Raw genomic sequence first — 72,089 nt, forward strand, 5'->3', positions numbered from 1 at the left:
TATATCATAAAAACGTAAGTAAATAGAACATTACGGTCTTTACAATCGTAATCATAATGACGGTGGAGAAAGGAAATTGTACAATGAAAGATAGACATCATGATGAAAGTATTTGGATTTACATTTCATCATATTGCGTTGATGAGTGAAATATCTATGAGGTGAGGTGCATTTGGACGAGACAAACTATAAGATATTGTAAAATGACGGATATAGGTTATTCTTCTCCCTTGGGGGCTGCTTAAAGCATTAATCAAAGAAAGTGGGAAACTCTGTTAGTGACAAAGGAATTATTGTGTAGAATATGATTGTATGATATTGTGCGGAGGGTGATACAGAAGAAACTTTCTTATTAGCGGAAGATCTTGATGATTCGGTGGTAAGGAATAATGATACATTGTAAAGAGGAGGAAGAGGTAGAATGACTGATGCTGTGAACGATATAAAAATTGATATGGGCGTTGATGGAATCGGAGAGGAGTGAATGATGAGAATTGAGCATTCCGGACGTATTTGAGGCAAAGTTTTTCTACATGGAACCAAATGTATGGAAAAGTCACGCGAGCATAGAGTTCTGGAACAGAGCTCGGGAGTTTGATGTGGTATAGAATTCTGAGTGTGTGATCTTCGAGAACCTTAAGTTTTTGATAAAAGTGAGCAGCTGCCAGAACCTAACGGTATGGCCGTAACTAAGCACAGGTCGAAGAATGACTATATAAGTGCTTAAGAGTAGCTTTGCAGAAATACTCCAGGTTGTGCGAGTTAGTCGTTTTAATATATTTAGTCGATTACATGCCTTTTTGTTGATGTCCTGGACATAGTCTTCCATCTAAGGTATCTATCTATGGTGTGTCTTAAGTACTAACTGTTTTGGAGATTCTAAAACGATTGTCGTTAACAGTGATGGAAGTAAGTATGAATTACTGTGAAGCCTGGAGCGTTTGTTAGGAGGCAGAAATACTATAGTTTCGGTTTTAGCAGCATTGGATTTCAGTCGCCGTTTATTGCACCACAGAACAAGTGTGTATTATTGGTTGTAAGGCGTTGTTTACTTAGTGAATAATACGGCAAATTGCAAGATAAGCTGTATCATCAGCGTATGGAAATAACAATATTTTGTGGGGGAAGAGGCATGTCAACAACATAAAGTAGATATAAAGAGGGTGAAAGTAAAGAGCCTTCGATATGCGTGAGTGCATAAATATTGTTTGATATGACTGTTGATTAATGTATTCGTAAGTACGGTGGCCAAACAAGAAATTGTAAATAAAACGGATATATGCGATTAGAAGGCGAAAATGTAGCAGTTTTGAAAGCAAACCCTAACGCTACACGTCAAAAAATGCCTTCTCTAAATTAAAGAGTACCAGACAGGATGGCTTGATGGTATTATACTGCTTATGGATGCAGTTCAGGAGACGCAGATGCTAATTTGTGGGCGGGAGCCTGCTTGATGGTGTGGTAAAGATGGTAATGACAAAGATGAACATGAAGTCATTTGAGGATATTTTTTCCTAGGATTTTGGTGAAGATTCTGTTGAGCTGTATCGGACGGTATTCTTGATTTTAAAAAACAAGAGAAATTTGGATGATTACTAAGATTGAACAGTATTGGTGGACTTTGTCTTACATGTCGATATATGTTATTTATTTCAGGGTCATTATAACATTTATGATAGATGACATTAGTGATTTGCGTGGTAGAAATGAAGGTAGTGAGTGCTTTGTGAGTAGTTATGTTGGGTTGAAGATGAATATGTGGTGAATTGAAGTTGAAATGGTCTACAGGATAATAATTAAAATGCTAAGTGAATGATAGAGGTGTGAAAATCTCCTATAATTAGGAAGCAAAGGTTTTAGCTTCTTCTTGGTCTCTGTGCAATTCCTGATCATGATGTAAGAGAGAATAAGAGGTTTGGGTAAATTTACCAGCTAATGCATTGAAACGCATCTAATATTGCGAAGTGTGTGATATGGCAGAAATTGTGTTTCAAATTTTAATCCATTGTCGTAATTTATATACTTTAAGATAATTAAACACTGTCCGGTGGAGGGCTCTATGATGCTAAAGAGCTTTGTGGTTGTCAGTGCAAACATATTCTGTATAGATTTGACGTGAGTGTTTAGCTAGAGGAAAGTAGCGCGGAGGAATTTTAGGATGACGAGGTGATATATATGCGGTTTGAGAGATGAACTGCTCAGTTGCGAGTTTAATGATTGGTGGTAAAGATTAGAGTGGATTAACCCTTAGAATACCAAGCTTACAATGTTAGGTTAAGTGAGTTATTTTGACCCATTCCTGCTTCTTGTAAAAATATATATATAAAGTTTCATTCTGGGAGTTAAAGTTTCTAACGTACAATGAAAAGGGCAATGTACCTGATCGTTCTTTATATTACAGTACATATTATACGCAGTATACACTGTCAGTGGCGGCTCGTGATTCTTTCAAACAATACTTGAATTACAGTACAGTAACATTAGAAATTTAATCATAGAAATACGCTGTCTTTGTTAGGAAAAATTCTGTCACACATTGTATTTTGATTACACCTGACAGTCCTTGCAGAGCGGTTTGCTGGTGCAGTGCGCTTTGAAAGCAAGCATGTGACATATTACATACTTTTGAGGAGTAAAGAATCACGTAGCTTGCGGAATGGTTAATGGAGGAATACCTAAAACATTAGCCCACTACCTCTCTTTGATATTGTAGCATTTCTTTATAAAACATCATCTGAACCAAATTGATCCACTCTTGGTATTTGAAGGGTTAAATTCATTTTCAGTAAAAGGAGGATAGGTCGCTGACATTGTATGAGTTTAGTAAGTTTATTAGCGATCTACATTCCAGAGGATCTAGAATGTAGATGAAAATACTGTGGGCGAGAGATCATGTGATCACTATGTCAGGAGTAATGTTAGATCAGGAACGGATTGGTTTTGGTAATGGGTGAATGAAGCCTGTAGTGGAGGCAGTGATAAAATTGATAAAAACAATTTTTCTCGGTCTGAGCGGCTATAGATGTCAATATTGGAAGAGATCAGGTAATGTTGAAAATTATTAGAAATATATTCGAATGGGAGGGGAATAGGACGACCTGGTAGAACATACATGAATGTCATTGTGACACATAAAGATATGTAATAAATAGTTATGATTAGATGTTCTGGAATATTAGATGGAGAGTCAATACTATACCGTGTGTATACCAGTTAAAAAGTGACATTAGTGATAGTTTGTTGATATTTACTAGGGATATAGTTATGAAGAGGCTGGAAGTGTGGGAAGAGAAATTTAATATGAAAGTGAAGAAAAGATTAATGGAAAAGGGAAGACGGTTAGGGTGGAAGTCAAATCAGGAGGAGAACATTGACAAAAATGTGGTAGTAATAGGTGATGTGACGTTGGCGGATGATGAGAAGAAAGTGTTAAGTTTAGGCTATAAGTTTAAAGGAAAGAACAAAGATTGGACGCAGAAGAGGTTATATACTCGGTAGAGCAAGCCATAGTTCAAGTTCAGGACAAGGAGATAAGGGATAAGATAAGGAGAAAGGCTAAGGTGATTGTGGAAAGAAACATAAAGAAGCCAAAGGGGAACTTTTAAAAACACGAGTACAGTATGTTGAAGGATATAAAGAAGCGAAAAGACATATGTGTGCAACAAGCGGACAAAGGTGGTGCCAATGTGGTGATGGAAAAGCAATGATACAAAGAAACATTGAATGATATCTGTGATGATACTTACGAGGTGATAGGTGAAAGATCTGTGTGTGAGAAAATTGAAGAAAAAGTTTTAGTATCACTAACAAAAGCAGGTTTTGAAAGAGGTCTTAATAAAGGTAGGATACCAGTAATGAAAGGCTTTCCAAAAGCCGTAGGTAAAAGTATTACATACATAAGGAGTAGGTAAAAGTATTAGATTGCCGAGGAAATATATTTGAACCATTGGAGGAGGAGTTAAAGAAGGTTGTGGAAATGTTAAGGAGGCAACAAGACAGTAGCAGTGTGAAAAACTCGGTTGAGTTAAGAAGAAGGTTGGAGGAAGTAGGACAGAGCAAAGCTAAAACAATCATTTTCAGTGTCGATGTGAAGGCTATGTTTCCAAGTCTAAGAAGAAACAGCATTGTTAAAGTCATCACTGAATTGATGAAGGATAGGAAGATCAATGGTTGGAGTGGAGAAGGACTGAAAGAGGCCCTGAAGACTATATGGAATAACAGTTATTGTGTTATAGGTGATAATTTATTGAAAATCAAGGAAGGACTAAGCATAGGTTCCAGGTTGAGTCCAGTGCTAGCAGAAATTACTATGAACGACTGGGAGAAGAAAGTAAGGATGAAAGAAAGTGACAGATTAGTGTTTTTTCCTAGATATATTGACGATTGCTTGGGGATTTCGAAAGGAACTGTAAGGCAATTGGAAAAGTTTGTAAAGAAATTGAGGATATAGAGAAAGGCATACAACTGGAGATAGAGGTAGAAAAGGAAGAGGCTATAGTTTTCCTGCATATGAGAATAAGGAGGAAACAAGGAGCGATATACACAGAATGGTATCAAAAAGTTGCGCGTCGGGAAACTATTGCCACGCCCGAAGTGATGTAGATTACTCGACCAACAGGAATTTCATCATTAACATGGAGAATAGAATTAAGAAAATTACCAGTGAAAGAGAAAAGACGGAACAGAGTATACAGTCATTCCATAAGCAGCTGGAGAATAATGGATACGATAGAAAGAGGCTAAAATACAGGAGATGGGAGAAGATAAACGAAGAAAAAGAAATAAGCCGAGAAGGAGAGCAAAGTGAAGGAGGAATAGAAGGAAGAAGAAAAATGTGGTGGGGGATAGAAAATTTGGGAGAAGAAACAGAAATCATTAAGAGAATGTTTAAGAAGATGGGGGGCATCTCAACTTACAGAAAAGGGAGCAAGAGGTTTCTGGATGTAATAAGAGAAAAAAGAAGGAAGAAGACAGAAGAAGAACAAGGGGTAATGATGGAGAAAAAAGGACTCCTTTATAAAATTCAGTGCGGCGAGTGTGATATCTGTTATATTTGGGAAAGTGGAAAGAGACTAAGAGAGCGTATAAGACAACATAAGGATGACGTTAGGCTACAAAGGAACAAAAATGCGGTCTACAAACACGTAAGGGAGACGGGACATTCAGTTAATTGGAATGAAGTAAAAATTCTAGGCCAGGAAGAAAGAAGCATAGTTAGGAAATGGAAGGAGGCACGGTTTATAGAAATGGAGGGTAATAAACCTATGAACTCGAACTCAAGACTGATCATCGACCAACAGTGGAATGGGTTGATGAAAAAGCTTAAAGTATAAGATATAAATACACATACCTATTATATTGTGGTATATATATTGATTCTCTCACACGTGTTTATGTATATATGTTATAGTATATGTATTTATATATATATATGTGTGGTTGTATAGTATATGAGTATATACTAGGGATAGGCAAAACCGGTTTTTATAAAAACCGGAAACCGGTTTCTAAAAAAACCGAAATCCGAAAAACCTACATTTCAGTCTTTTTTTTACCGAAACCGGTTTCGGTTTTCTCCAAAAACCGGTTCGGGTTTTCGCCAATACCGGTTTCGGTTTTCTCCAAAACCGGTTCGTTTTTCTCCGAAACCGGTTTAGGTTTTCTTCAAAAACCGGTTCGGTTTTTCACCAAAATCGGTTCGGTTTTTCGCCGGAACTGGTTTCGGTTTTTTCGGAAGCCGGTTTCGGTTTTTTCAGGAATCTGTTAGTTTTTTTCCAAAAACCGGTTCGGTTTTTTCTCCAAGTCCGATTTCTGTTTTCTCCAAAAGCGGTTCGGATTTCTAAAAAGAACGGTTCGGATTTAAACGAAACTGGTCTCAAGATTCTTCAAACCCAGTTTCGTTTCTCACCAGGGTGGAGTTTCGTTGTTCTCCGTAAACCGGATCCGTTTACAACAAAAGCAGTTTTTTTTAAGATATTGGTTTTTAAGCTTTTTCTGTGTTCTTCAAGTTATGTTAGAAAGTCATGCCTCAAAAAGGCATGCAGTTTGAAATCAGTGTTACTACGAGTAGAATCTAACCCGCGGCTACAGATAGGTTAGGTTCGATGGAATGAACCTATAATTTCCCAATTAAGAAAGACTTTAGAGAACTTTCCCTTATAGGGGCAATTTGAATTACAACTTTTCTCTCTTTCGTACTTTTCCTCCTAGCCGACAGATTTTATATTAATTTGCGATTAACCTCGAACTGAGCGTTTTCTTCGGCCGCTAGTTTGGAATTAAGTAACTGGTACCTTAATGAAAGAGAAGTAGCATTGAAGTTTGTAACTTAGAGGCTTAACTTTGAGACTGTACTTGAATTGCCCAGTACAAATGTGAGGATTTTTGGCTTGCACTTAAACTACTAAATGAGTCCAATAAATAAATAAATAAGAATTTCATAATAAAGTATTTATTACAAAAGAAATTAAAAAGAAAAGAAGTACAATCAAGTTACATACAGCGTGACCAGACTATTTATAGTTTAACTGACATTCCATTTTACATAAATGTTATTAGCCTATAGACTGCTCCTCAGTTTGCGAAATTTTCACATATTGTAAAAATGTGAAGAGAAGAAAAAAAGAAAAGAGATTTAAGAAATACCTGGACTTGAGCAGCAAGGTGTTAATACTTGCGTAACCCTTTAGCTTTTGCTTGGCATGTTATTGCTTCTTTAAGAAATTTTAAGTTAAAACATATTGATGGCGAACTTAGAAATAATTTCTAGGTTCGGCAGCATACTTGAGTTTTAAGTAGTAGCGCAATTGCTGTAAATTGGAGACGAGACCAGCGCAGGTTGAGTGCCGGCCCAAGACAGGATATCGGCAAGGTCGAACTCACCTCTTTTATACTCTCGGGACGGTGGCTATTCCATCATATTGCACCACACGTGGGCGGATAGTCAAGGCCAATTTAGCTTCTTTCTACTGTCTTTACGACCTCTATTTTACCTTGAAGAAGTGTGTGGGCAGATAGCCAAGGTCAATCCAGCACCTTTCAAGAAGCGCGTGGGCAGGAGTCGACACGTGGCAGGAAGCAGAGTACAACTAACATTGCCGTTGCCCTAGCGCCCAACTATGGTACTAACCCATGCTAGGCTATACACCACGCGGTGAAATCATATTTCTATTGAGACTTATTATTTTATTATTTATATATTTAGTTTTTTTTTTGTTTTTTCTTTACAACTGGATTTCGTTCTGCCATCATGAATGGCACAAGACCTTTTTTGTTTTGTTTTTTATAATTCTGTTTGCTGCTCTGCGGTCTTACAGCCAACAGGGGCCAGGAACACAGCTTAGTCATGCAGAGTTTTAAATTAATCATTCCCGAAAGAATATTCTTTTTCCCTGTCACAATGTCACCGCCCCTAGCTCCCACTCCAAACCACAGAATCAAAACCCGGCTATCAGGGTTATCGGCGACTTTAGATAGTAACATCTATCTGGTAATGAAGGATAGGTTGAGATTAGCTTTTCCGGACATTATTTCTTTAATACATTTTAGGGTACACTGAAAGTGTTGAAATTTTAAAAAAATAACACATTCTATAAGTTATACACTCCAACACAACATGTTTGTATACAGTAGTTGTATATTTCTCAGGCGTTTGTTTCATGATCAATTGATAATGGAAATCGAAGAAAACTATTTCTCGAGTGATGGAGAATCTTTAATATTTAGAATGTTTTGCTAATGAACACCAGATATCAGTGGCATTTTAATAAATTGTGTATGTAATGTATTTGCTTATTACATACTGCATGCAAGAAGAAAGAAAGCACTGATCATACATGAATTAGAAATTCCAACCAGAAGTAGGCTTAATCTTGCAAACGGTGCGAGATATTGAAAAAATAATCGAAAAAATTTCTCCTTTGTGGTACCCCTTGCCGATTTTTATCAAGACGTCTTTCATTTGTGTCTATAAGGGGACATGTACAGATATTGTAAGGAATGACAAGAAGATTCATGCTCATATGTGAATGATGCACTGTGTAGAGAGTGCAGGTTAAGGTAGTCTAATTAAAATAAATCCAGGTTCTGAAAATCTATTGATAATAAGGAAGGTAATTGTATTCGAAACAACTAAAGATTTACAGAAGAGTGAATATTGAATCGACGGAAAAACATGTTTTTAAGCGTAACTAATAATAATAATAATAATAATAATAATAATAAAGTACCGTTATAACAAAAATCCCAACTGGGTTTTGATGAAATTTCAAACTGGATTTAAGTAGAAGCTCAAAGGTAGTTCTTGATGAAAACGGAAGCCAATTTTGATTGAAAACTAAGCCGATTTGAAGATCTAAGACATATGTAGATTCTCAAGGAACCAATACCGGATTCGGTAAACATCGCAATGGGTTTAGTAAAAACTAAAACTCAAAACTGTTGTGGAAAACACATAAAACTATCTGTGGAAAGGAAATGGGTTCCGGAGAACAACGAAAAATATTCTGGTCAGAAAGAGAATCAGTTTTGGAAAAACTGATACAGGTTTTGATAAAAAACTGAACCGGCTTTGAAGAAAACCGAAATCGGTTTCAGTAGAAAAACCGTACCGGTTTTTGAAGAATACAAGAACCGGTTTTGGAGAAAACCGAAACCGGTTTCGATGAAAACCGAACCGGAAATGAAGAAAACCTAAACTGGTTTCGGCCAACCGAAACCGGATTTTTTAAGAAAACTGAAACCGGGTTCTGAAGAAAACCGATACCGGTTGTTTTTGGGAAAACCGAAACGTTTTTTTAGAAAACCGGTTTCGGTGAAAATTTGAAAAACCGGTTTAGGTTTTTTGGGAACCGGTTTATGTGCCTTCCACTAGTATATACTGTATGTGTGTGTCGTCTTTTTAAGCGTATGAGTAATTGTATGTTTATCTGTTTATTTATATATTTAATTATTTATGTGTATTTATATATATTTATAATATTATTTCATTATTTATGCCAATTATTTGTTACTTTAGATTAGTTGTGCCAAGATCGTCCTTTTGATGTGTGTGAGTAATTTACAACAGATAGGAAGCCTCGGTATAGGGAAATACGAATTAGAATACTTGAAGTGGATAGGCTGCTGCCAGGAGCCAATCAGAAGCAAGATATCTCAGCTCTTGTGTGTATGTAACATAGGTGTCCAAACTCGCGAGCCCGCCGCTCGTGAGCTCGGCACTCACGCTCAACCGGGCTCGGGCTCAATAATTGAGCGCGAACCCGAGTGAGCCCGAGCCGCAATGTAATAAGTGAGCGCGAGCCCGAGTGAGTCCGTGCCCACTTGAGATTAGTGAGCGCGAGCCCAAGTGAGCGCGAGCCCAGTTGGGAGAAGTGAGCACGAGCGCGAGTGAGTGCGAGCCCAGTCGAGAGATATGAGCGCGAGCCCGAGTGAGTGCGAGCCTAGTCGAGAGAGATGAGCGCGAGCGCGAGTGAGCGCGAGCCCAGTTGGGAGAAGTGATCGCGAGTCCAGTTGAGACTGGTGAGCGCGAGCGCGAGTGAGTGTGAGCTCAGTTGAGTGCGAGCCCGCGCTCACTTCACACTCACGTGGACTAGTTTGCTTTAGAGTAAAAAAAAATGGAAATTCATTCCATGTGCAGAATTGTAAAGGAAGAATTAAACAACTTTACAAAATGAAAAATCACATTCTTGAGGTCTGAGCTGTCATTTTATTGTCCAGAGGACTTCAAACACCTTTCGATAGAGAACCGACTTTTTCATGGCTATTATGAGAGGATGGTATTTGAGGCAGGTATTTGTTTTTGTTGTTTTAGTAACAACTTCGATGACCCAAGCTTTGTGTGTGTGTGTGTGCGAGATCATAGAATAAGGAAACTACTTGACCTTCCGAAGTATGAAATTTATTTACTAACAACTAATGAAGCTGTGCGTTCATAGAAAAGTCGAGCGAAATAATTATGTATTATTTAATTATAGCTTCTTTAAATCCCAATAAACAAGAGTAGCTCTTAGGAATGTTGATAACTTGCATCATAATGGTTATTCAGCCCATTAATTTATATGAGGAAACAAAGATTTTTAGCCAGTTAATTTTACTGACTACTTCTTGAGATCTCTAAAAAGTATTTTATGCGAAATTTAACCACTGTATTATGTAATTTTAATATATATAAATAAAAACTAAAACAATATTACATTGAAGATTTTTAAAGCAAGGAGTCCTTAAATAGGCCAGAAGAAGAAATTAGTAAAATTGAATGAGTAAAATCTCGTCTATTTAAAAGAAAAATACTTCCTCATATAAGTCAATGGGCTATTAAAAAAAGAAAGATAACAATTCAACATCAATAATAATAATAATAATAATAATAATAATAATAATAATAATAATAATAATAGTAATAATAATAATAGTAATAATAATAATAATAATAATAATAATAATAATAATAATAATAATAATAATAATAATAATAATAATAATAATAACACACCTCCTTTCATTAAAGTCTTTTTTCGAAAGCTACCCTGAAACGATGGCGTGTCGTTTGTTGCAACCAGAGTTAAAAGTGAAGGAAAACACGGGAGACGTCATCTCCCACTTCCAAAAATATCTATGGCGTATCTCCACTCAGGCCGGTAGCCAGTCCAAAATTGTAGGGGGACCCGGCTGAAGTTAGGGGGGACCCGATCCAACCATATTATAGTTCATCACTTTATTATAGTTCATTTGCAAGCCTACCGTGAAAATTTTAGAGGGGGCCCACAAAAATTTAGGGGGCGGCCCCCTAGACCCCCTGGATACGGGCCTGCCTCCACTTCTTAAAAAATATAGTAGACAAAGATAGGCACAAGGGCTGACATGACGTCATGCGTTCCCCAACCTTTTCAGATCAATTTTTACCCCTGGTTACAACTCGATTTTGATGTTTGACAATATTTTCATTGCGGATTTATCAAATCTTATTACCGTGAAGATTAGCACATACCTGACGAAATATCTAAGGGTTGCCAGGCACTTATTCATATTGATTCACTGTGAATAAGTGGTAAGTATTCTCATCTTTCCGACGAGCGAGATCTCATATAACCTCACTGATGAAAAAGAATATTAAGCTCCAAACAAACAAACACAAAACATTCTAAATTTCACGATAGCTTCGTAAATTGACATAATTACATTTCCTCTTTTAACGCAGTTCTTAATATTACCTTATTTTATATAAGTTCTATTTTTCCGTTATGTTACGCCATTAAAGAACCGGCTTTTAATATACATAAGGAAATGTACAGATGAATTGAAAACTAGAACCACAATATGTTTACCACTTTCGAAAGTATTACACATAACTTCTTGACTCAAACTGATGTTATGACGTAAATTTCATTCATAAACATCTTTATTGAGCTTTCATTAACTTCTAATTTTCTTTGATGTTGCTTTAACAAAATACAGGCTATAATCAACGCATACTTTCAAATTTTCAGTTTTAATACTCTTAAACTTGGCCTAAATTAAGAAATATTCATATTTAATGTATTTTAGCAGGACAGTATGCTTTCAAATACATAATTAAAAGTAGTGGTTGCTCCAGAGGGAATTCACAAAGTTAAAAAATTAAAGTTTTCTTGATTCAAAGTAAGGGGTAAAAGTAATCTAATGGACTTAGAAGATGCAGGCCCGAATGGGAACACTATTGTGGGACTCCCGGTTCCAGAAAAACAAGTAAAGAAATCGCATTAAGACTATATTATCCTGGTAGTCATTGAGGTGTCATATCACTTACTAGGCCTATTTTTTCATCGGAAGTTGGAAACGTAAAGAAATAAAGAAACTACTGCAGAATTAACTTTAGAAAATATTGCTTTTAATACAAACTATTTACTCCCTCAAATTCTAGATAGAGGCCAGCAGGCTATACGCTCCCTTGTTTATATGTTCATGGATGTACATGTATTACAATATGTTATTGTGAATATTTCACAAGCCACGAGTAACAGAGCCATCCAACAGTCTGATGATCACTTGGCCGAGGGACCCGCGAGCAGAATGTATTAATTGCATGTATTACTTGCAGAATTTAGTCATAGGAGCCACACTGTTTCCACAGGGGAACATTATACTGCTAAGACGGCAGTGAATAGTAGATTACACTCTAGCGCGGGACCCGACTGGGAACAATCGGTCCAATCCGCTGAAGTCCGGCCCTGATTCTTGTATATGACAATTAATATAGTAGGGAAGTTTTCTTCTTTTGGTTTGAAGCAACAAAAAGTCTTTTAATTTTTATCCGTGTTACTTCTCTTACAAGCCCCCTCCGATTAAAAGTACCTTTTAAGAAAATTAGAAAATATTTTTCCACTTTTCTTTCTCTCTATATATAAAAGTTATTGCTCTGGAGGTATACACTACCAAAATTTCTAAAAAATCTCTAATTTTTAGTGCTTTGATTAGCACATCCCTGTAGGATAGGCCGGAACTCCTGCAAGTATTACTGGAGCCTATGAGACCATTGACACTGCAATACCCTCTGAAGTACTATTATTTCGTTGTGTTACATTCAAACCGATATAAAGGGATCAGAGAAAGTTCCCTTTTACCTTTTCGGTTTGCTTTTAGCTTCCGCAGAGGTAGCTGTTTTATTATAAAATGGTTTTAACAAACACTTAGAGTCACTGATATCAGATCCTGTTACTCCCTTTACCAAACGTTTAGCAGATTTTCGGGAAACGTTTAGCTCTTGTTATTATAAGTTCTGTAATTTCACGAATGTTGAATACCTGTAATGTCTTCCAAAATTTCTACTTCTAATTTTACTTCTAAAGCTGTCTTCTCACAAAAATATAAATAAATAAAAAATTAAAACCTAAGAATCTGTGTGTTAGTTAAAAACAAGAGATATCTATGCGTAATGTGGGTGTTGGACATAAGCTCACCGGACATAAGCTCACCGACAGTCTCATATTACAGGGATGGAGAAAAGCTCACCGATAGCAAACATAAGCTTCCTTGAAGGACTTGTAATAAAATTCACCGAATATTGAAATTCAGGTGTTAGTTACTTCCTAAGCAGAAAATGGAGCTACTATCTTATATGACTTATTTATCAGGTATAAAAGAAAGATAAATAAATAAATAAGGACGTTGCGGAGTTGCGTTGTATTAAACGTGGCCAGACCTTGAGGAACTTGTAATAAAATGCCCTGGATATTAAAATCTAGCTTTTGACTACAATTACAAATAGGCCAAATAACTCGGTATAAAGTAGAGCTACTAATGTCGTATAGCAGTTATCAGATATCAGAATAAAATAGGGATGTTGCAAGTTTAATGTGTGAAACATGGGCGACAGTAAGCCTGATTTTGGCCCTGGAAATTTTCGAACCAAATTTTTCTTATAAGCCTGACAATTCATCAACTGCATTAAAATAATTTCATGATAAAGCATGAGAACTTACATAATAGAATTTGTTTGCTAACAGGACTGGTGATTTTTTTTTTTAAATTTTACGAAATCATCATACTCAGATATATTTAGGCTTTGCTTCATAGTGCTGCCGTCGTGCTTGCAGACAAACACTCAAACAAGTTTCTTTCTTATTTACTAACACTAAGCTTTTTTTTTTTTGTTCATAAGTTGTTTTGATCTTAGTAAATAAGAAAAATATTCATTTAATTAGTATTGGTCTGCAAGTGTGATGACAGCCTTAAGACTTGAACTCTGCAACACTCTTAATATTTTATTCTGATCTCTGATAACTCCTATAGGACGTTAGGCATACAGCCTATTTTCTATTGAGAAACTAGGCCTACTAGTAGTCAAAGCCCAGATTTAAATATCAGGAGCATTTTATTTCAAGTTCCTCAAAGTCCGCCCACGTTTAATACATTAAACCCTGCAACAAGGACGGCCAGATCCGGATATTTTTGGATCCGGATATCCGGATCCACTTGGGTCCGACCGGATATCCGGACACTGGATCCGGATCCGAAAAACGGATCTTGGATCCGGATCCGAAAAACGGATCTTGGATCCGGATCCGAAGTTTCGGATCTTGGATCCGGATCCGAAATTTCGGATTCGAAACTCCGTGTCAGAAAATTCGGGTGTTCCGAATTGCAAAATTTTCGAAATTATTGACAAAGTGATTTTCATTCCTATGCTTAAAATAAGATTTTAAGACACTTTTGGTATCTGATCGTGTGACAGCCTTGCGTTCTCTTCATTCCAAATTTGATTGAGTAAAACTGTCGACTTAGGTGAGAGCAATCTCATTGTCAGATTCGATTCTAGTGGAAATACTTGACCGAAAAGGTAGTAAATCTTTTTTAAAGCGGTCGTCCTGATGGAAATTTGTCCTTTGTTTTCTGTAACACTAGTCAAATGCTGGGATGAAACCTTAGTCTCAGCCCAAGCTTCTTCATTAGACTCAGGCTGCTTACTTTTCTAATTCTTTTCTGAGTTACTGTGGTCACTGAATGAGGCCATTTCCTAGTCGTGATGGGCTAGGCCTTTGCTAATGGAACAGCCCATAAAATATAGATCAAATCAAATTAAGGAGCAACTTCCTTTTCTTGCTCTTGATGAGCTTTTTCTCTTTCTTTAAAAATACGTTTCTCTGTGACCGTACCACTCCAGTTAGAATTAAGAATTGTAGTAGAGACGAAGTTCTAAATGGCAATTAATGTATCAAAATCAATGTATTAATGTACTGTATGTGTATACAAAATACCATATGGAGGCACGAGCAGTAACACGTATCTTTGTAATTTGTAATCCACTACTTTAACTCTGCATAGGTTGTATAAGGAGCTATATCATTCATGTAAACACATAGGCGGATGCAGCGGGAGGGCGAAAAGTCGTTCGACCCTACCCAGCGCCACCATTAACAGTGTACTTTGGTAGTAATTTGTCGCAATTTCAGATCATCTAAGTAATTTTTCACTGCTAGCATCCTCAACCGCCCCCTCCAGGAGTCCGTTCTGGATTCGCCCCTGCGCAAACATAATATACAACTCATTCAAGAGTACATTTTGGTAGCTTTTTAAAATTTTTATCTTAAAGGATTGTCATTTCTCGTGGCTACTTATGCAATTTTGTCCACAGGCATACATGCAATTTCCTGTCATTACGCAAATACATTTATATACTTAATAGACCTCGGCTAGTTGGGGGCTTCGCCACTAGACCCCGTTACTAGGGCCTCGCACCACAAAAGCCTCTAATCATAATCAATTTAAAGAGAAATGTCTGGGGATTTGCCCTTAGACCCTCTGATATCTCATTTGATCGGCCTATGACCTCGTACATCATAAACCTACAACCATACCGAATCTCAGTTCAAATATCAAATTGTATGTAATAACAATCTGGTATCCCGAGACATACCGAATTTCAGTGCGAGTACATGGGGGCTTTCCCCCCAGCCCACACATTTGCTCGGTCTACGGCCTAGCACATCATACGCCTGCAAACATAACGAATTTTTAAGGGGCCGCGGTGGCACAGTGGTAGAGCGTTCACCTCCGGAGCTTGGGGTCCCTGGTTCGATCTCAGATCGCGCCGTTGGACTTTGTGGTGGACAAACACCGTGCTCGTGGGTTTTCTCGGGGTTTTCCCGTTTCCTCCCACTTTCTTCATTTCATTTATTTCTCATAATCACCGTCTCCTTTAGCCTAACCGGCATAAACGTGGGACGTAAAACTCAAGGATTTCATTTCATAACAAATTTTTGTTCAAATAACAAGTTTCATTTCTCTAACATTCCAGGATTCCGAGATATAAAAGTCTTTTCTCCCCGCCCCTTTTCTTCTCCTCTAAGACATACATCAAAAAACGCTTAAGTACATACCTAATTATTTCAAATGTAAAGTCCAAATACCAAATTCTATGCTCCTAACCTTCAGAGGTTCCCAGAAATCGACATGTTATTATAATAATTACAATCCCCACTCTCTTTCCTTTCCATCTCTTTTCTTTTCCTTTTTACTAAAACGTCAAAAAACACTGAAACACATGTCAAATTATTTTCAATGAGAAATGCAAATACCAAATTTCAAGTTTCTAACCTTAAAGGATATAACATATTAATAGTAATTGTAATCCCCACTTAATTTTCTTCACGCCCTTTTTCTTCCCTTCTCGGCCATATATATATATATATATATATATATATAACGTTGAAATACGTAACTAATTATTTTAAGTGAGAAGTCCAAATACCAAATTCCATGTTTCTAACCCTTTAAGTTTCCGAGATATAGGCATATTATTATACTAGTTGCAATAATTGCAATTACCACCCGCCCTTTTACTTCCTATATCTTCCCTGCTCCTTCTAATTTAAATATCAAAAAGCACTTAAACAAGTATCAAATTATTTTCAATGAGAAACCCAAATATCAAATTTGAAGTATCTAACGTCAAGAATCATCACTATTTTCCACCTCATTTCCCCCCTTCCTCGTCGAATTTCCCAAAGTCCTTCCTTAGTGGTATCCTACGTCACAAAGCCTATAAACTGTCCAAATTTCAAGTTTGTAGCTTAAGGGATTTGGCCTGTACGGTGATCTGTCACTCACTCACTCAGTCACTCAGGACTTTGCCCTTTTTATATAGAGAGATTTAAGATTTTATGGGAAAACCATGGATTTTGTTCTAAGGCCGCCAGTGTCTTAGAAATGTAATAGCTTTGCTATAAACTTTAAGCAATCAACTGACTGATCTGCGTCTATATGTATTATGTAAAATACCCCTTATGATATTTATTTTGCTCGTAATAAAAAAAATAGAAATGATGACGAAAATTCAGACATCCATGACTTTAGCGTAATGCTGCAGGAGTTCAGATCATTGAATTAATCATAAGAGCCGACTCTATAAGGTAGCCTACATTAAATTCCAATGTGGAACAAAGAAAATATGCAGCATTACTATGCAGTTTTTCAACGTTATAACTCATTCTGAAAATATTATCATAGGTCTCACAAACAATCGAATTTTAATCCTAACTCGATTAATATATAACAAAAGGCAGATCTATACAACTACTGACTTGAGATGAAAGGGGCATACTTGTAGTACGTTTAAAGATATACTAAAGACTAAATGATGGGGTGTGCGCAACAATGGTCTACACCCCGAAAAATGTGAAAATGACATTTTCATGTAATCTTTTGTCATTTAAATTGAATTGTCTTCCCACTGAGTTAGATAAAATTCACCTAGTAAATTTTATACATATGGATATTTTAGTTCTGTGTCTCAATATAAGGCCTAAAATATTCAAAACAGGAGTCCGAATCTAACTTCGAAACTTCGGATCCGGATCCAAGATACAAAACTTCGGATCCGGATCCAAGATACAAAATTTCGGATCCGGATCCAAGATACAAAACTTCGGATCCGGATCCAAGATCCGAAACTTCGGATCCGGATCCAATATCCGAAATTTCGGATCCGGATCTTCTAGGATCCGGATATCCAAGATCCGGATCCGTCTGGCCATCCCTACCTGCAACATCTTTATTATTTTATTTTTATATCTGACAACTGATATATAGCGTTAATAGCTCTATTTTCTACTGAATTAGGCCTACTGCTAGTCAAAGTCTAGATTTTAATACTTCTTTATACCCACCATATACCCGCGAGCCCAATTAAGGCAAGTGAGCGCGAGCCCGAGTGAGCCCGAGCCCAGTTGGGAGAAGTGAGCGCGAGCTCAGTTAACAGAAGTGATCGCGAGCCCAGTTGGGAGAAGTGAGCGCGAGCTCAGTTAACAGAAGTGATCGCGAGCCCGAGTGATCGCGAGCCCAGTTGGGAGAAGTGAACGCGAGCGCGAGTGAGTGCGATCTCAGTTGGGAGAAGTGATCGCGAGCGCGAGTGAGTGCGAGCCCAGTCGAGAGACATGAGCGCGAGCCCGAGTGAGTGCGAGCTCAGTCGAGAGAGATGAGCGCAGGCCCTAGTGAGCGCGAGCCCAGATAAGATTAGTGAGTGCGAGCGCGAGTGAGCGCGAGCCTAGTTGGGAGAAGTGATCGCGAGCGCTAGTGATCGCGAGTCCAGAGAGATGAGCGCGAGCCCGAGTGAGTGCGAGCTTAGCTGAGACAGGTGAGCGCGAGCCCGAGCGAGCCCAGTGGAAAATGGCCACCTTTGTTATGTAAGACTGCAAGTTTCTCATGTATCTCATAGCGTCTGATGAAGCCAAAATGTTAGTTGGCGAAACTGTAACACGTATGTAATATTTTTATGTGAATATATTGTTTTGCTCAGCAAATATTTATTTTGTGTTTAAGTATATATAAAGCAAAGCTTCTACTTATGGAAAATATTACATGTGTAAGGATAAAATAGTATTGTAACGCCGCTAGTGGCGCATCGAGCCGGAAGCTTCTTATCGTGTGGAATGAGTTGATAGCCGGTAAATTTCCAATTAAGTTTGGGAGTGAGATGCGTTTTACTGATAAGTAATGTGTCAAATTGTTCCTCGTGTAATAGTTGTTAAAATATGAGTTTATGAGGTAAGTACAAGAGAATGTTGAGAAATAGAAATAAAAGTCATAGTCAAATAACTAGATACATGATCACTATTTAGTTAAATAGTTGTTTCGGGTGGAGATACATGAAAGTGCACGTACGAACCACTGTTTGTGGCATGAAAATCGAGGTGAAGAATGTTGCGAGATGCGTGCTGAACGTGTTTTAATATTAATGGTTGTGCAAAAGATGAACGTTTTGAAGAGTGTGGGTGACAAATGCTAATAGTTTATGCATATAAAGAAATTGATTAGTCTTCCGAAGTCTCACCTTTTCGATTTTGAACTTAATGAGTCAATAGTGGTACTACAAGTTTCGGCCTGAATTCTTCTGGAGCAAGCCGAGACTTGCACTTGTAGCTATATGTCGGAGGCCGGAATTGATACCAAGTTTTGCAGATTGGAACTTGTTGCAGATTCGGACAGTTTTCATAGGAAGAGGAAAAGTGTGCACCTCTTTGTAGGATAACATGTTCATAGGTTTCACCTGTTAGTAGGATGTACTTTGTTTTCTTGACAGCGTTTAACTGGGAGAGGAATTCGTCGTAATGAGCAGGATTGTTCAAATCGGTGTCTCTTCTTGAAAATTAAGATTTGTTTATGCAAAAGGTCGTTGATAGTATCCTGTGATGTTCTCAGAATTCGAACTATGTACGTTGGTCCCTGATTGTTCCGAATACGGATGCATTTTTAAAGGTGTATCCCACTTCAGGAAGTTTAGCCTATATATCAAGTGTTATAGATTGAGGGACCCCTCGTACTACTATTGACATGGTATGTGGCTGAGGTTCCTAGTGTCGGATGTTGTTGAGAGAAGATAAAGTTGCAGTTTTCCTGAACATTTCGAAACTGGATTGTCACGAATTATTTTGCGAAGTTAGACGACTGTGATTTAATGATGAATCCATTTTTTTGTTTCTACCATTTGCGAAATATCTTTGCGTTGTCGATACTGGAGATGTTAGAGAAGTAAAACCTTCGAACTAAAGTACTTTGGATTGTAGTTTTGCTGTAGCAAGCTGTAGACAGGCTGCAGAGGAGGATAAGCTGGCTGGAGTCAGAGTCGGATCTCGAGATGCTATGTGCATTTGTATGCTTCTTAAATGGTGGTGAACTCGTTGATGATGCTTGGTGGTTGCCACTGATTGCAGAACGAGAACTCTGGGAACTTGGTTCAGTGTATGCTCTGTCTCTTCGATTTCTCCGTATCTCGTTTATCTCCAAACGAATAAACGAAATGAAATTTTGAGTTTTACGTCCCACGAATATTCCGGCTAGGCTAAAGGAGCCAGTGATGATGAAGAAAGTGGAAGGAAACTGGAGAACTCCGAGGAAACCCAAGCACACGGTGTTTGTCCACCACAAAGTTAACTTAGCGAGAGCAGGATTTGGACCCTAGACCCCATGCATCAGAGGTTAACGCTTTACAACTGAGCCACCCCGGAAATTTTATCTTCAAAGGATGTATGAAAGACTTTCCATCGTCAATTATCATATGCGGTAAAATAACCGAACTGAAACAGTATCCAAAACTATTAGATGAGAACAGGATAAGAGTGAAAATGATCATAATGATGATCAAAAATTATACTACTTGTGTACTCCAGCCAGTACGCTCGTGAAAACTCTCAATTTCTTGCAACCTGTCGCCTGTTAATGAATTAGCATCACTGTGCGCCCATATGAGTGCAATAAACAGAGTCTAGACTTGGCAGCTACGCCTCACTACATGTGCGCGAGCTGAGAAAGTATGTGAATGCACTACGTTTTACCGGCAAACCAAAGTGGCTAGAGACATTTGAGAAGGTTACGCCCTCTGTAACGTGAGTGATGGAAAAGAATTTATTTACAAAGTGTAAGTGGAGATCTGTGCTCTATCGGAATATTACAATTATACGGTATAACAAATAACAAAAAATCAAAAAGAAAAATGGGCGTATGAAACCTTTATCCTTAGCACTATAAAGTAAGTAAACATATATAACACACAACTTAATATAGACAGATTGATTCAATATAAATACAATACAATTAGAGAAAATAAAAAATGTGTAAAGGGTTAACGAGGGTGGAGAATGAGGTGAGGTGCGAAGGACAAGTTAACACATGTGTATTGTTAATCAGACAAATGAATGTGTCTTTTGCGTAGGGTCATCTCTATGTGATGATGGGAATCGGAGAAGCCAAACTGAGCAGAAAGTGATTACTGTGCAGGATAGGATGGATGAAAGAGTGGAAGATGCTAATGAATAACATAATCAGATATAACCTTCAGCACCACATTAGCCCCAATTCGTGACTTTTTTTGAATTATTTGTAAACAACTGCAACAACAGTTTTCTTAATTGGTATGTTAGCAACTTTACGTGAGACACTTGTCGGTTTCCGGGGAAGATTTGGATTTCGTATTTATATGCCTAAAAGACCTCCAAAATGTGGAATTAAAATTTTTATTCTTGTTGGTGAAACATTATACTACACAACAAATATAGAAGTGTATGTGAGGACACAACCAGAAGGCCCGTTCCAGATAGATAACAAACCTGAAGAAGTAGTGAAGAGATTGTATCAACAGATTCATGGTTCATTTAGCAAAGAGACCTTTTTACAATAATCGGTTTACAAACTGCAATTTGGTTAAATAAATGGAATGAGACAGTAAGTTAACAATTACACTAGTTAACAAATTTAAACTTTTTGTTTGTTACATGAGAAAAATCACCTGATCTTAAAGGAACTTTTTGCGCTGAATTCGAATATGCACTCGGTTTCTCTCCATCACGTACAGTTTTCCCGTAACAGAGGGATTTTTGGGAAATTCCCTCAAAAATTTCCCTTTTTCAGATATTTTATTCCCCTAGCTCCTGTCCCCTTACATATAGTAACATAGAAATTATACCTAAATATACCCTGATTTATATTTAATAAACCCTACAAGTTTCGTAAAAATCGCTTTGTTCTTTCTAGCGAAATAAATATATTTGTATGTATACTGTGTGCACTGTTTATTGCACCTGATAGTAATGCTTTCAGATCTCCTGAGTTGGGGTAAAAACGATTTGCTTTATTACTACAAACACAGACATAAATATGAATATTTACAATAGTCAACAACACACTTTGTATTGCTCTCTGTAAATTAGAAACGTGTATAAAAATAGAATGCACTTCCAACGTATATTTTTTTTAAACGTACAGTATATGTATATCTTAATACATATATATATACAATTCTCCAAGTTTTTTCGTTTTGTTCATGAAATGGTTATCAATATTTGTTATCAAATGTAACAGAATGCAAAAGAAAGAAAGAATGGAATACAGACTCATTGTTGACAACAATGAACTAATGCAGTCTGAATTTTCCACTACGGTATCGTTTCCCCCCTCCCCCGCGCATTTCTTTCTTTCTTGTGTTCTTGACACCTGGTGAGGAAGTTTTGTACATTTTTATATTGACGTGTGGTTTAACACTACTTCACTTTCAAAGTCGTCTTTGCTGCTAAGAGTGCTTTCATGTTTGATCTTAACGGCATTATACCCAACTAAGACCAGAAGTTTAGTTTGTGATCAGTACAATAGCGTCAAGAGGACGGCGTTCGTGTGTTAACTCACCAAATAGTTTTTGTTATGTGTGTGGCCAGTTTGTAGTTAAAGGACAGTGTGGATCCATTACGCCATCGGTGAAACTAGCATATTATATATATTTCGGATGTCGTGTGGGAGATCAGGACAAAACTTGGGCACCCAACAATTTGTGCGTCGTGCTACGTCACTTTACTTGCATGGGCCAAAGGGAAACGGAGGTTCATGAAATTTGCTGTACCAATGGTGTGGAGAGAACCCACCAACCATCTGGATGATTGTTATTTTTGTCTCACAGTAGTTAAGGGACATTCTAAAAAAAGCAATGTGTGCGTATGTACGGATATAAATGGGTTGATGGCGGAGCTAGGAATTCCTTACGTTCCAGAAGAATGGAGGTTATTTATCGACGCGTCAAAGGTCAGCCTTAAAGCTGTCCTTTTACATAATGGAAAAAAAAACCTTCTATACCACTTGCGCACTCAGTGAAGATTAAGGAATCCTATGACATCATGTCAACTTTGCTAAATCTTATAAATTACAAGAACCATTGTTGGCAAATATGTTGTGATCTCAAGGTAGTTGGTATTTTATTAGGACTGCAGTGCGGTTACACGAAGTACCAATGTTTTTTTATGTTTATGGGATAGCCGAGCTGATGACAAACATTATGAAGTGAAGGAATGGGAACCTAGAGTGAATTACGTACCTGGAGAAAGCAACGTCAAAAACGCTCCTTTGGTAGATCCTAATAAGATATTACTACCGCCACTTCATATCAAGTTAGGACTTATGAAAAACTTTGTCAAAGCCATGGACACATCTGGTGAAGGTTTCAAGTATTTGCGAGATAAGTTCCCTAACCTGAGTGATGCTAAGATTTCAGCGGGAGTGTTTATTGGTCCCCAAATTAGGAAATTAATGCTTGATGATAGCTTTGACAGCAAGTTAAACAGTGCTGAGCTAGCTGCCTGGACAGCATTTAAGCGTGTTGTGCGCAACTTTCTGGGCAATAACAAAGCTGAGAGTTACACAGAAATCGTATAGGACATGATACAGAAATACAAAGAGTTGGGTTGTAGGATGTCTATAAAAATCCACTTTTTGCACTCCCACCTCAGCTTCTTTCCTGCTAACCTAGGTGCTCTCAGCGACGAACAGGGGGAAAGATTCCACCAAGATATAATGGCAATGGAGAAAAGGTACCAGGGACGATGGGATCCTTCAATGATGGGGTCTATTGTTGGGATCTTGTTAGAGAATGCAACATTTCTTACAAAAGAAGGAAGTAGTGTACGTTTTTGTAACCCAATGGAAGTTTCATATATTGTGATAGTTTTGATTGTCTTTTCATGACCTTTTGGTACATTTGTATTATTGTTTATTGTAAATTGTCACACTTGTAAATTATATTGTATTATATTTTATATATCTGTTTGTGGTAATAAAGCAAAACGTTTTACCTCAACTTAAGAGATCTGAAAGCATTACTAAAAGGTGCAATAAACAGTACACACAGTATACATACAAACATATTTATTTCTCTAGAAAGAATAAAGCGATTATTACGAAACTTGGAGGGTTTGTTAAATATGAATCAAAGTATACTTAGGTATTATTTCTATGTTAGTATATGCAAGGGGACAAGATCTTGGGGTGTAAAATAAACGAAAAGGGAAATTTTTGAGGGATTTTCCCGAAAATCCCTCTGTTACGGGAAAATCGTACGTGACGGAGAAAAACCGAGTGCATATTCGAATTCACCGCAAAAAGTTCCATTAAGAACAAGTATTTCCTTTTATGTAACAAAATCTTTGTTAACTAGTGTTATAGGGACAATTTGTAAAAACAAGAGTGTTGCCCCCACGTTTGTGAATGCCAAACGGAGGAAAGAATACAGTAGTGTATTTGGTTTTCATTAGAACTGCACCATTGGTTCGTATGCATCTAAGAAAAATCTGTGTTTAGTGCTGATCTCTAGTATGCACAATCACGTCAAATTAGATGAGAGTACCAGAGATAACAGGAAGCCAGATATCGTCACATTTTACAACGATACTAAAGGTGGGGTGGACATAGTAGACCAGATACCTGCTAAATATGGCGAAGAAAGAAACACTACACGATGGCAAATAACGTGATTTTATCACTTCTAAAATGAATAACAGACTAATAGTGATGTTATACATTCAGTGAACACATCAAGGTTTTTCGGATTGACTCCAGAAGATGCTTCTGTACCTTCTCATGTAGGAAAGCGAGGCCGATGTTACATGTATAAACACAGTAAGGCTAGATATTTTGCCAAAAGTGCTGTAAGTTGATTTGCCTAAGTCACGCAAAAATGATGTGTGGAGACTGCTGCAGAATTGAAACGTGAATATACCGCTATTAGGAGAAATCCTGGTTTACTTCTTTCTAGTTAATAAATATTTTATTTTCTGTACCGCTATTTAAGCAATAAAAACGTCACATAATATCCGAACTTAATTTTAACAAGAAAGGTATTGCCTCAATAAAAATGTACAGTTTCGCTTAAAGCGTATCCACTGTCTGGTGTTGTATTTAATATTGTAAATGTAATACGAATTTAAATCCTAGTTCACATCTTATCACACAAAAATGTTCCTGGGTCCAGGAGGCAAAATGTAACCATTCATAAAAATTTTTTCCCCTTACTACTATACGGTTAAGAACAATGAACCTCACGAGGGTAAAGTGTACTGACAGAGCGTAAATCTTATTGACAAGGAGTATGCTGATAGCGATTTCGTGTGGGGTCTAAAGTGAGGGAGTATATATTGCATGAATAAAGGGTGCTGAGTTTGGAAGCGTTTGTTGATATAGGTGACATTTACTTTTTCGATATATTACTGTAATATGGACAAGTTATGCATTGGTATAGCTCCAGAGGGGGACTAGGTAATCGGGCAATGAAAGATATGTGGAAAACTTTTGGTTAGAGGGTCAACAGTTTTTTTTATAGATTTTGAATAATGAAGTTATCCACACTGTTAATCTGTATGTTAAGCTTGGCAGTAACAAATCTTTGTATGTACTTAGGATCGTCTATGCATAAAATATAAAAAGACGGCATCAAACCGCAAGAAAGTTAAAGTTCGTGCTACTGCTTCGGGAAAAATATTTGTGCTATCTCTATGCTTTATCATGTCCATTGTAAACCCAGTAGGAAGGCAACGGCTAGAGTCTGTGTATGACATTTGGAGATGCAGTGAAATGTCGTTATCATTTAGTGGTAGAGAACACTCAATTAAAATAATTTACAATATTCAACTCAGATGGCAAGAAAAGAGTGAGAGTGACTTGGACAACGTAATCCCGCGCTAGAGAAGTGTGCCAAATCAGATGTTTTATATTTGCGTTTAATGTGGCGATGTACAGTAGAATGCAGATCAAAAGTGCAGTGAACAGAAAACCACCTTTAAACTATACTTCAAAAATGTACAAAGTGTTACAAATAATTTTACAGTCTGTGCCGTAAATATGGTTGTTTAGTCATGAGCGAAACATGTCTGAAACTGCATTTCAAGGTTTGAACGTAGACTGTATCGTCTTCCACACCTCTCACGTGTGAGGATTAGATCTTATGTGGCTCAGCACGTATGAACTTTGAATAAATTCTATTCCAGGGTTTTTGCAATGTAAGATGTTGCTACTGTGTGGAATCACATGTGTGTAGCCAATTTCGAACGTAGATTAAATGCCTTACCACACTCTTGATATGTGTGATGTTTTACTCCTGTGTGGAATAACATGTCTCTAGCCAAACTTCAACGTATATCAAATGACATACACACTCAGGGCATACTAATGCATATTAACATGTGTAGCCAGAATTGAACTTCGATTAAACTTCTAACCACACTCTTAGCATACGTGACCTTTTTTTCCTCTATGGATTAACATGCGTGTAACCAAACTTAAACCATATTTAAATTCGCCACCACACTCGTAGCATGTGTGATATTTCGTTCCTGTGTCGATTAACATGTGTGTAGCCAAACTTGAAGGTTGATTAAATTTTTTACCACACTCTTGGCACGTGTGTGGATTAACATGTGTGATGCTAAACTGCAACCTCGATTAAATGCCTTACCACACTCCTGGCATCTGTAATCCTTTTCTCCTATGTGAATTAAATAAATGTTGCCAAACTTGAAGGTAGTCTAAATCCTTACCACACGCTTGGCACGTGTAAGCTTCTTTTGTGTGGACTAACATGTGTGCAGCTAAACTTGAACGTTGATAAAATGCCTTATCTCACTCTTGGAAGGTGTGACGTTTTTCTCCTGTGTGGATAAACATGTGTCTAGCCAAATTTGAACGTCGATTAAATGCTTACCACACTGTTCGCATGTGTAAACTTTTTCTCCAGTGTGGATTAACATGTGTTTTGCCAAAGTCGATCGTTGATTGAATGCCTGACCACACTCTTGGCACGTGTGAGGCTTTTCTCCTGTGTGGATTAAGATGTGTCTAGCCAAACTTGAACATACCCTAAATTCCTTTCCACATACTCCACATATGTGAGATTTTTCACCTGAATGCACTAACTCACCACTTGATATAGTTGAACTTTGAGTAGAGCGTTTATCACTATTTTGGGACGTATGACTTTTTTCACTTTCCTGTGTCACGATGAACGATGAAATCCTTTGCCAAACTGCATCGCAGTATCAGATTCCTCATAAAAATGAGAAATGGCTTTATTTAATGTAGTAAACGTATTCCCTATTCCGTGGAAAGCAAAGATGTTATCGCGCCTGTAACAAATTCAACAAACAATGAAATGTAAATGGAGATAATGATTAAGTAGCAAAAAAACATGTAATCATTCGCTATATTACATAATAAAGTTACGCTATATTACATGTTTCATTACATTAAATATTGTAGAAATATGAAATGGAGTACCATATCACTATTGTCTCAAAATAAGTTGCTGTAGTTTGTATCACTATATCAAATTAGACTATCATTTATATCGTGGCGGATATAAGTCTATGACCAGGTATTGTCAGATGCCTTGACACAAATGGACAGTATGAGAATTAAATCTGTCTTATCTGTAGTTTCCTGTGGAGAAAAAAACAAATTGCGATCCAAAGGTTTAAGAACAACTCAACGTATTAATAGAAACTGTACCGAAGATCATTCACTTATATGATCATAAGAGAAACACGAAAGGCGTTTTGAAGGGAATTAAAAAATTACATACAATTTTCCAAGCTGAGGCAGAGAAACTTAGAGTAACAAGACTAAAAACGAATCATTTACAGCGTTGTGATCGTGGTTCAGTGGTTTAGGGGCTTGACCAGTAGTATCGAGGTTCTTCGATCGAATACACGTCAAGCATTTTGTTTTCTTTTTTTTTACTTTAGGAATTTTGATGGAAATAGATCGGTGATAACACACGCTTCATTACATTCAAATATTTAAATACTCGTTTGTTTCAGCAATTGAACTATCAAATTTTCAGGAATAATACTAACAATAATAACAATTATCTCGAAGAACATTTTAATTCGAGACGGGACAAGGTTAACTCACACTATAGTCATGCTTTGGAGATGAGAATCGAGACGAGACCAAAACTATCGTAAACATTTCTCATCTTATCTCGATTCTAGAAATAGTATATGCCACTCTTTAAGCAACAATTGCTCTGTAGACTGAATCGTATACATCATTTTCTTAGTTTGTATTTCAGAACTCACTGAATTTTGATCTGTGTATATATTTTTGTAGCAAAGCTTTTACAATTACATCTGGAAACTTCACAAGTTAGTTTATTACAAGCTTTAGTTTTCAATTATATTCAGTTTTTTTTTTTTTTTTTTTTTTACAGTTATTTTCCTAAAAACGTACAGTAGAATATATTCTGCACGGAATATTTGCCGAAATCTTTCGTTTAAATTTGAGTAGCTGTAGAGGTGTCTCATGACCGTACGGAACCCCTTTCCCGAAACCCTTTCGACATCTTCTGTAGCATAGCCAGCATAACCATTACTTAAAAACAAATTTAATTACGGCTCTTGTAAGTTCAGAATCCCTACTTTCTACACGAAAATTACCTCGAAACTTTCCGTTATAACATTTAACTTTCCTTTATAACATTTAGCTATTTGTAGGGAAACCTTCCGTTATAACATGAAGCTAGTTGTAGGAACGTATCGAGAGGGTATGTGCTGTTGGTTCTGACACTTCTCTCCAATCCCGACTATTTTGTAACTTACGGCTTACGCTACGGGTTATTTTACGTGCTTTAATACAATGTGTACTCATACGGAATTTGTTACCTGTACTATTATTATTATTATTACTGAAAATTTGAGACCTCAATATTACGTCCCACTGCCGTAGCAAAGCTGGGATAAATGCAATAAACAAGTGACAAATTTTGGGAAAAAGACGAAAATCAATGTGAAGGTTACGATTATATTTACAAGAATCTAACAACTACCAAAAAACACGATTTCAACCACATGGAGACCGTTTTCCGGATTAAGTTATAGCAATCTTACTACAACTGCTTTTACAATACCACTAGTTATACAGATAACGTGTTGAGTTTTCAATCTGATTAGCCTAGTGTCGACAGTCAATTTCCATCAGATATACGGCGAACACAATTAATTAAAAATAAAGCAGAGGGATAGATAAAAAAAAAGTAAGTAATGTAGATTTTCCATGTAAGTTAAGTAAATATGTTTTGACCTTGAGAGCAACATAGAGATTAATGTAGCTCATAAAAATTTTTCTTGCTGACTTTTAATTCTATGTAGATGTGAGTGGATAGCAAACAGCTGATTGAGTATACACACATACATACATGTTTTACACTATGCACCTTCATGTGCATTTATGAATAAGAGTAAATGTTTTAATACTAATACACAATAACACACTGAGCAAGGCTATGTGATAATGTGTAAAAAGAAAACAGTATCACGTGACAGTTTCAACACAATAACTGTGGAAACAAACAGAGAACATATACAGAATGTTTCGGAAAGCAAGAATTAGAACGTACAGGAAAAGAGGAAGCAGAATAATTGAAATAGTCAGGAGAAAAAAGAGAAAAGCAATAGCGAACAAAGATCAAGGGGGAGTAACATATAGAGTAAGATGCGAGGAGTGTAAATAAATTTAAATAGGAGAAACAATAAAAAAGCAGAAAAATGATTAAACAGCACCAGGATGATGTAAGATTGAAAATGGACAACAATGCGATTTACAAGCATCAGAAAGAAATAAACCAAGGGATAGGGTGGGAAGGAGCAGAGGTCATAGAAGTAGAGAACAGAACTTTGGTGAGAAAATGGAAGGAAGCCAGAGAGATTATGAAAGCAGGACGCAAGGTGATGAACTGGAATGCAAGATTCTCCGTAAATAAGGAATGAGAGAAGATTCTGCTTAAAGAAGAAGGAATAAAAAGGAAGAAGAAAGAAAGAGAAAAAATACAAGGAAAATAAGGAAAATTAGAGGACAGGACGCATCCAGCGGAAAGAAGTAAACCTTTAATTGGACACGTGTGCAGCTAAAAAGTGAAAGTGAAAGCCAGACAAGTGTTACTTTTTAAAGAAGGGGAGGAACCTAATTAAAATTGTTCTCCGGACAGTATATATAGGTGAGGACCAACTCCCAGCAGCCAGAAGGAGTGGAGATCTGATGAAGACAGAGTTATTGTGTAGAAACTGTCACGTGATACTGTTTTTTTTTACATATCACATGGCCTTGCTCAGCGTGTTATTGTGTATTAGTACAAAATGGAATCAAGGTCTGATAGAATAGTTATAGAAAATATTTTATATATGGTATTGGTTTATATCTGTGTTAATTTTATATTGAAGCACTTTGCAAAGTGAAACCTGAGTTGTGAAAAGAAGGATTGGTTGTTAATGGTCGTAATATCAAAATTCTTAGTGTTTCATGTTATAAGTGCATGTTTCTTATTTTCGTATTAATCTCAGACATTTACATTTTTGTACTCTGAATTAGTTGCTCGTAATTCATATAAATATGGAGGCTAGTGTTTTAGAACAATTTCAAGCAATGTTGACAGAAGAATTAGAGAAAAATTACAAACCATTGCTCAAAAATGGTAATGAATATTGGATGCCTAGGACAAAGAATACATGAATCAGTAGGTGAAATTCAACAGCCTTTAACAGAAACGATTTTGAGCGTAGGAAAAAAAAACGAATTGAATGCCAAAGCAGACAGCTTACGTAATAATATCAAAGTAGCCAATAACTCCTTAACCGAAGTACGCTCTGAAAAAGTTAACGCGACTAATCATGCTGATTCAGTAACTGCTGGGTTTAAAAATAGTGTAGCGGAATGAAAGAAAGGTCTCACTGTGTTCTATGAATACATGCAAACGGCACAGTTCGAGTGTAGGCAAACCAACAAAATAAAAGAGTGAAAGGCGGAAAAGAAACCGTAAATACTCTTGAATTCGCGCCGGCCCAAGTTGTGAAAGATATGTGCCAAATAAACCAGAAAGTCGATTACAGTCAGGAAAAGGAAATATGCAGTGTAGGGATAGCGAAAAAGAAGAATCGTTACGCGTACCTGTAGACAATTGTTTCTAATGTAATTGTTTTGCCGGCAAGGGATACCGATGTTTCACACATGATAAGCTGTAGCGTTCAGGTTGCGCGTATCCGCCCTCTCGAAAAAGCCAGGGAAGGCTTGAGATTTCAATTGATGATTTTGTGTGATAAGGAAGTTACAGTGTTGTTGGTTTTGTGTAGCAGGCAAATGGTTTTGCGCGACTTAACAAATTCAAATTTGTCTTTCTAAAAGTGCATGTCTAACGTAAGTTGCATTTTAGTGCTGCAAATCTATTAGGACTTTATCACCTTTGAGTATTGTAGAAGGAAACGACTTCAAATTCACAACAGACCCGCCAAGCAAATTCTGTTTTACGTAGTGAAGGTCTCGTACATAATATATCGGTCAGAAATGTTTACCGTAAACAAGCGTAAAAGCAACACTTCCAATAAAGCACACGCAGTCGAAAGTATATTTCCGTTATATAACCGAAATGTAACACCAAGGTTAAGAAGAAAAATAAGATGGTCAATGATACCTAGTTGAGTTTTCGTAATACATTATTAACGTAAACTCGATTTCGAGGAGGATATTCAGTAAAATTAAAATGAGCAGACGTGATCATATCAGTACATCAGATGCAACATGTATTAATTTTCAGTTGAAGAAATGTTTGAATTTTCAAGCTAGTACTTCACTATTGCGAAATTGTAAAGAACGAAAATTGAAGTGTAGTGCTACTCAAAATGTAGACAAATTGATTGCTCATGATGATAACAATGTTCGTCGACCTCCACGTACGGCGTATTCTCAGCACGCACAACCACACATTAGGCGTACAGTAGGAAATAAGTTGAGAATAAAAGAAAAGTGTCTTGCTAAGCGTAATTCGGAACGCACTAAACTCGGTCAAAGACGAACTACGTGCTAATTAAAGTCGAGCTCTAGGCGAGCTTATTTCGAGTTAAACATGCGGAAGAAGTATACATCGACTCCGAAGACTACTAAAAAGCTTAAGCGAAAACACGTACGAACATTGTATAGTAAACTACATGGCAAAATATAGTAATAGTAAGCGCAAACCTAAAAAGAAACTTATGACAGGTATCGCAAAGCAGCGTAAATCCAAACGTCGTGAAGGACGGCTTGTCATTACGTGGATGTTTAGTAAATGCGCTGTATAAAGGAGAAAAGTTCCGCAAAAATAATTAAACTAACTGGAAAAGTACACGTAAACGTGCTAAATTACAGCTTACAAGCGTAACCGGCACAGATGGAAAATTAAAATCTTAGCACAAAAAAGAGTGAACTTCACCCGAACTTAGGCTAAACACCAGAAGAGATGAGAAATCAGAAATACCGAGTTTGAACTTTTAAATATTTAGATTATGAAAAAAGGATTATTGTTTATTTATTTGATTATTTCCCCGAATTTCGAAGGTTACTTTTCAGATTAAAGTGTGTGCCCACCGCCACTGACGCACCAGTCCAAGAAACCATCAATATCGCTCTACAATCAAATACGTTCACTTAGATGTCATGTTTTATGGTTTCCTTACAGCTTTTGGAGATGAAAGATGAATGTTGAAAGGAGAGGAAGTACACCATTGGAAATTTTAAACAGGTAATTGATTTAGAACGCGATTTCGGACTTTGAAATTGTAATAATACCGCACAACTTTTGAAAAGTATGGCTATCCCGTTTTGGATGCGGACTTTCAGTATCGATTTCTTATTAGGATGTTTAAGTTTTGTATTTTTTTTCAGGTCTTTTCAGTTTTGGGAACCATACTTCATAATAAAATTTTATTATCAAATCTTGTTTTGAGTTTTTAATCATTCTTCTTTATGTTTATATTAACATTTTGCTGTCCCCATACAATCAAGCATTTAGACATGTTACACAATTAGAGATAATTACGAACATAATTAGAGAAGTACTAGTAATAACTACAATTAATCATAAAGTTAAAATTTTGGGTAATTAAAAAAATGTGTTCTTCAGATAGTGAATTTTTTTCATCTGATGTTGTGATTGTATAACGAGAAAATATGCGAAATTTGAAATGTAAGATTAAGTCGCCGTCAAAGTACTGTAAGTTTAACACAATTTAGTATAATATTGAAAGTAATTGACAATAACCTTGAATTTGATAAAGTTGCTCGTTGATTTGTTCGTCGTTCGATATATATATGCAGTCTACTATGAAAAGTCAACGTGCATTCAATGTGACTAATGATAAATGAAGTTAATTGACTTCAGAGAAAGCGATATTATAAGTTAAGAAGAGTTGAAAGTTAAAATATAGTTCATCCCCTAGGGACATCCCTACTTTTGTTATAAAATTAAAGTGATGAAACCAGTGCGACGCCTGCTTGGGTCACAGCGAATGTGCAGATTCAGTAATTGATGAAATTTCAAAATGTTGTTCTAATTTTTAATGTTTGGCATAATTAGAGAAAAGTATAATAGTAATAAATTTGATGTTCGGATTTTAGATTTTGATATAATAATTAGTTTTGATTTGGATTTATAGAAAATAATTAGAGTTTTGATTTGGATTTAGAGAAAGTAAATTAAATGTTATTCTTTTTGATGTTTGAAAATAACTCTTGTATTCTTGTGCCAGGAATCATAAACCGGTCTCGAGAAAAAGAAAAAGGGAAGCTCGTTTACGATTCCACGGTACCCTTTACTACCATAAACACCGGATACTATGATGTATCGATAGTACGGAGTGCCTACGTCAGTTAGGCAGTATATTGTAAAATTAAGGTTTATGTTATGAGAAAAAATTAAGATTGCTACGTACGAGTAGGCCCTGAACAACAATAATGTTTAATGAACAAGTTAATATTACTGTTTGTAATTATTAATATTGTGTTTCACTATTGTGACAAATGCTCTCGGATGTGACTTTATTCTCGATAAAGATAAGTGCAATTGCTTGTAAGCCACACGTAAATATTAGCTAGCGCTCTATAAAAGGTTACATTTTTAAACCTACCAATTTTGTAGGTACGAACGGGCCTGAAGTAATACTAATGATTAAAAAATTGAAAAATTAAATGTGAGGCTGTAGCATTAAATCTCCTCCCAGGGTGTATTTCTTGTCGTCCTTATCATTATATTTATTTTCTTAAAATGCCTCCTCAAGGACTGAATGTTGAGAGCCCAATTGGGGTTCGAAAATTAACCCTGATTTGTCATGATTTGAATGCCGAAGGCATGCAACTAGGGTGGTATGTAAGGTCTTAGGGTAGAAGCGATTCATTCGAATCGTCAGGGACCCGGCAAGCTTCAACTGTAAGAGATTGTCAGCACCGTTGGTTTTAGGATCCAATTCATTAATCTGTATTTTTTATGAATAACTTACAACCTGTGTTGTCAACTAATTACATACAGAATAGCGCTCCGTAGGGCTTAACCACCTTTTAACTCATTTATTTGTATTAAAATGTTCAAACGGTTATTAGTTACGCTGTATAATGCAAGTTACGTTGTATAATATAACGAAACTGACTTAACATTGACGGAAATTCTTTTAAAATTTGGCGGTTTTTACAGTGACTGCTTTCCATACCACTACAACATCAAACCCTCACTGTAATTAGAACTGATGCTGCCCCCCAAAATTAACACCAAAATAAAGTTACATGTTCTATCGTAGGGGTAGTTGAACTTCGTGTATACAGTTCCTGGTTTTACCGACGGAGGACTGAGAAACTCTCTTCATATTTTGTGGGAAGTAATGCCCGATGTGCAAAGTAACCCCTTGTCAAGGTAGGTAGAAACCAAGCTTGTTTGAAATGACAGGTTGCCTCACACGGGATAAACATCGCGGCGTGACGTCACTGAAGGCCCGCTTTCTCCCTGCGAAGGCAGAAAATACAGGCAAAAATCAACTACTTTTGCCTACGAACGTTGCATTTTTACTGAAGTTATTAGCATTGTTGTTCTTTATTGTAAAGTATTTCACTACTGTAAAATATTGTAAAATATTAGTACACATTGCTGTGTCTGGTAAAGAAGTTGAAAAAAAATGAAATGTCGGGTAAAGAAATTGAAAAGAAAAAATGAAGTAGGCGACGAAATTTCTTCATTTTCTTCCTCATTCAACGCGTAAATACCCAAATAACGGAGGAAAGAAATGCAGAGGTTCGTAAATAATAATAATATGCAATTAAACTCAAGTATCATCCTAACATATTTATGAAGTGAATGAAATGCTCAGAAATGCAGATTACGACCAATCAGTACTTCAGCATATATATATATAACACTGCGTTGGTCGCGCCCTCCACCTTTACGTGAGTGGTCGCGCGTTCTACTATTGTAGAACATCAGTATTTTTGTATAGCGATATGATTTTTAGCGGTATTCGGTCTTGGGTATGTTAGTTATAGTACTGTACACGTTTTAAAGTATTTTAAAATTGTTTTATTTGATTAATACAAGAACATTGACAGTAATAAACATTTAGTGTATCGTATTTAATACATAACAAAGTTGAACTAAACATCGAACAAGTGTTCCGGTATAAGTTATCATATAACAGCATAAATCTTTTTCTGTTATACATCGTACAGGTAGAATGATTTGATGTACTCTTTTTGAATGACTGCCTACTCCAAACAATCGTTTCACACGCTTTTCTGCTAGTCTGGTCGCACTCATCTTTGGCATTTTCCAAAAGTTTTTACTTGTTGACTGGTTGCGAGAATGGCCACAAAGGAAACATTTTCCAAACACAGAATCTCCGTCTTGTGGTAATGGAACACCTTTACTGAAGCCAAACAGAAGTTTCCTCTGCGTCGAAGCTTGTTTGGCAAGAATTCCACGGCTAAAGTTGTCTTCTTGCTGATTTTATCAACCTAGATCAAAGCCTATATCATTGAGGAAATTCTTTCGTCTGACATTCTGATTATTCTTATTTGCTCTAAATATATTAATAGCATTAACACCAGCTACGTTTTTTCATCAATTCATCATCAATTAGGCATACAAAAGATGCCTTGTGGGCCAAGCCTATGAAAAGCTGGTATTATATTGAAATTGCGAGTTCTTGAGTTTCTTGGCATTAAGGGATCTACATACCAGCGAGAAGGTTCTACTTTCTTCTCTCCAGCAATATAAAACGCACTCGTATCGAAAGAAGGTGTGTAGCAAGATCCATGACTTCAACACTGGCTTGTACTGGTATCTTCCTCCGGTATATTGCCTCGTACATCTTCGGTTTCACTGGACTCCACTTTTTCTTCATCAAAATCTTCCTTGACATGTCTTCAATCCCAAATGCACTTTCACAGTCACTTTCTGCCTCTTCTAACTAAAGACACACTTGTTCTCTCTCATGCACTGACATTTCATATATTACAAACACGTATTCCACAAAAATAACGTGAAAATGTAAAACGAAATAAATCACTAATACGAAACAAACATGTACGCCAATAGTCGCGCGATCTACAATAGTAGAACACTTATGAAATCATGGAACAAATGTGAGCAGGTGCAAGAACAAGCGCTGAAAATTGACTCCAATGTACAGAAGGTTTTCGGAGAAAAGTACATAACCGCTTGAGGTCGAGCGTGTTGCCAATTGCTCAGGATTCTAAAAATAAAACACCTGTTCTACAATAGTAGAACGCGCGACCGCTGCAGTGATAAACGCTTTTTGGTACACGATACCGGTCGCGTTTGTCAACTGAATCAAATCAAACTTCACACATAATTAGTATGGAGTAAAATATTGGTCACAGTCAAAGATAGGTCAAATCGTTGTAGGGTCCAGGAGTCTAGCCTCCTCCGCCCCCCCCCCAAAGCAGTTGTGTTAACTTAAGCTAGCAGCTGAGTTTTTATCCGATTTAGGATGTAGATTTCAGGGCTCTCGGCATCTTATGGCCATTTAGCCCGTCACGTTTGACGGATGACGTCCTTCGGCGAGCACACTATCCGGGAAAGAGAAGGAAGGAAGCGGCCTGGGAGTTATAAGTTATGGTGGTGAATGAGGAAAACCCAGGAAACCTCATTCAAAGTCGCTAGGCTGAAAAACCTGTTACACTTTTTCGACCGAGTGCCCCCACCGGGAATCGAACCCGAGACCGCTCGAACCGAAGGCGAGAGCGTTCGTGACTAAACACGTTTTTATCCGAATCAAACAAACTTTGTACATTGGAAATTAATAAGTTTCTTTAAAATCTACAATACTTCGATATCTACCTACCGCATACAGGCCCATGCCAGAATGGATTTCTTGTTTTTATAATTATTAGTTAATTAATATAATTTATTAAGAAATTCATGCATCTGTTGCGCATTTTGCGATTGAAGGACGTGGCAGGCGCCTATTTTTAAAGAGTACCATTCCCGTATATCCCGGTGAGATTGAGGAGAAATGCTGAAATTTTTTTCAGAATTACCATTAGTGGTGTTCGAACCTGTGACTTCAACAATAATAGGGGTCTATTGTTGTTATTATTATTTTTATCATTATATTATTATTATTATTATTATTATTATTATTATTATTATTATTATTATTATTATTAAACACACAGATTTCCACACCATCTTGAAGTACCGTGTATGGCGCGTGATCTTTTTTTTTTTAATGGAAGATTCCCCTAGAGGCCTGTGAACCATTTTGAAAAGTATACGAATCACACTTTACCTAACTTTTTATGTCTTCGTTTTCAAAAATTTCTTTTTCTCATTCGATTTTTCATTAATATGTCTTCTACGAATGAGTATACGCTGCTTTACAGAAGTTTTCATGACACTTGAACCAATGCCCTCTCCATATAGCCTAAGTACCATTCTGTTAGAGATATTTATTACTATACCTTTGCCTTTGGGAATGCTCCCTCCAACAATTTCTAAAAAATACTACTTCTATTTTCTTAGCTTGCTTGAAGAAAGTATCAGTTGGAACAGTCAAATATCCGTGTGATAAATGTGAGACCCAGTCTGGTATAATGTAATCATGGCATGATGGTGTTTGGTCTCGTGTTCTTAGTCCCAAATTTTGATATGTTTTCTTATGCTTCGTGGCTATCCATCCAGCAAGATAATTCAAGCTGCCTTCAGAAGTATCACCTATCTGAAACTCTTTTGTTGGTGATCCAATCTTGCTAGCTGTGTCAGTATCACTACTTACAGTTAGATGAGAGTCCATTGTAGTTATTCGCCTTCCATTTCATCTACGTTGTCTATGTCTTCCGCAAGAGTTTTTAGAGCGGATGAAGCAACAAATTCTTCATGTGTAACGTCAGTAGAACACATATTTATCCTAAATATCTTTGGGCTTGTCCCTAAAACTACCATTCGGAGCCTGTATAGAGCATTCAAAAGGTGACGGATGGTCATCAAAACCTCCTCGATATCTTATTTGAGAAAATACTCATAAGCTTTCAAGTGCGTCCTGGTTAACTTTGGCTATGAGAATATACTTTAGGTCATAATCTCTCAAGTCTTGGAGGAGCATTTGAATTGCGTTATAGACATTAATATGTCTTTCTGAAATAGCACTTGTTTTGTTCTTCCTGTGCATTTCATAGAGCTCATAACATCATAAAAATCTTGTAGTTTCTGTTTCTGTACGTCTTCGTGTCTACCAAAAGGGGATTTATATGAATTTATCGCTTCTTTATTGGATGAAACATTCAGTACATCGAACCAGTCGTTTACTAGTTCGATAAAATGTGCCGCCTTCATTGTTACTTCGTTGTTACTACCTGGTTTATAATGTATTAGAGCTGTATCAATCGTGTGGGACAGCAACTGTGAAGCCAATTTCACATTTTGCCTTTGAGTACCCTTACATTCCATATGGAGATTGTTAATCTTAGGGCAAACATTTATTTCACTCGATGCCAATTCTATCCAGTGGCGGATTCCAGGGGGCGATCGGCTCCCCCCCCACAAGAGGAAACTTTTCTTAATTTTATATATAAATAAAACCCATCCCAGAGTTTGGAGCTTTTAAAAGTAGCTCTAAGTATAAGTATTACAACCCACCGCCCCCCCCCCTCCCAGAAGTCCGTCCAGGATCCACCCCTGATTCTATCAGAGCTTTTAGAGGCTCTTGATTAATAACTGACCCTTCTTCTCAATTCAATTTTATACTAACCCGCTCTATTGATTTTAAAAAGCATCCAAAATTGCGGGAAAAAGTACGCTTCACACAAGCAACAGAATATTCGCGTGGGTCAACCGGCCTTCAGTGACGTCACGTGTGATGTTTGTTTACTTCGTGTGAGGCAACCTGTCATTTCAAGCAACCTTAGCTAGTAACCACTGTAAGCGAAATGAAGTATCAAAATTTAGTGTGGCAAATCATAACACGGAACTATGAAAATGTTTGGGAATGAAGGGATCCATATAATTAAGAAGATACGTTCATAATATATTGTGTTACTTTGGAACACAAATATACAAGCAAAGAAAGCATTTCAGGATGTTACCTATAAAATACTTAGGAACATACAAGAACACATTGAACACGTAAGACATGTAAGTCATCCTAAATACAGAATTTTGCGCTATACTTGTTTACCCACATTCTGCGTAATGCCCTAATCTGCATAGCAATCTTTTTTTTTACCGGCCATCTAGCACATCTGGTTAGCGTCGTTTTTACAATAATTCATATATTCTGTACGTTCACCAAGCCCCTAAAGTAATCCCATATTGATAAATGCAGGTCCATACACTAAAAAAGTTTCATGGAAATGTAAAAAGTCGACTTCCTTGAAAAAATGAGTGCAGCTATGAAATGGACTGATGTATGGACCTCTACAAATAATGAACATCCATTGTTGGGTAAAATATTCTTTAGCTTGTATTTTACTTATGTCTTTCGAAGCCCACCGGAAAAATCAGGCTATACACATTTGAGCTAAATCCTAAATAAAATCACAAACGTCGATAGTTTATGTTCGAATATAATACATTACAGTTTTACATTTGTAAAATTTTAGGATAATTACCATTCTCATTTATTGTTATTTTACATAAGTCTCTATATAAATAAAACAATATCATCCAGCACCCATATTTTAAATATGTGGAACAATTAGTGAAAAATGTGTAACTAATAATAAAGAAATAATTATTTTATAAAGATATGAACTACATAAGAATTGCATGGATGGTATCAATCTTATTATTTTCTTTATTTGGTATACAGCTAGTCTATGTGTGCCATGTCATTTCCAAATTGTAGGCTACTAACTTACGTTCATGATATCTCCCATACCTAAATATTTCTCCTAAAGTATTGCTTTAACTAACAAAATTTCCGAAACCATGTAACCGTATTATCAATCTAAACGAATTAGTTAATAAAAATTGAACATTATCTTTCTGGTCGAACTAAATTTAAACTTTTAGTTGTTAATTGCTGTGAGTCATTAGAATACGACGCGCAAGTCTCCTGAACCACAATTTTTCTTAGCGTTTCTATATTACTTTCAAATGCAGGATCTTCTTCTAGTGCTAATTCTGGTTTCACCCTATCAACGTTTAGTTTCACATCCAAAGAGCACATAGCTGTATCCTTGTCCACTGATACCTCTCCTTCCGTTGTAGATAATATTAACTCTTTTTTATCATTCATTATTTCGTATATCCACCCTCTCCCTTCGAGCGGATCATCATGAGATAAGTCATAAGCAATTTCTTCTTTGCACATCAATTCCAACTTAACAGACGTCTTACCAGCCATTGTGAATTGAAATATATTAAGAATTTAACACTGTTCTTATACTCCCCTTATATTTTAGGTTGCCAGTGTTAATGAAATGATTTACAACTACGCTCACAAAAGCAACTTTATATTTCCAATCTTATTCTTCTTCCTCTTATTCTTCTTCATCAGCCACAATTGCTCTCGACAATTGATTGTTTGTTTGTAGTAAGCATCACAAAAGTTTTGAATAGTATCATTATCACTGTATTGAACAAGAATATCGGCAATTTAGAAAGGTAATTAAACATGTAAAATGTAAAGATTAGAATAGTTGAAAAATGATAAAAAATAACAAGATGTGTACAAAGTCATAAAACAGATAGAAAGTAGTAAGTATGATAAAGCGAAAATACGTAAAAAAAGAAGTGTCGCAAACAGGCAAAAGTCAAATTTCAGGTTCAAGGTATTTTCCTTTTTTCTCTTCGGAAGTTTGGTGCATTAAAAAAAAAGAAAAAAAAGAGAAAGATACTACTACTCTTTTTTCATTTAAAGTTTTCCATTTTCTTTTTCCACCAAAATTCAAGAAGTTCTCTCTGTTTTTTTTTCTATTTCTTTCTCACTTATTCCCTTCCATTTACATTAGAGCCTAGCCTCCAAGCTAATTTAACCAAATTTCCTTCTTTTTTCATTTAATCGATCCGTTTCCATTTTTCCCTGATTTTTAGGGTTTCTTCACATTTTAACAATAAGTGTTCTAATGTTTCATCTTCTTTAAAACATAATTGACATTTTTCGTTCATTTCTTTAAAGTTTTTCAATCTTACCCCAGTTTCAAGGATCCCAGATCTGGCTTTGAAGAGTAAAATGCTTTGTAAATCATTGTTCATATAATTTGTTTGTTCATAACTCCTTTTATATGTTTATGTTCCTTTCAAACTGCTCTTCTTGACAACTTCTTCATAACACTTTTCCTGCGCTTTCTTTTTAATTGTTTCTTCTGTGATATTTTGGAGAGAAGTATGGTACAATAGGAATAGGTCAGAATAAGGAGAGAATTTCGAACAGATAAAGGGTTCTGAAGGCCAAGTTCAACAGAACAAGAGGTAGAGAAAAGTGAGGAGTGTAAAATGACTGGGGAAAAGTGTAGAAAAAAGAAAAGAATATATGAAAGTGTAAGGGGGAAAAAGTGTGTAAGTGTAGTAAATATGTATAGAAAACCCCACAGAACTCTCGTCATCACAGGACACACAAAGCACGATGCACTCGTCATAACATCCACTCTACTCGATATTTCAAGGATACTCTCCCGGCAATTACAGATGGTACTTGCAATCAAATATACGATCAGGTTTTAATATGATACAGAATAATTGCTTATTGAAAAAATTAGTAATTCTTCTTCTTCTTCACAAATATAAAGCCCGACCTAACAAAGACCATTGGAAATGTATAATGTGTTTAAAGCCACTGTTGTATACTTGTTGAAGGCATGAGCTACCACTGACTTTATATATTATTATTATTATTATTATTATTATTATTATTATTATTATTATAAATAATAATAATATGCGTAACAATGAACGAAAAGTGGTTGGTGTGTTATCTTTATACTTTTGTTTTGATATCATTATTGTTTTCCACCGCAAATTAAATTGCACTACTTATTTTTTTCGTTTATTGTATTCGTAAAATGTTAACTTTTACCAATATCAACTCATTTAAGAGATGTGATAGGCAGTGGGAATATTTCCGGTGGAAAGGAAAATAAAAAACGGGAATATTCCCGGGTTGTTCTCTTGCACATAAATTTCCGGGAAGGAATTTATTTCCATTTCTTTATTTTATTTTCCAAATTATAAGAAAAGTATGACAAATTACTTTATTTTCATTTATTATGATATACTTCTAGGTTTTGAACAATTTGGAGGTTAAAAAAAATAAAATTCGTTGACTGTATTTTATATAACTAGCCATACGATTTTTTTTCTAACAAGGGACATGTTTCGGTTAGAACGTGATGATCGGCATAAAACTTGGTATACATGTACAGGACTAAGTACTGAACACTGTATGATAAGTCATTCTCGTGTAAAACTCGTTTTCCGCCGACAACGCAACCAATCCTTCGAAACACTATCAGTTAAATTCCTCGTTATAGGTGCTGAGTGATGATCAGTCTGGCGAATCATAGTGTCGTAGTAAGCTCGAATTAGTGTTAGGTCAGTGTGGAAAAAATGGGGCGGGCTGCTGTCATTAACCTCCTTCATGTAAGTGAATTGTTAAAAGACAAACTAAGGCGCAGATTTAAGAATCAAATATCAGTTGGAGCAGAAGATGAGTCATTTGCAACACTTTGATGCAATTTAATTATCAATGAGTACGAAAATGAATTAGAAATGATCATACTCGTCTGAGATGATAAAGAAAACTGGGCCATATGCAGAGTCCTTCTGGTTTGTGATTAGTACCATACTAAAGCGTTCGACTTATATATGCTTCCTTCAGATGTCGGGCGTTTAGCATGACGCTAATCATTTGTCAAAACGACTTTGCATAAGGCGGATTAAATTTCTAAATGTTATAAGCAAATCAGGTTGGGTAACTGCCAGAACACAGATACCCCACCATTTTGTCAACACTTGCTTTAAAATATGTATGTTCACAATATTTGCATGTCTTCCCTGTTTTTTTTTAAAATTTTCCATGTAACATTGCCACACACGACTTTTCTTCCTGCCTATTTCTCGAAATTCCATGCGTGAGTTCACATGTAAAAGAAGTTCGAGTACCTCTTCAGAAATTTGAGTCAGAAAGAGGAGACAGACTGGCGTCTATTAAAAAAGGCAAAATTTGATGCAAATATCTTAGAATATATATATATATATATATATATATATATATATATATATATATATATATATATATATATATATATATTACTACGGTGCTATTCACCAACTCGTGTGTGTCCATAGAGAAGAGGCACGTTTGCTGCGGTGGGTATACGCGTGCAAGATGTCGAAAAATACTAATTTGTTAAAGGTGGATACTACAAGCTAGTTTCGATTACAATTGGAAGCAGTGAACCGTTTTATGGTTACAAGTGACCTATATAATTTCTCTTAATATTGCTGTTCCTTTCTAGCTTGACACGTTTGAGGTTGTAAGCCTGAAACAGCACCTCCGAAAAGAATGAAAAGCACTTCATCCTTGACAGTCCACAATTGCTCCTTCTGTGAATATTACTTTGTACATAGTGTTTGTATTTGATGTGTCAGTTCTTCACTATTACTTTTCAGCTATGTCGCCTGAGTGAAGTAACTATTCTGCATACTCTTTTGTTGTGACGTGACTGATTTCACCTGGAAATGTCCAAATACTGGACCCCTTCTTCATTTTAAGCATGTGTCATCTGATATCGTAAAAACGGTTTTATGCAGTGCGATCCATTCCTACGCGATTGTGACTCAAAGCTACTTGTTGAGACCACCTACCCCAGGGTATGGGTGTGTTTCTCAAACTCTTGTTATTTTCCACATAAACCTATCATTGTCATCTCGCCTACTCCCAGGATTACACCCGAGCTCAGTTCCTCAAATTCCCTTTGCTTTAAATTGAACTAGATATAATAATAATAATAAAACACTTCTGGGCATATTGCAGTCGTGTGCGTGATTTTCGCTCTTAACGTCTTCATGCTATATAGCTAAGTGTATAGGCATGCATACTATAAATTTGCACACAATAGATGCACAATACTCAAAAAAGTAAGAGAGCAGAATATATGAGAAGATAATCAGTGAACTTTCTGGTGCCACCATTTAATTTTTGTTATGGACATGCGCTAACCAAAACAAACCATTATGACAGTAATTCGTGAACAAATAAATTTATTGGTTTTTGGTGATCTGTTACAAATATCATGAGGCTTTAAGAGCACAACGGAATCAAGTCTTCAGAAAGCTGAGAAAGTGACAAACCTGTTTGTAGGTACTTTTATGTACATGGTTAGAACCAAAACTTTTTTATTCAAAAGGTATTTACAATATCTTCATATGAATCTATAAACAATGAAGGGAACTTCAATTAAATATCTCAAACATGAGTTGCATTTAAATTAACAAAAACAAAAGTACTTGATTCTTTTGTGCTCTCAATGCACCATATATGACATACAACGAAAACTCAAAATATTTATATGAAAAAACCTATATTGATATCTATATGGACAATTCCAGAGAGTTCTGTATGTAGTTATTGTATTTAGAATTTTACTCTCCTAAGAGTAGTGTGAATAGAATAAAGCCGTCTAACATGTTAAAGCTAGCTAAGGCAACTGCAGGATAGAATATGCATATCATGTAATACCTCTGAACATTTATTTCACATTATATCCCATCGTCTTACTTAGCCGACGGGATAGAAGAATAGAATGAGAATATTAAAAATGCAATACAATCAAATAAAATAATGCCATTTAAAAGGTCACACTTCGAAGATTCAAAATAACATTTGCATATATTTCGATAAACTATTTTTTTTATTTCTTTTTTTTATTTTACAATCCAAACATATTTCACATAAAACGTTCAATTTCTATGGCCTCATCATTATCGTCACCACTACTAAGTTGCTATTAATGTACAATAATATATTTTGCTATGAAGCCAAGAGTGCGAATCTGTTACACGTTAATATTTTTTCAATAAGCGTATTGTTTTACTCCGCGACTAGTTTAAATCAATTTCAGTCTATAAAGTTAGTACAATGTAAAACTTTACAATTACTGTTTCTACTAATACAGACAACTCCTTCTTAAAACACGAAGATTTACTTTTCACATTCCAAATAATCACACAGCTACATTTGGTGTTCTCTTGTGAATAATTATTTATATCTCCACTAAGCCTCTCTCTCTCTCTCGGAGTTAACGATAGGCATGAGTGTCCTTCACGGATACTCGTAGTCACAGAGTGAGGACACCGCATCCAATCTTCTTCCATCTTTCATTTAAAGTACTCTTTTGGAAAACTGCTGTCACGCATGTTATTGAGATACATGCAATACTGTCCATGGTATCCTTTCCGAAATTCCCCACTGCCTGAAAGGAATGAAAAAGATATAATTCACATTTTGAGTACAAAAGTAATATGATACATAGAATTTCATATTTTCAAAAACGTAAGTATTAGAAAATTGAATCTACTCTGCATTACATCAATTGAGATTTATTAAGCAATGTACTTCAGGCACTCCTGGAGCCAATTATCAATGTTTATTCTATTACTACATTGATCACTAGAACATGGCTATGAGTGGCAGGAAAACACAGCGGTAGAGCACTTACCTCTGGTGCATAGGGTAATTGGTTCCATCCCCGACCAAGTAACCTTGTCGTGGAGAACATCGTGTCCGTGGGTTTTCTCGGGGTACTCTCATTTCCTTCTATAGAAACGTTTTAGTGAGGGGTATAGTAGTAGAAAATGCATTGATAAAAGGCCAAGAGAAGACCTAAAATAATTTGCTGTTATGAATCTCAAGTCCTAAGATGCAACAGAGGCATTTTTTCACTATCAGGTAGTTCAAAAGTAGTGAGCCTTTTGCACAAAACATGGTGTGAGTATCCCCAATCTCAGATTAAATGAGTCTCAGCGACTAAGGCTTAACATCATTCGTTAGCCGACGGTTGAAGCAAGTATATGGTAAACGTATCGAAATTCTCGCATTAAGACGTAAGATATGTCGTGAAAATATGTGTGCGTTCGGCAACGCTGCATTACATCTTACGATTTTATGCGAAAAAGATGTAAATGCTGCGAAGGCCTGCAAAGAAATTAATGTTGTTTATGAACAAGATACGCTAAAAAACAGCAAAACACAATTCAGTCGCTTTCGTTCTAGAAATTTTGATGTCCAGAATGCAACTCGCTGCGAGCGACCAACCACAGAAATAGTGAACGATATTCTGGGAAAAGTCCAGAAATATGATCGGCACTAATCACATTACCAATAACCTAATGTCCATCATCAAATAGTATTAAGACATTTGCATAAAGCTAGGTAGAAAAAAAAGAGCACGACACCTTAGTGGCATATCAGCTGACTCAAAGAATTATACACGATTAAATTTTATCTCAAAATCTTACTGAAACGTAACGAATTCGAGCCATTTTGGATACAATTGATCACAAGTGATGAAAAGCAGATAACCTACAACATCAATATACGGGAAAGATTGAAGTCGAAGAGACCAGAAGTTCTACAATCTCTGGCAAAGCTTACATATAACCACGGTAGATTAAGCTGTGCGTTTGGTGAAATTGAAAGAGTATCTTGCACCACGAACTGATGATGTCGGGCAGAACGACAGACTCGGACCTGAATTGTCGACACTTAATGCGAGTGTCCCTAGGAAATCAAATTAAACGGCTGTAACTTATCAACATCAAGAGTGTGGTAAACCAGGCTAACATCATTAGTGCGCTTACATACTTGACCTGTCAGAAACTGAGAAAACTCGGTTCAGAATAGATGACCATACGAGCAGAGACAACCTGCAAACTGCGTAATGTGAGCTTGCATTGGAAATCTTTAAGCTTGCATCCGGCTTGGTTGGAAAGCGTGCAAGCATACCACAAATTGGATTCCAGTAACAAAGTTGCATAGGTGCAACTTTGCATTCAGTGTTCCATTCCAGCTTGACTCAAGAGTTTTACGCTGGCAGCAAGCCAATAAGCTAATGAACTACCAGTGATGCTATGACGCTCTGCGAATTATCTAAAATATTGCATGCAAGTACAACAAAAGGCAAATTGTATGAAAGCACGTGTTAATACAGCAAGCGTGGAAAGCCTAAAGCCACACACGCACCAACTGGCCGAAAGCTGTCTTGCTACCATATAAAACGTACATTGCACTCTTAGACTATTGTTTGTTTCGATGTCTGGAAAACTCCTTGAGCAGTGTAATTTAAGATTTAAAAAGAAATCTGTTGAAACCGTGTGTCACAATTTTTGACCAGAAACTACAGAAGGTCTCTAGCAACGGGATTATGATGTTGCCGAAGAAATGACATAAGTCATTGACTAAACTGGTGCAAATATGTTTCATAATATTTTCTAATCACAACCCTACAAAGGCTCGATATTTTTAGACTACCTGACACTTGCAAGCAACTTCCTTTAGGTGTATACTTACTAACATGTTTTGAGTTAGGTGTCTACAGCTGCTGCGTACACATTTTGCTCAGTAATGCATACCAACTGGATTACGTTATAACCCGACTGGATTCGATTCTCGTCCGTTTGTGTTCGGCAAGCTGTTCTTAAGACCGGCCGGGTTCGGTTTACCAAGTTCAGGGTGTCAATTTTACGTCTTGAAGGGGTCTTAGTGGTTAGAACAAACAAATACTTCACTCTGCAGGCGGTAGTGGTTAGAGTAAAAACCATGCATGCCTCCTAATTAAATCACCAACCAAAACAAATTCAAGCTAATGTTGCGCTCGCGCGTACCCACCATCATTGTCACGCCAATCTTTACACTTGCAGAGTGTACACAAATACCTCTACATAATACCAACAATTCCTCTAATGATTCATGCAAGAGAGACGGAAAAGATACCTACAAACAAAACAAATACATAAGATAAATTTTATTTGATCAAAAGTAATTCACATACTATATTTACTTACGTGCACCCTTTTTAAATATATTTCTATTGATAAATTTGTTTCGATTTATTTTTAGTGGGAGACCCGGGTTCGATTCCGGGCGGGAGCTCATGTGGTTCGGATTCCACGTTAATCAGTAGGTCCACGTCTCATATAGCCTTGCTGCTGGAAGGGACGCTAAACAAAAATCAACTCAACTCAACTCGATTTATTTTTAAAACCTTTTAGACCATATTGATATATGTATACTAAAAAAATATAAAAATGACGAAAGATTAATTGAAAATGCTATAATATTTTTGGTGGCTTATTTTAAGATTGATGATACACTACCACTGAGCACACGTTGGTTCAGTGAATACATCACTGCACTAAACTTCAATTACAGGGGATTCAGGGGGGGACTTGGAGTAATTCTGTTTAGAAGGATTTCTTGCAGCTTTGTCTTCTCAATGTGGCGATTACGAATTCATCCCTACATGCGGATTATGTTGTCTCACGCTTCCTCTTTGCAGGATTTACTCTGAAATTACCTGTAATCCAATAAATTCAGATTAACTTCATTATGCTTGTGTTTCTGCGAATGTTTTTCTATACTTTCATTAATATTAGGGTTATTTACTAAAGAGATTAGTTATGTTAATTGACCGTATTGGTACACAATGAACATTCAGAATGTATAATCACATATATTGTTCACACTTGATTTCTTTCGTTGACTCATTTATTATACGCTGCCATTACAATTGAGATTCACGATAAGCGTTCTTGTGGTTTCGAACTAAATTGTATTATTTCCTCTACATGCGTTAGTTCTCACTAAACTATTCCCAGACAGAATGCTTGCTTTCCGCAAGCTTGCCTGTTGCTTTTATTTGATTTTATTTCGCTTTGGCTTATACACAAAAGCTTATTTCTGCTTAGCGCAAGCTGTAGTGCGGGCAACCCATGCTTCACTTGCGAGACGCTTTTCTTTAGATTGAAGTTAATAGCCAGCGGGCGTTCGATTTTCAGTTGTTCTCAAAAACCACGTGACGCTGATCTCTTAACTTTCGGCGACAAGAGAGTATTCGCGTTGTTAGCGTCTTTTTAGCATTCTCGTTGAATAAAGGACAAACTTAATTACTTTTTTTTAAAACGTGACGTCTAGTATTCTATTCCCACATACCTATAATGTAACTCTTTGTTTTTTTTATATTTCGTTAACCATGAGGTATAATGAATTGTAGTTTTTCTGTATAGAGCATAAATGTTAATATAGATGGCAGCGGATTTGAGCCTACGTACTTCGCGAAAGAATACAGAATTGTTGCAGATATTTTAATATCAACTTAAAGTTTAACTTACAGTATAAACTTCATTTGAACGTTGTGTTTAAAGTGTAAACATTTTTCTGCGTTTGTATATAAAAAAGGTAGAAATTTCAAGTACTCGCGGCTAACATATCAAGATATTGGATATTAGTAAGAAGCAACGGCGCGTTGGTTATCGCAATAAAACCGTTACAATTATGTTTATTTTAATGCTTTGTATAAGGAGATGGGAGCCGTGGGTGTTTTTACGGCTGTGTATTTGCTTTAATAATTTGGAAGGTGAGAGAAAAATATATTTTAGCATAAATTTAGTTAGACGGTCGATATATAGGATTTCCTACTGCTTTGTTTTATCTAAATTCGCTTACCGCAAGCTTCCATATGGCTTGTTTGGCGTGTCTTTCGCTTGCGATAAGCTTAATAAAGCTTGCCATTAATGAGTTACGCTTATACTTGGCTTGCGTTTGGGATAATTTGACTTGCGTTCCACTTGTGTAGACAAGCTTGCCACAAGCCTTGCCCTGATGTAACTAACTAGCTTGCCACAAGCTTGCAGCAAGCTAATAACCCTGCGTATTAGAGCTTGCGGCAAGTTAATTGACCTGCAACAGCAAATTTGGGCAAACTTGCAGCAAGTTTGAATTTTTTCTGGGTTAATTCCATAAACTATACTAACTCAAAAGATTATTTATTCAATACCTTTCGCCACAACGTCAAGGATTATCAATTTTTTTACGGATTTTCTTCAGTATCGTCCCAAACGCTTCCTAATTTCTTCATGGCGCCGCGTGAATGCTAATCTTCGCGCTTTTAGAACAAAGCGACTGCCTTCCTATGCCTATTAATCACGAAGAACAACACCAAAATATTGACTGAAAATATGCCTTCATTTGTAATAAACAAACTAATGAGTTTTATATGTGTTTTCCATTAAAATAAAGCAATTAAAATATCTAAAACAATAGAAACAAACGTCGATGACGTCTAGTATTACTGAATAAATATTTTAAAGAATCACGGCCACTTCACATACCATTATCTTCTGAGCACGTAATGCAAGTCACCACGGCAAAGCGTTGCCAACATGTTGAAAAAGGCAGCACCATACCCGCAGCACCATACTACTACCCGTTAGGTTTCCGTCAACGTATTGTGCAAAGAGCCTTATTCCACTTCAGACGAGGCTGACTGTGGAATATAAACAAAAGGAATGGGGGTGAGGGAGAACACACTCTCACAACGTTAGTTGCCCTTAGGTTTAGACAGTTTTCCCTAGCTTTTAAAATAGTTTCTTACGTGATTACTGATATATGCTTCGATATCTATTAAATTGAATAAAAACCCACTACTTCAAACGACGTTTACACATTGTTCTATATACAGTTTTCAAGAAAAACACTTCTTTGCCAGTTACAAAAACGAACAGTTAATCAAATGTCAATTTTCTTCATCGCGAAAGTGATGCGACCAATTTTTAGTGTAAGTTTGTAGTCTAATGCCTTATTTTATTAGTAGTCTTTAGCTAACTCAAATTACTCAATGATCAAATAGTTGAATATTTTGAGAGTAATTCATTGTTTAGTAGCTCCCAATTTAGGTATAGAGAAGGATTAGGTACAATTAAAGCAACAACTTCTTTAGTTAAAGATCTTTTAGACAGTTTAGAAAGTAAATACTTTACTAAAGTTAGATTTTATGACTTGTCAAAAGCGTTCGACACGGTATCTCATACGATTATTTTAAGTAAATTAAAATACTACGGTTTTCAACATGATGCGTTAAACCTTATAAAATCATATTTATCAAACAGATATCAAAAAGTAGAATTCCACAATTCGAACTCCAAATACTTACAAGTGGGTTCTGGGGTACCACAGGGATCTGTTCTGGGACCCATTTTATTCCTTATTTATATCAATGACCTTCCCAAAGTAGTTACTATTCCCGCTAAAGGCAATCTTTTCGCTGATGACTTTGGAGACTGTGTAAGGCCAGTTTTAGACGAAAGCATTTATCGTAGCATTTCTCGCAGCAGATGTGCTGCCAAAAATCTCGTATAATATTCTATGGCATCAAAAGTATATTGTACTTTTACATGGTAGCATTTTGATAAGCATTTTGTAGTGACGTAGCAAACAAATCACTGGAGAAGAGCGCAATTATGACTCCAAAACTAAAAGAAGATATTTCAGTCTATTTCTTCTAAAGCCCTTTTTCGCATATGGTTAAGGACTTTCTAATGGTGCAGTTATACTATACAGATCTATAGATTTTAAAATTTACAGAAGAAATTTCTAATGTTTTAATAGAGTAGTGTATAAGTAATGGAAATATGGTGTGCACTTACATCTGAGATGCGTTTTTATGTGGAAATATACAAATTAAAGTCGAACCTGAAATGCACGTAATTTTCAATAAGCTGCCATAAAATTTTGGCAAGTCTGTAACTTCCCCATTTTGTATCGAAAACAGAACCCAACCATCCCCATCGGGGCTTCTAACCCATTCCCACTACTGCTGCTGCTACTACTACTACTACTGCTTACTACTACTACTATTAATACACCTACTACTACTTACTCCTCCTCCTCCTCCTCTTACTACTACTACTACTACTTATACTATGGATCCGTATAGTAAAACTACACGTAACCACCTGTTAAAGTGAACCTGCACCGGAGAATGCAGGAGCACACCAATAAATGAAACGAGAAAGTTTTTTAAATGAATTTCTGTGTGTATCCGTATAGTGAAACTGCACGCTTTTAACTTTGTACAAACAAGGATGTTTCTCATATTTTTTTTTAAATCAACATAATAATAGTATCCCTACTCCAACTTTTTTCTTTACTACAATTCAATTTCCCACACATCGCTTCCTTTTAACACACCACGGCGCTGCAATCGGGGCAGAAATGCTGGGGAAAATGCTACGAAATAGAGCAGGTTCTATCGACAAGAAATGCCATAGGATATGCCATGGCATGGGAAATGCTATAGCATTTGCTACTTTACACGGTAGGATATCGATGATAGGATTTTTGCTACGAGAAATGCTACGATAAATGCTTCCGTCTAAAACTAGCCTAAGTTCTAAATCAATTATCGAAAGAGAACAATTAACCCAAAATATAACAACCGTAGTTGAGGATTGGTGTACTGCAAACCTTTTGTGTTTAAACCTGAGCAAAATACAATATCTTAATGTTACATATAACAATCTAGATAACACAGAAAAATATTCAACAGTTAAATTTTTGGGATTTGAACTTGGTTCATAATTAAACTGGTATAATAACATTGAAATCACGGCAGCTAGTGTAACAAAGGGTATATACATGTTGAGAAAATTAAGAAGTTGCGTTAGTTTGAAAATCTTAAGAATTGTTTACTTTGCCCAAATCCACAGCTTTCAATCATATGGTACTATTCTTTGGGGTGGGTCTAGTAACATTTATAAGCTTTCAAAGCTGCAAAAGAAAGCTGTCAGTTTGTTATGTAGTCTTCCTTCTCGTAGTCACTGCAAACCTAGGCCGTGTCCAAAAGTGCATAGTGCACACTTCGAGGATGCACACTCGAAGTCTACAAATGGACTGCACACTAGATAATGTACACTTCGTCAAATTAGCTTTTGATCCACACTTGTTTACAGCGCCTCATCGTGGTGGAATATGGAACATTGATAACAAAAGAAAGGAGAATTTCGACTACTAGAAAAAATTAACATGCTTTTTTTTTTTAGATGAATGACATTCCAGTTATATTAAAGATAGATATATCGTACAGATTGACAATATAGGGTATCCATAAAATGACTTAGAGTTTCTTTCATGTATGCCAACAGCTTCAGCTTTGCCGTATCTGCAAATATTTATCAGCATAGAAACCACTAAACTATTGGCGATGTTCTATTTTATTAGGCATGCTTGCGCGAGGGAATATTTATTAATCCCCCGGAAGAAAAGTAGCACTGGTGGTTAGGACGCTGATGACACTGCTGCGAAGTAGCTTAGGAATTTTATTGCAGGTGAAAGTAGGCAATTTGCAAGAGCGTTGGGACCCCCAAGGTACCGAGGAGAGCGCTATTTACAATAATGTGGCTTAAAACAACTTGGGGAGAGAGTTCATATTGAGTATAATTCCTTTATGTACAACAATGACACTATAATTGTCGTCGTTCTACTGTATTGCTTCAGTTACAGACATACTGATTAGACTATTTCTACCATATTGTGCTAATGTTAAGTTCCTTATATGTTACTCTTTCTTTGTTAATATATAGATTTTGCCCGTAAATCTTCAAAATAGTGTCTCCATATTCTGAATATACACCAAAAGTTAACACTTACAAGAATGACAAGGAAACAAGTGCTGGAGTTGAACAACATGAGGACCAAAATTTACACGAAAAAGTTACTATGTCACTATGAAATACCAATTTATAAGGGTCACGTGTACTCAAGGTGGATAACCCTAATTAAAGTAATATGCAAAATAAATAAATAAATAAATAAGATTACTATCTTATAAGCCCGCTTAAATTGAGTTCTGTACATTGAATATAATTCAACATTTGCGTGCAATTCACTATGCTTTCGGCGCCCTACATCTTTCTTGAAATATACCCGCTATCTCTCCTACATGCTTCCCACTACGAAAATGGTTACTCAGTAACGAAATAAATACCCTCGTCCAAATATAATCATAAAAATGCTAATATTAATCTAATAAGAATTTTATGAAAATTAAGAGACGGTTTTATGAAAAAATAAAGTATGCAATGTAGTGGCTCTCATTGTTCAACTATACGGAAGGAATTATTTGTTCATAATCAATTCATAATGGGTACTGTAATGGGATTATATGAATTAAAAGGAAGGCAAGTCTTTAGTTTGGCCATTTCATTCAATGAATCGTTCAATGAACCGATTCGTAACGCAGACTGAAAAAAACGTGACCTGCGAGCCTCAAAACTGCCTTCACTCGCTTACTCTCGCTCGGCAATAATTTGTGAATTAAATATTAACTTTGGTATAGAAGGAACCAACCTAGTTACTAACTTATTGTAGTGCCGCGAGAACCCGTAGGGGTTCGAGTTCAAGCGGAACCACCGGTAGGACTTTCGGATTACATTCTGACTTAATACGGCTACTTCTATTCTTGCGAAAAGACAAAAGCTCGTCAAATAGTCGCTTCCTCAATCTCACAAAATATTACGAGGTTCCTGGGACAGTGTCAAAGCAATAAACACGATTAATACGAATAAATAATGGTTCTCTGGATCACACCGATAGTAGTGGTCTGGACAGGGAGCGGTGTGATTTATGATATTAAGCCTGAGACGACGGCCTCAGCACGAGAAGGGGTCGTTCAACCTAAGAGTGGCACAATAACTCATTAACCCGACAGAGGTTATATTACAATATCACAGAAAGATACTTAGTATTTAACTGTCCGCCGTGATGTCTACTTAGACACATTAATAGTTAATCAAATACATAATAATATCTATAATTAAGGTCTGGCCACACAAGTGGCTAATAGAAACACTTCCAGGTTTGTACATCAAACAGAGAGAGGGAGGCGCAATAACTCATTAACCCGACAGAGGTTATATTACAATATTACAGAAAGATACTTAGTATTTAACTGTCCACCGTGATGTCTACTTAGACACATTAATAGTTAATGAAATACATAATAATATCTATAATTAAGGTATGGCCACACTCGTGGCTAATAGAAACACTTCTAGGTTTGTACATCAAAAAGAGAGAGGGAGTTCAAACACATCCCGATATCAATGATGACCTCACGAGGGGCGGACTAAACAATAAAGTAAAAGTGCGCCTCGTTAGTACTGACAGGGTTCAAGCAAATGGGCAGTTACAGCAAGTAGATTAGTAGAACGACCAAACGATTAGAACCAATGATCATTTTAATTCAATTAAGTAATTTACTAGGGCTTAAGAATATTCATTTATGTACTAAGTATTAAGCTAATTGAGGAAGCGACTCCCCTTGGTTAAATGAATTACTACATTACAATTAACATATTGAAAAGCCGCAAGGATGGGAAGTCGGTTCGTTGAGATGAACAAACGAATAAGGAACACATGATTTACACTAAGAGGCACTTTCCTACCAAAGCCCTCTTACACTATGCACTGGCGACACACAACACTACTGCAAATAAAATTACACAATTTAATCACAGATGACGTAATTAACTCCTTCACTACAGTAATCTCTTGGAGTTGGCAAACTAGTAGCGGTAGTTGATAGCCCGAGCGGTTTGGCTGAAAAGATGTTACTCTTACCTGTGGATGGATGCAGAGAGGAGGTCGGCATCTGGGATCTCTGTTGAGACAGGATCTTGACTTACCAGGCCCAATGGTAGTCCCTTGAAAGGGGGACGGGAGTCCCCAGGAACTGACAGGACTAGGATCTAGAATATCAGTAGATTTACTCTCACGACGATCCACTGTAAGGTGACTTACCACTTAATCGCAGTGCGTGATCTTAGCGGAGGCGTCTCTCGATAGCTAAGAGAGAGATTGGGAGTTTCATTTGGTCTGTTATAGTAATAATAATGTGGAAGCATTACGATTGTGTTGCGAGTTATTTATTATCAGAGAGTTCAGTTTATTTACAGACCATAATATCAAACATTAAAAAGGTCACGATTAGTTTATTAATCAAGATTCAATTACAGGTTCCCAAAGATCCATAATTTGTATGCACAGGCGTGGCGTCCAGGAAACAATTCCACGAAATTAGGGCGAAGTAATTAATTTAGTCTACAGAAGAATTCAAGTATTGAGTAAGGGTACGATGGCTCTCAGGGAGAGCTAGTAAAGAACAAGTACTTACTCACAGTACACAATACCAATTCCAAAAGGTTGGCGTGGAAACGGTCATCACGCCGTATACTAGACACAGCACTGTTTCGTTTTTTATAACTTCCCTAGACACGAATTTCACTATACGGCACTAGGTAAAAATATACTGAATTACCACTAAATTAGTGAGAGTCTCTCTGCAAAGAGTGCAGAGGACGCCCCCCCCCACGAGGGGAGAGAGAGAAGCACGGGTTATGGGCTCTTCGGCTTTTCGGTGGTAATTGACCACTCGAGAGATCATCCCCGAGGTTTTTTTGTGTCAATCTCGGATGTCTCAATCTTACGCCAGATTGTGCAATCGTTAGAAATAATTCTTTAGAATCTGATTGGATGTAAATGATGTAATGGTTCGGAACACTTGGTGAATTCTGATTGGCTAAAGATGATCTCATACTACTTGTGATAGGCGCGCGACATTCTGATATCTATTGAGTTTCCAAAACGCACACACCTTCACAAAAGAAAAAATACAGACATGGGTTCCAACTAAAACCAGTTAAAATTACACAACATTATACAAGAAAAGGGTGACACAAGTCTCTTACTCGGTACAAAGGTCAGTCTAGCAGCTGCGAAAGTATGAAGTCAGCGCTAAATATAGAATATGGGGTCATATCAGAGCTAAGATTCTAAGAGGGTTTGGTAATATTAATATCAGACTGATGATTCACCGTAAAACAGAGTTGTTTCAAAAGGGGAAAAAGAGAGAGAGAGAGAGAGAGAGAAAAAAATAATCTTATCGTCTCGTAGTTGGTCGCTAGAATTGGGAAGGGTGTCTGGAGCGGAGATGCGACAGACAGCTCTGAATACCTATCGGCTTACAAGAGTTTTTAAGAAATAAAGTTGTTCTTCTAGATTCGTAAGTGAAGAAATTTGAGAATAGATCTGGGTGATACTCACATCACAATTGATTTACACAAATTCTCGTAGGTTATACAGGAGAGAACTTTGTCGTGGAGTACAGGGTGTTTGCAAAAACACCGCAAAAAGTTTGGTCGAAATTTTAGCCACGACATTCGACGCCCCTTGGGAAAGAACTTTTGTACTTAATGTTAGAAAGTAGTTAACAAAATTTCGTTGCAGAGTCATATTTGGATTGGAATAGAAGAAAAATTGTTGAACTGTGAGTTGGAAACTCTGTTAACTAATCTTAAAAGGTATACAGGGTTGGCAACACTACCTTGAAATATTCAGTGATATAAAAATAGTAGGAAATTGTTGAAGGTGGTTTGCAACACTGCTGAATACAAAATTATACAAGATTAGGATCATGATTACAATTTCGAATAACACTTACGTAACTAATACATATATAGATATGTTGATAGGAATAACTTTGAAACACTTATATAAGCTAAAATATATATATACACAAATTTATACTAGGTAAATGATGTATAAAAGGTCAGAGTGAACTGATAATATCACACTGACGACACACATATTATCAATATCAACTAAAAATTAAACTATATATAGATATATAGGTAGTTGGACCCATCAATTACAAACACATACACAGTAAAATTTAATTATTACTGACAACCTCAAATGACAACTATATATATTAAAATGGCTACAGTAATATAATATCAAATATAGCAATGTTATAAGATTAATATCGAGTATGATTATAGTATACACTTACTACCTACTACAATTGTTTAGATATAAAATCTCGATTGCGAGTGAATCACATATTTAAGAAATTACTACGTGGCTCTACAAATGGTTATATACGTATAATACAAAGAATTCCCTAGTTGGTACGATTTGTTCCTACATATTTACAAAACTAAACTTTGTCTATAAAGATATACAAAGAATAACAAGGCCAATACAACATGATTTCATATAACTACATTATACCTATTAAAACATTATAGCGAGGGATAACATAAATGACCTCAATTTTGTACAGTACACATGTAAAATAGTTTTTTTACTCAGTTTCTATAGTTATTATTGTTATGATACGAGTTCCTATATATACAAAGGATATACATATATGTAAAGGAAATGAATGACCCATACTAAATTAATATAATTATATTATGAAACCCAAGGAACATGCAATTATGCTATACAAATAAATTATAACCACAAATGAAGTATATATATATAGATAATAAATATTTACACGCATTTTTTTACTAATCTACAATCATTCGATAGTTGTATCCTTAACCTATCTAGACATTTAAGGAACTGCACGTTTCCTGAACGAAGTTTCACTACGTATACATATAGAATTACTGAATTAACAAAAGATTTGATTGACTTCTATATTATAAAAAGTACAAGAATCAATTACTTTAAAATTCTAGGGACTATAAACACTACATAGAATCGCAAGACTACCGTATACAGAGTATAACTACATTAGTTATTGGAGTATTTAATTCATTTTTTATTTATTTATCCATTATTAGTATATGTCAATTTTCTTTTTTTTCTACGTTTTGTTTTTGGATACATTAATTAAAATTTACACATTATCACAGACTCCAAAATTGTCAAAACAAATCATTAAATATACGATAAGAAAGGGAGCCAGTTTGTTTTTATGTTCTTCTAGTCTTTACCGAAATTGGGTTACTGGGACTCCCTGAGGTCGAAGGTTATTCACTACCGGAGGGTAGTTGGGAATTGACGCTCAGATGTTTTCTCTTCCTTTTTTTGCTACTACACTCCACGCTGAGGTCAGGGTGGTGTGAAGAAAAAAGAAATTATACTACAGCCCTGTCTGGTAAGGGTCTGGTTCTTCTTTAAACAGAGAACGGCCAAAAGAAGAATTTCTATGTTTTCATGCAAGCTTTCGAATGAAATGAAGGCTGATTTCTTTTAGCGCGAAAGGGATAAACTAGAACATATATATATTCTTAAAACACTTTATAACATTCATTCTTTTAAACAATTAGAATTCAGTACGGAACAGCGTATGAATGTTTCAAAATGAACCCTTTTTAGATAGCATTTATATAGAACACGACTCAATACAGGGTGTTCATAAACTAGATGGCAATTTTACAGTTACGTCTAAAAATACCTGAATTACAATATGACGCAAACGACCAATATACAAGATCAATTATTGTCTAAACTTTCAAAATTTTCATTTAACAATATGCCAATTAATGCGTGGTTCAATATTATTGTTTAGTGACTATTGTCACGCAGTTGAACAGACGCTTAACAAACTCAATCAAATAAATCGTCTCAATTTATAGAATGAACTACTACAAATAATTAATCAACGCATTTGAACAGACGCTTAACAAACTCAATCAAATAAATCGTCTCAATTTATAGAATGAACGATTACAAATAATTATTCGATAAGAGAGGTAGAGTTACAATATAGAATTTTAAATCAACATATATTTAATTGTACTATTCGCACAGAGGTACTTCGCTTTTACGTCATTTTATTAACAAAGGAACCAATATAACTGAAGTACTGACGTTTAGAAATTAACAATGAATTTAAATATAACTTCAGGCAATTATCTTGTTGCCTTACTATGATAACAACTACCTTTTACAGTAAAATATTGATATCATTCAATTGGTAGATCCTAATTTCAACCTGGATATTCACCAAAAATTCATATTAATTATAACATATAGTAGATATCAAAATACAATTATCATATGCATTATAACGCATAATATATCAAAAGCCGTTATCATATTTAATATAATGTATATTCATGTTAGAATATTATTAGAATTACAGCTTAACATGTCTATTCCTAGTAAATACAATAATCAGTATCTCCAAATGATAAAATAGAATGTGCCACAACCTTATAGAAATACAATTTAGCTGGAATAGACCATAACTACTTAAATACATTTAAGAACAATTAATACAATTCAACGAGAATTCCTTACAGGAGACATGATGTCGACTCTTAGATATAAATTAAGTTGGCACTCGGACGGCAGGAGGCAAGAGAGGTATAATAAGAATTACTTTTAGCCTATCTTCTAATATTAACTCATATGACCCTGGGACTTACATTTACTTCGCATTTATTCATAACTTTAACTTTGAGGAATTTAACCGTGTATTCACATTTTAGAGACCTTTTGGGATATCTATACACACAAAAGAACGATTTATCATTTCAAATAGGAGACAAGAAAGAGTTTATATGCAATTACAAAATGATCAATAATGCACTTATTTACTAAACAGGGCGGCTGTATCTGACATTTAGGCCCGATAAGGATTTTATTCTCGAAAATAACTCGATTCCTGGACTTGCAAAAACATTTCTTTTACACATGATAATATAACATCACTAATTTACTCGGAAGCTAGAAAACATAACAATACTTGATACATCGGACAAGCGAATTTAATTATCTCTTCGGACAACCTTAGATTTTCTTAAGGACTCGTGCTTGGACTCATTACGGAGCAAGAGTGCTCAAAAGGATTAGGTCTACACAAACGCACCTTTGATTAGATTAGGCACTCGCGTGCAAGAACATTTATGACCATTAAAATACAACATTAGCTTCCATACATATCATTACCATCTCGAAAAGCACATAATTAAAACTTTAACACCATAGGGTGTCTTTCGAACGAAACACTGGGCTTCCTTCCGAAAGAACCAAACGTTCTCTGGTCGTTCGTTAGTAAACAGAACGATAATAAACAGCTTCGGGACCTAGGGGGGTCCATAGCGACCTGGGATGTAACAGGAGGGTCCCGTACCTTTAAGGGGTAAACCTTCTCAAAGATCCGGCTTAACATCCTTACAATTACGCGGACACACCATTATACAATAAGGTCGGTACAACAGAGGATCAACATCAGAGATTGCGTGATTCTCAGCTAATGCAAGCGATAGAAACAGGCGGCAATTCTCTGAAACGACCAATTTACGCTTTGGGGCTGATAATTATCATAATTAATTATCACGTTTGATGGAATTGGTACTCTTTTTAGGAAAGGGAATTGACACATCCTAACCTAATCTAGACTCCATGAATTACTACTGGAACAAGGGAGAGGTATGTTCACTGTCTCAATATTTTCCGACAGTGTGTCTCCCAACGGCACGTTCCAAAAATAGATAGCTCGCTGAAATTTACAAGATAATTACACAACTCCAGGCATTAGCGCTCGGCAAGGAATAGCAAAATTAATAACAATATTACAGAGCACGGTTTTACGTCCTGAACAAACGAAATTATTAACACAATGACTACGGTCGATTTATCGTGACCGGAAAGTGATAGATAATTCAACTTCTAACATAATGAATAAGAAAAGATTCATTGATTAATAATGTCTACTAATAAATTATTTAAACGTCTCCTTAATTAATAACAATAGCTAAGCACAAACGGAATTGTTAGGATTAGTCTTTCTACTACATTAAGTTCACGTATTTCTTCCTTATAAAAAACAGCCTTACACTGGGAATTAAAATTTACAAGAGCTTTATTCAAATTACAAAACTTTGATGCCATGGACTTCAAAAGCAATAACGCATATCCTAATACTTTACGCTCTTATCATTCAATCAAAATACAAGGGACTTCGCGGTCTTAGAATACAGGATACTATAATTCAGGAGTGTCCCACATTAGTGTTGTCTTTATTCAAACACGACTTAAAATAATAAAATGACGAGTTAGGCTTAATATTACAACAACTTATTAAGAATGGTCTCTACTTAAAACAAATTACTAGACTGAATTTATTGCCCTTTTAAACTTTCAATCGTGGTATGCTTAATTCTCTCATAATTAACAAAAAGCACGTCCATTCATAAACAATAAAATTAAATTGGCCTCCAAGAAAATTTAAAATAATTTGAAAACTTCAAAATCACAATAATGAATCTCATTATGAACTTTTACTGAGAAACGAAACATATTAAGGCTTTAGTTCGTATAGTTCGTGTAAGGAATCTCTTTAGCACCTAACATAATATTTAATTTACCACTAACGCTGAGAAGCCAGTCGGGGAAAGATAAAGAATTTACCCACAATCAAGGAATTAACAACGTGTCAGTATAAGGACTCACGGAATGAAAATTTCAAAATAAATTTCAAAATTTCAATGATGTTTGTTTTGACTGACTTGTTCATTAATTGCACAAGCAGAATTTGAATACCTGGAGTTCCTACACCAGTCTGACGACTAGGGATTCTAGAAATAAACCTCGCGAAAATTTATTTCAAGAATCGAACTCAGAATACGTTGAGAAGCTTTGAATACAGAACGGAATAGCTTTCATCTCGATAGGTGGAGAAGAAAGTATTTGTTCCGTAATTGGCGCCAAAAACCTTCTCAAGCTATTGTGTTGATATTTCTCCCTACAGTTTTTTGAATACTAAGGCAGTACACAACCGAGGAATGCTAACCAACACACTTCCTTTTTCTCGCTTTTTCTTTTCACAAAAGATTTTTTGTTTGGTTTTGCCCAGCTGGGGAAACTTGACAGAGAACAGATGTTTTCTCTGTGTTGAAGAAAAAGGAACGTACTATTCTTTTGATATATGGACTGTTTCTTTTTCCTTCCCTCATTGACTTCTCTAGAACAAGCAAAAAGATAGTTAAACTTTCAGGGTAGAAGGGGGCATTTGCCCAACGCAACACATCAACACAAAATGTTTACTTTTAGATTTAAATTTCAAGCAAATTAATAGGAAACCTGTCATTTCAATTAACACAATTGAACATGAAATTATACGAAACTCATTTAGAATATAAATATGATCCTAAGCTAACTACGTAACACAAATGAAAGTAATAATATAAATAACTCCTGCTTTGTCATTTACAAAAGCAACAGAGGATTCTATAAAACAATACCAATTAACACATTATTAGATGATTAGCTAATAATCGAATCTCACTGCTGAAACACCAATTTATTTAGCGCCGCGAGAACCCGTAGGGGTTCGAGTCCAAGCGAAACCACCGGTAGGACTTTTCGGATTACATTCTGACTTAATACGGCTACTTCTATTCTTGCGAAAAGACAAAAGCTCGTCAAATAGTCGCTTCCTCAATCTCACAAAATATTACGAGGTTCCTGGGACAGTGTCAAAGCAATAAACACGATTAATACGAATAAATAATGGTTCTCTGGATCACACCGATAGCAGTGGTCTGGACAGGGAGCGGTGTGATTTATGATATTAAGCCTGAGACGACGGCCTCAGCTCGAGAAGGGGTCGTTCAACCTAAGAGTGGCACAATAACTCATTAACCCGACAGAGGTTATATTACAATATCACAGAAAGATACTTAGTATTTAACTGTCCGCCGTGATGTCTACTTAGACACATTAATAGTTAATGAAATACATAATAATATCTATAATTAAGGTATGGCCACACTCGTGGCTAATAGAAACACTTCTAGGTTTGTACATCAAAAAGAGAGAGGGAGTTCAAACACATCCCGATATCAATGATGACCTCACGAGGGGCGGACTAAACAATAAAGTAAAAGTGCGCCTCGTTAGTACTGACAGGGCTCAAGCAAATGGGCAGTTACAGCAAGTAGATTAGTAGAACGACCAAACGATTAGAACCAATGATCATTTTAATTCAATTAAGTAATTTACTAGGGCTTAAGAATATTCATTTATGTACTAAGTATTAAGCTAATTGAGGAAGCGACTCCCCTTGGTTAAATGAATTACTACATTACAATTAACATATTGAAAAGCCGCAAGGATGGGAAGTCGGTTCGTTGAGATGAACAAACGAATAAGGAACACATGATTTACACTAAGAGGCACTTTCCTACCAAAGCCCTCTTACACTATGCACTGGTGACACACAATACTACTGCAAATCAAATTACACAATTTAATCACAGATGACGTAATTAACTCCTTCACTACAGTAATCTCTTGGAGTTGACAAACTAGTAGCGGTAGTTGATAGCCCAAGCGGATTGGCTGAAAAGATGTTACTCTTACCTGTGGATGGATGCAGAGAGGAGGTCGGCATCTGGGATCTCTGTTGAGACAGGATCTTGACTTACCAGGCCCAATGGTAGTCCCTTGAAAGGGGGACGGGAGTCCCCAGGAACTGACAGGACTAGGATCTAGAATATCAGTAGATTTACTCTCACGACGATCCACTGTAAGGTGACTTACCACTTAATCGCAGTGCGTGATCTTAGCGGAGGCGTCTCTCGATAGCTAAGAGAGAGATTGGGAGTTTCATTTGGTCTGTTATAGTAATAATAATGTGGAAGCATTACGATTGTGTTGCGAGTTATTTATTATCAGAGAGTTCAGTTTATTTACAGACCATAATATCAAACATTAAAAAGGTCACGATTAGTTTATTAATCAAGATTCAATTACAGGTTCCCAAAGATCCATAATTTGTATGCACAGGCGTGGCGTCCAGGAAACAATTCCACGAAATTAGGGCGAAGTAATTAATTTAGTCTACAGAAGAATTCAAGTATTGAGTAAGGGTACGATGGCTCTCAGGGAGAGCTAGTAAAGAACAAGTACTTACTCACAGTACACAATACCAATTCCAAAAGTTTGGCGTGGAAACGGTCATCACGCCGTATACTAGACACAGCACTGTTTCGTTTTTTATAACTTCCCTAGACACGAATTTCACTATACGGCACTAGGTAAAAATATACTGAATTACCACTAAATTAGTGAGAGTCTCTCTGCAAAGAGTGCAGAGGACGCCCCCCCCCACGAGGGGAGAGAGAGAAGCACGGGTTATGGGCTCTTCGGCTTTTCGGTGGTAATTGACCACTCGAGAGATCATCCCCGAGGTTTTTTTGTGTCAATCTCGGATGTCTCAATCTTACGCCAGATTGTGCAATCGTTAGAAATAATTCTTTAGAATCTGATTGGATGTAAATGATGTAATGGTTCGGAACACTTGGTGAATTCTGATTGGCTAAAGATGATCTCATACTACTTGTGATAGGCGCGCGACATTCTGATATCTATTGAGTTTCCAAAACGCACACACCTTCACAAAAGAAAAAATACAGACATGGGTTCCAACTAAAACCAGTTAAAATTACACAACATTATACAAGAAAAGGGTGACACAAGTCTCTTACTCGGTACAAAGGTCAGTCTAGCAGCTGCGAAAGTATGAAGTCAGCGCTAAATATAGAATATGGGGTCATATCAGAGCTAAGATTCTAAGAGGGTTTGGTAATATTAATATCAGACTGATGATTCACCGTAAAACAGAGTTGTTTCAAAAGGGGAAAAAGAGAGAGAGAGAGAGAGAGAAAAAAAAATAATCTTATCGTCTCGTAGTTGGTCGCTAGAATTGGGAAGGGTGTCTGGAGCGGAGATGCGACAGACAGCTCTGAATACCTATCGGCTTACAAGAGTTTTTAAGAAATAAAGTTGTTCTTCTAGATTCGTAAGTGAAGAAATTTGAGAATAGATCTGGGTGATACTCACATCACAATTGATTTACACAAATTCTCGTAGGTTATACAGGAGAGAACTTTGTCGTGGAGTACAGGGTGTTTGCAAAAACACCGCAAAAAGTTTGGTCGAAATTTTAGCCACGACATTCGACGCCCCTTGGGAAAGAACTTTTGTACTTAATGTTAGAAAGTAGTTAACAAAATTTCGTTACAGAGTCATATTTGGATTGGAATAGAAGAAAAATTGTTGAACTGTGAGTTGGAAACTCTGTTAACTAATCTTAAAAGGTATACAGGGTTGGCAACACTACCTTGAAATATTCAGTGATATAAAAATAGTAGGAAATTGTTGAAGGTGGTTTGCAACACTGCTGAATACAAAATTATACAAGATTAGGATCATGATTACAATTTCGAATAACACTTACGTAACTAATACATATATAGATATGTTGATAGGAATAACTTTGAAACACTTATATAAGCTAAAATATATATATACACAAATTTATACTAGGTAAATGATGTATAAAAGGTCAGAGTGAACTGATAATATCACACTGACGACACACATATTATCAATATCAACTAAAAATTAAACTATATATAGATATATAGGTAGTTGGACCCATCAATTACAAACACATACACAGTAAAATTTAATTATTACTGACAACCTCAAATGACAACTATATATATTAAAATGGCTACAGTAATATAATATCAAATATAGCAATGTTATAAGATTAATATCGAGTATGATTATAGTATACACTTACTACCTACTACAATTGTTTAGATATAAAATCTCGATTGCGAGTGAATCACATATTTAAGAAATTACTACGTGGCTCTACAAATGGTTATATACGTATAATACAAAGAATTCCCTAGTTGGTACGATTTGTTCCTACATATTTACAAAACTAAACTTTGTCTATAAAGATATACAAAGAATAACAAGGCCAATACAACATGATTTCATATAACTACATTATACCTATTAAAACATTATAGCGAGGGATAACATAAATGACCTCAATTTTGTACAGTACACATGTAAAATAGTTTTTTTACTCAGTTTCTATAGTTATTATTGTTATGATACGAGTTCCTATATATACAAAGGATATACATATATGTAAAGGAAATGAATGACCCATACTAAATTAATATAATTATATTATGAAACCCAAGGAACATGCAATTATGCTATACAAATAAATTATAACCACAAATGAAGTATATATATATAGATAATAAATATTTACACGCATTTTTTTACTAATCTACAATCATTCGATAGTTGTATCCTTAACCTATCTAGACATTTAAGGAACTGCACGTTTCCTGAACGAAGTTTCACTACGTATACATATAGAATTACTGAATTAACAAAAGATTTGATTGACTTCTATATTATAAAAAGTACAAGAATCAATTACTTTAAAATTCTAGGGACTATAAACACTACATAGAATCGCAAGACTACCGTATACAGAGTATAACTACATTAGTTATTGGAGTATTTAATTCATTTTTTATTTATTTATCCATTATTAGTATATGTCAATTTTCTTTTTTTTCTACGTTTTGTTTTTGGATACATTAATTAAAATTTACACATTATCACAGACTCCAAAATTGTCAAAACAAATCATTAAATATACGATAAGAAAGGGAGCCAGTTTGTTTTTATGTTCTTCTAGTCTTTACCGAAATTGGGTTACTGGGACTCCCTGAGGTCGAAGGTTATTCACTACCGGAGGGTAGTTGGGAATTGACGCTCAGATGTTTTCTCTTCCTTTTTTTTGCTACTACACTCCACGCTGAGGTCAGGGTGGTGTGAAGAAAAAAGAAATTATACTACAGCCCTGTCTGGTAAGGGTCTGGTTCTTCTTTAAACAGAGAACGGCCAAAAGAAGAATTTCTATGTTTTCATGCAAGCTTTCGAATGAAATGAAGGCTGATTTCTTTTAGCGCGAAAGGGATAAACTAGAACATATATATATTCTTAAAACACTTTATAACATTCATTCTTTTAAACAATTAGAATTCAGTACGGAACAGCGTATGAATGTTTCAAAATGAACCCTTTTTAGATAGCATTTATATAGAACACGACTCAATACAGGGTGTTCATAAACTAGATGGCAATTTTACAGTTACGTCTAAAAATACCTGAATTACAATATGACGCAAACGACCAATATACAAGATCAATTATTGTCTAAACTTTCAAAATTTTCATTTAACAATATGCCAATTAATGCGTGGTTCAATATTATTGTTTAGTGACTATTGTCACGCAGTTGAACAGACGCTTAACAAACTCAATCAAATAAATCGTCTCAATTTATAGAATGAACTACTACAAATAATTAATCAACGCATTTGAACAGACGCTTAACAAACTCAATCAAATAAATCGTCTCAATTTATAGAATGAACGATTACAAATAATTATTCGATAAGAGAGGTAGAGTTACAATATAGAATTTTAAATCAACATATATTTAATTGTACTATTCGCACAGAGGTACTTCGCTTTTACGTCATTTTATTAACAAATGAACCAATATAACTGAAGTACTGACGTTTAGAAATTAACAATGAATTTAAATATAACTTCAGGCAATTATCTTGTTGCCTTACTATGATAACAACTACCTTTTACAGTAAAATATTGATATCATTCAATTGGTAGATCCTAATTTCAACCTGGATATTCACCAAAAATTCATATTAATTATAACATATAGTAGATATCAAAATACAATTATCATATGCATTATAACGCATAATATATCAAAAGCCGTTATCATATTTAATATAATGTATATTCATGTTAGAATATTATTAGAATTACAGCTTAACATGTCTATTCCTAGTAAATACAATAATCAGTATCTCCAAATGATAAAATAGAATGTGCCACAACCTTATAGAAATACAATTTAGCTGGAATAGACCATAACTACTTAAATACATTTAAGAACAATTAATACAATTCAACGAGAATTCCTTACAGGAGACATGATGTCGACTCTTAGATATAAATTAAGTTGGCACTCGGACGGCAGGAGGCAAGAGAGGTATAATAAGAATTACTTTTAGCCTATCTTCTAATATTAACTCATATGACCCTGGGACTTACATTTACTTCGCATTTATTCATAACTTTAACTTTGAGGAATTTAACCGTGTATTCACATTTTAGAGACCTTTTGGGATATCTATACACACAAAAGAACGATTTATCATTTCAAATAGGAGACAAGAAAGAGTTTATATGCAATTACAAAATGATCAATAATGCACTTATTTACTAAACAGGGCGGCTGTATCTGACATTTAGGCCCGATAAGGATTTTATTCTCGAAAATAACTCGATTCCTGGACTTGCAAAAACATTTCTTTTACACATGATAATATAACATCACTAATTTACTCGGAAGCTAGAAAACATAACAATACTTGATACATCGGACAAGCGAATTTAATTATCTCTTCGGACAACCTTAGATTTTCTTAAGGACTCGTGCTTGGACTCATTACGGAGCAAGAGTGCTCAAAAGGATTAGGTCTACACAAACGCACCTTTGATTAGATTAGGCACTCGCGTGCAAGAACATTTATGACCATTAAAATACAACATTAGCTTCCATACATATCATTACCATCTCGAAAAGCACATAATTAAAACTTTAACACCATAGGGTGTCTTTCGAACGAAACACTGGGCTTCCTTCCGAAAGAACCAAACGTTCTCTGGTCGTTCGTTAGTAAACAGAACGATAATAAACAGCTTCGGGACCTAGGGGGGTCCATAGCGACCTGGGATGTAACAGGAGGGTCCCGTACCTTTAAGGGGTAAACCTTCTCAAAGATCCGGCTTAACATCCTTACAATTACGCGGACACACCATTATACAATAAGGTCGGTACAACAGAGGATCAACATCAGAGATTGCGTGATTCTCAGCTAATGCAAGCGATAGAAACAGGCGGCAATTCTCTGAAACGACCAATTTACGCTTTGGGGCTGATAATTATCATAATTAATTATCACGTTTGATGGAATTGGTACTCTTTTTAGGAAAGGGAATTGACACATCCTAACCTAATCTAGACTCCATGAATTACTACTGGAACAAGGGAGAGGTATGTTCACTGTCTCAATATTTTCCGACAGTGTGTCTCCCAACGGCACGTTCCAAAAATAGATAGCTCGCTGAAATTTACAAGATAATTACACAACTCCAGGCATTAGCGCTCGGCAAGGAATAGCAAAATTAATAACAATATTACAGAGCACGGTTTTACGTCCTGAACAAACGAAATTATTAACACAATGACTACGGTCGATTTATCGTGACCGGAAAGTGATAGATAATTCAACTTCTAACATAATGAATAAGAAAAGATTCATTGATTAATAATGTCTACTAATAAATTATTTAAACGTCTCCTTAATTAATAACAATAGCTAAGCACAAACGGAATTGTTAGGATTAGTCTTTCTACTACATTAAGTTCACGTATTTCTTCCTTATAAAAAACAGCCTTACACTGGGAATTAAAATTTACAAGAGCTTTATTCAAATTACAAAACTTTGATGCCATGGACTTCAAAAGCAATAACGCATATCCTAATACTTTACGCTCTTATCATTCAATCAAAATACAAGGGACTTCGCGGTCTTAGAATACAGGATACTATAATTCAGGAGTGTCCCACATTAGTGTTGTCTTTATTCAAACACGACTTAAAATAATAAAATGACGAGTTAGGCTTAATATTACAACAACTTATTAAGAATGGTCTCTACTTAAAACAAATTACTAGACTGAATTTATTGCCCTTTTAAACTTTCAATCGTGGTATGCTTAATTCTCTCATAATTAACAAAAAGCACGTCCATTCATAAACAATAAAATTAAATTGGCCTCCAAGAAAATTTAAAATAATTTGAAAACTTCAAAATCACAATAATGAATCTCATTATGAACTTTTACTGAGAAACGAAACATATTAAGGCTTTAGTTCGTATAGTTCGTGTAAGGAATCTCTTTAGCACCTAACATAATATTTAATTTACCACTAACGCTGAGAAGCCAGTCGGGGAAAGATAAAGAATTTACCCACAATCAAGGAACTAACAACGTGTCAGTATAAGGACTCACGGAATGAAAATTTCAAAATAAATTTCAAAATTTCAATGATGTTTGTTTTGACTGACTTGTTCATTAATTGCACAAGCAGAATTTGAATACCTGGAGTTCCTACACCAGTCTGACGACTAGGGATTCTAGAAATAAACCTCGCGAAAATTTATTTCAAGAATCGAACTCAGAATACGTTGAGAAGCTTTGAATACAGAACGGAATAGCTTTCATCTCGATAGGTGGAGAAGAAAGTATTTGTTCCGTAATTGGCGCCAAAAACCTTCTCAAGCTATTGTGTTGATATTTCTCCCTACAGTTTTTTGAATACTAAGGCAGTACACAACCGAGGAATGCTAACCAACACACTTCCTTTTTCTCGCTTTTTCTTTTCACAAAAGATTTTTTGTTTGGTTTTGCCCAGCTGGGGAAACTTGACAGAGAACAGATGTTTTCTCTGTGTTGAAGAAAAAGGAACGAACTATTCTTTTGATATATGGACTGTTTCTTTTTCCTTCCCTCATTGACTTCTCTAGAACAAGCAAAAAGATAGTTAAACTTTCAGGGTAGAAGGGGGCATTTGCCCAACGCAACACATCAACACAAAATGTTTACTTTTAGATTTAAATTTCAAGCAAATTAATAGGAAACCTGTCATTTCAATTAACACAATTGAACATGAAATTATACGAAACTCATTTAGAATATAAATATGATCCTAAGCTAACTACGTAACACAAATGAAAGTAATAATATAAATAACTCCTGCTTTGTCATTTACAAAAGCAACAGAGGATTCTATAAAACAATACCAATTAACACATTATTAGATGATTAGCTAATAATCGAATCTCACTGCTGAAACACCAATTTATTTAGCGCCGCGAGAACCCGTAGGTGTTCGAGTCCAAGCGAAACCACCGGTAGGACTTTTCGGATTACATTCTGACTTAATACGGCTACTTCTATTCTTGCGAAAAGACAAAAGCTCGTCAAATAGTCGCTTCCTCAATCTCACAAAATATTACGAGGTTCCTGGGACAGTGTCAAAGCAATAAACACGATTAATACGAATAAATAATGGTTCTCTGGATCACACCGATAGCAGTGGTCTGGACAGGGAGCGGTGTGATTTATGATATTAAGCCTGAGACGACGGCCTCAGCTCGAGAAGGGGTCGTTCAACCTAAGAGTGGCACAATAACTCATTAACCCGACAGAGGTTATAT

At 35.9% G+C, this 72,089-nt stretch overlaps 2 protein-coding genes across 2 annotated transcripts; one reads left to right on the forward strand and one right to left on the reverse strand.

Annotated features, from left to right (window-relative positions):
- The first annotated feature begins 3,976 nt into the window (after positions 1-3,976).
- On the forward strand, positions 3,977-4,450 carry LOC145675310 (uncharacterized). Its single transcript, XM_081745701.1, has one exon. The coding sequence runs from the start codon at positions 3,977-3,979 to the stop codon at positions 4,448-4,450; it is 474 nt and encodes a 157-aa protein (XP_081601827.1).
- A 20,015-nt stretch (positions 4,451-24,465) lies between these two features.
- LOC145675940 (uncharacterized) lies at positions 24,466-40,877 on the reverse strand. The gene is made up of 2 exons (XM_081746755.1): positions 39,960-40,877; positions 24,466-26,903 (listed from the first exon to the last, which is right to left on the reverse strand). Exon 1 carries the CDS (start codon positions 40,425-40,427, stop codon positions 40,059-40,061), a length of 369 nt encoding a protein of 122 aa, XP_081602881.1. The 5' UTR covers positions 40,428-40,877; the 3' UTR covers positions 24,466-26,903; positions 39,960-40,058.
- Positions 40,878-72,089: the final 31,212 nt, after the last annotated feature.

Source organism: Thermobia domestica, chromosome 18, assembly GCF_964235325.1.
Source record: "Thermobia domestica chromosome 18, izTheDome1.hap1.1, whole genome shotgun sequence".
NCBI lineage: Eukaryota > Metazoa > Arthropoda > Insecta > Zygentoma > Lepismatidae > Thermobia > Thermobia domestica.

What these genes read in the sequence shown, in the direction of transcription:
- LOC145675310 (XM_081745701.1), top strand. Translation starts at nt 3,977, where the DNA reads ATGTTAAGGAGGCAACAAGACAGTAGCAGTGTGAAAAACTCGGTTGAG.
- LOC145675940 (XM_081746755.1), bottom strand. Translation starts at nt 40,427, where the DNA reads ATGGCTGGTAAGACGTCTGTTAAGTTGGAATTGATGTGCAAAGAAGAA.